The sequence below is a fragment of the Rana temporaria genome, chromosome 1 (assembly GCF_905171775.1).
Source record: "Rana temporaria chromosome 1, aRanTem1.1, whole genome shotgun sequence".
Lineage (NCBI taxonomy): Eukaryota > Metazoa > Chordata > Amphibia > Anura > Ranidae > Rana > Rana temporaria.
Window position 1 is genome coordinate 521,292,942 of NC_053489.1, and position 72,089 is coordinate 521,365,030.

Genomic DNA, 72,089 nt, shown 5'->3' on the forward strand with positions numbered 1-72,089 from the left:
GGAGCCTTGCATAGTGTGACTAAAGTTTGATGGAAGTTCTAGTGGAGCGGTGGAGAACCAGTTTTTGATACAAGGCATATTATACCTGCATATGTGATAAATGCATCCCCAAAGGGGACGATTCCCTCACGTGGTGAAGCATCTGGTGGATGGTGTTTCCCAGTTAACTTGTTGGAGCCCGGGCCATTGTCAAATGACGGCCACAAGGTGGCTCTTCAGGTCCAGGAGGCTGTCTATTGACATCCTCGGTTCCTCCGGCCTCACGTGCCCACCGTGTCACTGAGGTGCCAATGCGTGTGCCTGGCGGCCGCGATGTCTGCCAAGTACCTGCGATCGGTTGTTACACAGCCAAGGACGTGTAAACACAGAGATCCACGTCCTGTCAGGGAGAGGAGACCGGTGCTGTGTCCCTTGTACATAGGGACACAGATCTGTCACCTCCCCCAGTCAGTCCCCTCCCCCACAGTAAGAATCACTCCTTGGGAACACATTTAACCCCTTCCTTGCCCCCTAGTGTTAACCCCTTCACTGCCAGTCACATTTATACAGTAATCGGTGCATATTTATAGCACTGTTCGCTGTATGAATGTGAATGGTCCCAAAAATGTGTCAAGTGTCCGATGTGTCCGCCATAATATTGCAGATAACTGCCATTACTAGTAAAAAAAAAAAAAAAATTCATAATTCTATCCCCTATTTTGTAGGCGCTATAACTTTTGCGCAAACCAATCACTATACACTTATTGCAATTTTTTATTTATTTTTTTACCAAAAATATGTAGAAGAATACATATCGGCCTAAACTGAGAAGAAAAATAGTTTTTTTTAAAAAAAAATTGGGATATTTAATAAAGCAAAAAGTAAAAAATATTGTGTTTTTTTTTTCAAAATTGACACTTTTTTTGGTTATAGCGCAAAAAATAAAAACCGCAGAGGTGATCAAATACCACCAAAAGAAAGCTCTATTTGTGGGAAAAAAAGGACGTCAATTTTGTTTGGGAGCCATGTCGCACGACCGCGCAATTGTCAGTTAAAGCGACGCAGTGCCGAAAGCTGAAATTTTACCTGGGCAGGAAGGGAGTATATGTGCCCAGTAAGCAAGTGGTTAAAGATCAATCACAGCACAAGTCATAACTGTCCTTCTTCACATCATTTCATATATGAACATTATATTGAAGCTTGTACATTTTTTTTCATCTGACAAGAGCGCTGGTACAATATTATAAAGGACTCTTTTAGTTTGGAATGTTTTTAGTATTGTTTTTTTTACAATGTATTGCAATGCTCCAAGGTATTATTAGAGAAATCTTTGAGCTTGGCAGCTGGATATTGATGGAATCATAAAGTGTTTATCAGGTGACTTCAAGCAACAGAAATGAGACCTAAAATGACTAATTTACACATACTGAGCAATTGCACTCTATAATATAATTTGATTTTAATATTTGGATACTTAGATGAAGGATATATAGTATATAGGAGGATCTAGCACATCACAGGCTTACGGGGAATGATGGAGCCGTTTTTTGGACTTTTGGTGTCCCGAAATACTGAACGCTGAGTATGACCAGCTTTGAAGAATAAGTGCAAAAGCTACCAACCCTTGGTAAGTCACACAAGGGTATGGAGCTCCTGTAAAAAAAAAAAAAGTTCTTGCTTTTACTAGCAAATAGCTTAAAGTGGAGTTCCACCCCCAAAAAAATATGTCCTTAATGTGCATGAAATAATACAAAGAAACACATTTGGGGATTTTTTTTTTTTTACATACCTTTTTATGCCTGTTGCTATGCCTGTTGCTATGCTATGAAATCTTCCTTCTTCATCACCTCGGCTCCTTACGTCACTTCCCTCTGCTCACTCCTGGGAGATGTGTCATCATTTCCCAGGAGTCAGTGGGCAGCGCCAGAGGGCTAAGTTGCCATAGCAATGGGACGGGCACTTCCGCAACTGCCTGTTGTTATGGCAACTTGTATACTTTACAGCGCCGCTATGGCGCATTACTGCACATGCGCGAGAATGGGGCGGTGCATGCTGGACGCTCAGCTGCACCGTATCCCAGAAATAAATGCTTCTGAGCTTCACATGCCCGCAAGCAAAATGACAACGGCCAGCAATGAATAATATACGTTTCTTTTGGGTATTGAACGTGACATCGGGGGACGAATTGCGGCAAAAACTTGAGTATTACATGGCAATGTATTAACTTCAGAAATGTTTTTTTTTTTTTTTTTTTTATTGTTAAATGTCGTTGGAACTCAGCTTTAACTGTTATTGCGCTCATATATTACTCTACAGGAATAGACTAAGATCTTCTGAATGAACGTTTAATCCCTCCCAGAATTCCCTGGTGGCCTGGCTGTTACCACTGTGCCATGTGAAAAAAGTTCTGCTCTCTTCAGTGACAGCTGCTGTTATGCAAGCCAGGATCATTAATCACATTGACATGACTGGACTTGTGCTATAAACCACAACTCATTCCACCCAGCTTTTTGAATAAGTAGCACATAGCAAAACTAGCCTAAATAGCTACATAAAATTACCCTACAATATTTCTGCCCATACAACAGGTCATCTTCAAGAAGCATTTTCTATGTAAAGACATGTTGCTTGAATAATGATTTTCTTTGTCACTGTACATAATTCTCACCACAAGAGGTTTAGAACTGGATGATACATTTACATATACTCCTGTTAGGATTCCCACAAAACATGCACACATATTAAAGGGGTTGTAAACCCTCATGTTTTTCACCTTAATTCATCCTCCGGTGAAAAAACTTGTGTCACTGACCAGCCCCCCCCCCCCCCCCCCCAGTTTACTCACCTGAGCCCCGTATTTCCCTCGCAGGAGATGCGCTCTTCCCCTCTGCCTGTTGTCTCGGCTCTTGATTGAATAAATTGATAGCAGCGCAGTCATTGGCTTCCACTGCTGTCAATCAAATCCAATGGCAGAGGGGGGGCGGGGCCGAGTCTGCCATTCTGCTTCTATGGATGCAAATGCTGGGCTTGGGAGCAATATAAAATATTAAAGCTTGCCATCCAACATTTGTCCGCGGACAGTCCGACAACAATTGTCTGATGGAGCGCACAAACAGTCGGATTTTCTGACAACAGGCTGTCAACACACAATTCTCGTCGGAAAATCCGATTGTGTATACTAGGCTTTACAATCACTTTAAAGTCATTGTCAGAACCTTTGCTCTAGTATCTGTAGCTGAGACCTTCAACCATCAGTTCAGAAGCAATGTTGCTCACCTACCTATGATTTGGCTACTAAGCAGAGTCTCTGTATCTGTCTATCTGAGCATCTGTTGCTTTGAAAATTTTCTGCAAACATTAGCAGAGTTCTCTTTATTTAGGTTTCAATCATTTTTATTAAAGATTTACAAAACAAAGATTTAGAACAATCTCAACTTTCATAGTACAAAGGTCATACAACCTCCGGGAATCAAATATAACATAGATTCTGGCTTCAATGGGTCTCATTCTTAGTATCAACACTTAACAATCCAAAGGCCCGTCCGATCAAGAGAACCGGCCCCCCATCTCTCCAACGGGGGGGTGGCCTCCCCCGACCAAGCGGGGACACTCACAATTCCCGTACACAAATAATGATCATCCGTGAATCGATATGTAAATGGAAAATGGTAGGCAGACACCCATATTTGCCTATGAAGGCATATGTCGAACCCCAAAAGCAGGATGGCAACATATAATAGAGGAACAGAAAATAGAAAAAAAAAAGGGAAAAGGTGAAGAGAAAGGGTTGGGGGGAGAAAGAAGAGCCCCGGCTCAGCACCCAGAGTCCCGTTGTACAGCAGTAAATCTAGATTACATAGTCCTATGATCATTCGAGAGATATTGAATCCATGGAAACTTTCTGAAATGTCTTAATTTTATCTTGCACTAATGCGGTTAATCGTTCCTTCAACATTAACCAGGATAGTTTCCCCTTGAGCTGATCGAATGGAAGGGCTGCCGGCTTCCAATTTCTGGCTATGGTAATCTTTGCAGAAATGAAAATGAATGCCAGAAGCTGCTTGCTGGATTTAGAGGCTTCAAAATCCCCACTCCCCAATAATGCATGCCTTGCTGATTTTAACAAATTAATCTGGGTGAGGGAGTAAATTAAATTGTAGACTCTAATCCAGAACCTCCTCACCTTAGGGCACGTCCACCAGATATGGTAGGTGGTACCAATGTGACCACAAGCTCGGAAACATAGCTGGGTGGCACACCCAATACATAGGTAGCCAACCTAGCTGGTACCATATACCACCTCAATAACACCTTATAGTACGCCTCTATTATAGAGGTATTGATGAGTGATCGAGAAGCCAACTCTGCTATCATATGCCAATCACCTAGCTCAAAGGTTTCCTGTAAATCCTTTTCCCATTGGACCATATAGTTCAGCTTAATCGATGAACCCATCAATATTGTATAAATGGCGTAAATGTGACCCTTTAGTTTATCGTATTGACCACATAAATGCTCCATAGAGGTTTGCATTGCTAAATCACTCCTGCGAGCTAGAGTCAGTATATAATGAGAAATCTGAGTGTATCTATAGCGTTCCACTGGAGGCATATGATATTTGTCCTCCATAGTCCGCTCGGAGAGCACACCCTTGTGATCATAAAAGTCGGTGATGCGCGGCAAACCCTTATTGGTCCACCATTAAAACGCTACAGGAGAGAGGCTGGGGTGAAAGCCCTGTTATTCCATAATGGTGCCAACGGAGAATGAAGGGATCTAAATTTCTGTGATCTGGAGAGCCTATCCCAGATTCCTGATGAGAAGGATAATGTAGGGCATAAGATCACTGGTCTGTCTTTGTTTGTGAGCCACATAAGGTGGGAAATTGGGCTGGGACAGCTTGAGTATGACTCCATAGCCATCCATATGGCTAATGATTGTTGCGAAGGGAATCTGATGAGTCTAACTGGGCTGAATAGAAATACTTCTGTAGATCTGGCAGACCAAGTCCACCCCTCAGTTTTGGCGTGTATAATGTGCTCCAATTCACCCTAGGCCCCTTGTCTCCCCAGATAAACTGAAGGACCTTTCTTTGAAACAGTTTAAGGTCAGTTTGATCCACTAATACCAGCAAAGTGCGAAAGAAATACAATAGTCTGGACAATAGTCTGGGCAAGATATTAATTTTTATAGAGTGTAGTCTGCCAAACCAAGATGGAGGATGAATCTGCCACCTAGCTAAATCCTCAGACAACCGTTTAAAAAGGGCAGGATAATTCCTCTTATATAGCATGCTAATAGACGAAGTCAAGTATATACCCAAATAGGGAAGTGCCTCTGATTCCCACCTGAATTAGAAAGTCTGCTCCAACGAGGCCTGTGTCGCGCTTGGTAGAGGTTCAAAGCCCTAGACTTACTGTGATTAATGGTCAGCCCTGAGATATCGTAAAATGGTTGCAAAATAGCATAGAGATTAGGGAGGGAGGTAGTTGGTGAGGTTAGGGTCAGCAGCAGGTCATCTGCAAAGAGCAAACATTTATGTTCATAGTCTCTGCAATTAATTCCCTGAATATCCCGACATGAGCGAATTTTAATCGGCAGGGGCTCTTTTGCTAGAACGAATAACAGCGGCGATAACGGGCTGCCTTGCCTAGTACCCCGTCTGATGGCGAAAAATTTAGAGAAATATCCCCTGAGCATTAGAGAAGCTAATGGGGTGTCATATATAACGTCCGGAGGAGATCCAGAAGGCGTTCCCCAAATCCAAAGCGACGTAGCACATCAAGCAGATAATCCCATGAAATTGAATGAAACGCCTTCTGGATGTCTAATGAAAGCAATATACCCCTTCTGGTCTCCCCACCATACCAATCAGATTGTACCACCAAAATCAAGTTTATCACCCGACGGGTCTGATCCAATGCCTGCTGATTTTGTTAAAAGTTAAAACCCACCTGGTCGTGATGAATATAACGTGGGAGGAAAGTATTCAATCGTTGGGCTAAAACTTTGGTTAATATTTTTAAATCTGTATTTATCAGAGAAATCAGGCGATAATTAGCACAGTCACCATGGTCCCTTCCCGGTTTAGGTATTACATTTATATAAGCCGAGTTCTCATGACTAGGGAGCCGACTATCCCGTCGTAGGTCAGTAAAGTAGGAGCAGAGGTGAGGAGTAAGTATGTCTTGGTACTCCCTATAGTAATGACCCAGGGGCCTTAGTGGGGTGCAGGGACTTAATTGTCTGTAAAAGCTTCATCCATCAGGTCCGCATGGGCTTGTGACAATCTAGGTAGAATATCACAGAAGAACAGTTCTGCTTTAGTGGGATCAAATGGTTTCGGTGCACTATAAAGTTTAGAATAAAATCTATGAAATTCTTTAATTATCTGTTCAGAGTTTTGGGTGGGATGGCCATTGTGTAACCTCAATTTAGGCAGAGTCAAGGTATACGGACGAGGCACTAACTTCCTGGCCAACATAGTGGTCAGTTTATCCCCCATAGTGTAAAATCTATGCTTGGACCAACTGATATGTTTTTCAGCTTGAATAGTCAAGCTGAGATTCATAAGTGCAAGTCTAGTCTCATCTATTTTATGCCAAATATCGGCACGGGGATTCCTCTGCTGCTCAGCCACTAGCTCCTCCAAATTAGCCCCAAGTCATCTAGTAGTCTGGTCCCGAGTCCGTTTCGCCCTGGCTGCTAACTGGATGAGTTTACCCTGTATTGCTGCCTTATGGGCCACCCAATTAATTGCAGGAGTAGTATCTGACACTTTATTAAGTCTAAAGTATTCCTGTATCTCCTTTTCAATCTTTACGTAAAGGATAGGATCGTTTAGCAAGCCCACATTAAGTCTCCATGGGGAGAGAGTAGGTTTAGTCCATAGCCCTGCAATTGTGAGCTTTTTACCGATTTTATATATGAAAGTAAAGGAGTGCGCACTAGTAGATGGTCAATCCGAGAGTATGCGTGATGGACTTGTAAGAAGTGCGTAAAGTCTCTAACCATGGGGTTGCATTCCCGCCAGGCATCAATCAGTCCATGGAGACGAAATAAAACGTGCTACCTTACTACTTTTAGTCTGTGGCCGTTTTAAGATCGGTTTGGCCGAATCAGATTTGTCCATAATTCTATCCAAGGGGATATCGCTATCGCCTCCCAAAATTATCTGTCCCTGTACCTTAGGCATCAGCGGCCGAAACATTCAACTAAAGAATTCAGACTGGCCAGTGTTAGGGGCATAATACGAAATGAATGAGACCTCCTGGTCATGAAAACGCCCTACAGCCATAAGATATCTGCCTCCTTTATCCTTCACTATCGTAATAGGGGTAAATGGGGACTTAGAAAAAACAGATAGCCACCCCCCTTTTTTTACCGGGCCATCACTCTTTATTTATAATAATGTAATTACATATTTGAATTTCATTTAAGATTATATATTCTGAGCACTATTTTTCACCCTTAAAAGTAAAGTATTCTGTATTATTTAGTAAACGCATACATTGTACAAGTCTTCTCTGCCTTTTTAAATACAGAGATTTGTAGAATAGGCTTTGGATTTAGGAGAGTAGAATGCCTACAGAAACAGTTTTGAATAGAGAATACAGGATTGCTAAATTAAAAACCTGGACTGATCATTTACATACAGGATAGGTCAAATGTATTTGTATAGTGGATGAATGTACCGTATTTATCGGCGTATATCGCGCACTATTTTCCCCTTAAAATAAGGGGGAAATCGTGGGTGCGCGATATACGCCGATAGCCGCTTCCCGCGCTCAGTTTGAAATCCTGCGCCGACATATACCGAGTGCAGTACACTCGGGTACATTCGGCCAGGCTCGGCTTCGCTCGTGCTCACGCATAAACGTCACAGAGTGAGCGCGATCGACGCAGAGCCTTGCCGAATGTACCAGAGTGTACTGCACTCGGTATATGTCGGCGGAGGCGTTGGAACTGAGCGCGGGAACTCGACTTAAGGCGCGCGCTGGAGAAGCCGGGAGGACACCATCGAGGCCGCAGACGGATGCCGGACCGGACGATGGACGCTGGGAAGACACCAAAACTGTAAGTAATGAAATCATATAACATTTTTTTTTTTACAGGAATTTCGGGGGCAACTTTAGGGGTGCGCGGTATACGCGGGAACGCGTTATACCGCGATAAATACGGTAATTTTTTTTTATTATATGAGCTATAAACTGTCAGTTTTTTTTTTTGTTATTTAAGCAAAAGGATGAATGTGCTCAAGTGTATGTCCTGTGAAGACATTTGAGATTAATAGTCAGCCTGCTGTGCATTGCTCCAGGTACTGGCTTGGGAACCATGTGTGGCCATACACCTATAGATTATCTGCAGATTTTCTATGGTCAGATGGAAAAAGTGCAACAGATTTCTCCATCTACACTGAGCTGACCACGACTTCTAAAAAAAAAAAAAAAAAAATGCTGTTCAGCCAAGTTATGAAGGAAAACGGACCAGAAAATCTTTAAACAAAGACACAAACTGGTTATATATTTTTTTTAGAAACCATTGTTTAAAATATACAGTTAGCATCATTCTAAGAAAACACATTGTTCCAGAACAGTTTTGAAAAGTGAAAATATATACATTCTACCATTAAAATTCCCAGTAATGCCAAACACAACTACAACTGCTGAAGCCGTTTCAAAGTCATGCTGACGTTGCTGTTCTGGAAATGCAATCCAAGGAGCTCCTCCGCTTGTCCCACATGGAGAGGGCTCTCCAGGACAAAGGCAGCTTGTTTCCAATGTGATGATTCATGGGAGGTGTCCAAGCTAATGTTTTCATCAAGGTGGAGATGATACCAAAAGGGAATGGCTGTCACTTGTCCCGATTTACAAACTTTGACCTACAGCGAGACAAACATATATGAGTTTACACTCCATGTAAATTAGATAAGCAGCAATAACTTTGTTGGCTATAAAATGTGAAGTAGAACTAAACCCAAGGACAAAAATGCAATATATTGAAGCTTACACTTATTAGATGTGGTGGCTGCATTAAGGAGAAGTATAGCCAAAGCTCTTTTGGCTATACTTTTCCTGCAATTTACAGGAGTGCACTTAGTTCTGCTCTTCTGTAAACCCGTTTTTAGCCGACAGAGGGGTAAAGTCCACTGGCATCTGACATCATAAAGCTGGTCCAGGCTCCAAAAAGATTCTGACCATATGGTCGGGATCCACCCAGATGCCTAGCCGGCAGCTGGCTCAGTGCTACTATGAGTGCAGAGCTTGCAGTTTTCCTCACTGGAGCACTGTAGGTACATCAGCTGAAAAAATAAAAAAAATCACCCCCATTCATAATCGGTGTCCAAGAGAAATAACAGCTTTTTATTCATAACAGAAACAGGCAGGGCTCTGCTACATTTGTTAAAATTGTTGCAATGTAGATTGATCACCCAGGGGAGATATTTTTTTTTTCCCCTTAAAAAAAAAAAAAAAAAAAAAAAATACCAGTACCAATGGGAGTTAATCTTAAAGTACATTTTTGTTCAATGAATACACAGCAATAAGTTGCCAAGCTGAACAGTTCATATTTTGCAACAGTTTCTTTAACCACTAGCAATCAGGCCAATTTTTGATCCCCTTCAGTCTGGATTTCCTCCTCAACTCTCCACAGAAACTGCTCTCCTAAAAACTAAAAAACGATCTGCTAACAGGAAAAAACAATGGACACAATTCTTTACTCATAGACCTCTCTGCTGCCTTTGATATGGTTGACCACCGCCTCAAAAAAAATAAATAAAACTGTTAATGTTGCTGCCGGAAGGGGGGGGGGGTGAGGACCGCTGCGGGGGCTTCGATCTAAGGTAAGCAATTTATAATTATTTTTTTTGAGTGGATTGGGTTTACAACCACTTTAAAGTCACAGTTGGTCCTTTAAAACCAGAAAAAATGTGTTACCAGGGAATGCCTTGCTTTCTAAACACTGGAAGACATAGTGCTCACCTCATCACAGGAACAGATTATATACAGTATATTGGAGGAAAAGCTTCACCTAATTCATGGTTTCTAGGCAAGCTGGATACAATCAGTACTATAATAAAAGATTTCTAAAAGCCATAAAAGAATGGCAGTAACCTTTAAATACAACACCTTTAGTTCATTAACGAAGCTGAAGTTGTTTGAACATGGGTCCATAAGATCCAGCCTGAGCAGTTCTAGTGGATCACTTAGAGGAACAAAAGGCAGGGTGGATAAATTCAAGAACACCTGGACAGGCACCTGCAAAAGAAGACATATCTAAAAACACAGACTGCAGTGGTATACCAACATACAATTGTGCCAATCCACACATACAGCACCACATCTATCTTAACGATAAACTCTAAGCAAATGGTAAAATGCAAAGCAAAAATAAAGTTGTGTTTAAAAGTTTGCATATCCTGGATGTTAGCATGATATTGAAAATATGACCGATTGTGCCCAAAAAATTGTATTTAAAGTGATCTAAAAAGGCAATTTTTTTTACTTACCTGCTCTGTGCAAAATCACTGGACCCTCCTCTGCTCGTGTCCCACGTTGGCACCCGATTCCTGCCAAGTGCTTCCACAGCAAGCGGCTTGCCATTCAGACACGGAGCTGGGGCTCAGGCCCCCCCCCCTCAGTCTCCTGATTGGCTCACTGGCTGGGATTGCCAGCAGCAGCCGCTAATAGCTCCTGCTGCTGCCAAAAGCCAATCAGTACGCGTCACCAGAGAGGCAAGAATCTCCTGGACATCACTGGATTTAGAGGGGGCCCAGGTAAGTATAAGGGGCTGCTTTACACTGTTTTTTTTACCTTGTGCCTTTACAACCACTTTGAGGATAGTGTTCACATGAAGCCATTTAGTATCATGGCCGTTTGGCTCCTTTTTAAATCATAACAAATATCACTCAAATGGCCCGGATCAAAAGTTTACATACCCTGGAATATTTGGCCTTGGTACAGACACAAGGTGACACACATGTTTACATGGCAATTAAAAAAGTAAATTTCCCACAATTGTGGCTTTTTAAATTTCAAGAAGTGTGTATGTATAAATGGTAAATGAGTTTGTTAGTTCTCAGATGGATGCACAGAGAAGACTAGATACTGAGCCATAGGGAGCAGAAAAGAACTGTCAAAAGATCTGCATAATAAGGTCATGGCACTTTATAAAAGATGGAAAAGGAGAAAAAAAAAAAAAAAGATATGCAAAGCCTTTAATATGCCAGTCAGTATTGTTCAATCACAAAGCGGGGGTTCACCCGAAAAAAACATTTTAACATTAGATTGAGGCTAATTGTGGGAAGCACAATCGGGTGTTTTTTTTTTAAATCAATGCAGTACATACCTTTTTAGAGATAGATGTTCTCTGCGGCTTCCGGGTATGATCTTCGGGACTGGACGTTCCTATTTGATTGACAGGCTTTCCGACCGGCAGCAATACAGCGCGTCACGCGTTGCCGAAAGAAGCCGAACGTCGGTGCGGCTCTATACGGCGCCTGCGCACCGACGTTCGGCTACTTTCGGCAACGTGTGACGCGCTGTATGCGACGGTCGGAAGCCTGTCAATCAAATAGGAATGCCCAGTCGCGGGGAACATCCATCTCTAAAAAGGTATGTACTGCATTGATTTTTAAAAAAACACCCGATTGTGCTTCCCACAATTAGCCTCAATCTAAATCTGTTAAAATTTTGTTTTTTGGGTGAACCCCCACTTTAAGTGGAAAATTCAGGAATCGCTTGTCCAAGAAAGATTGCAGCCACAACTGCCAGAAGAATTGTTTGGGATACAAAGAAAATCCCACATGTAACCTCAGGAGAAATCATGGCTGCTCTGGAAAAAGACAGTGTTATTGTTTAAAGGAGCACAATATGACAATCCAAAAACAAACATGGTCGAGTTGTCAAAAAGAAGCCTTTACTGCACCAATGGCACACAAAAAGCAAGGTTACAATATGCCCAACACCTTGAAACATCACAAATGGAAATAGGAAAGAAATTAAAAAAATAAAAATAAAAGGCCGTACATCCAGAGGTTCCAATTGCTTTTATTAAAGCACTGTGATGACACAAGCAACCAGTCACAGACACGTTTCACACATACATTTTGTGCCTAATCACTACACAGCTTCTGGCACACTAATCTACAGTGAAAAAAACAAAATCGAGCTTTATGGTCACAACCATAAAGCATTATGTTTAGAGAGGGGTCAACAAGGCCTATAGCGATAAGAATACCACCCCTACTGTGAAGCATGGTGGGGTCTCACTGTTTTGGGTGCGTGCATGCTCTGAAGGTACAGAAAATTGTGAAAATTGATGGCAAGATGAATGCAGCATGTTATCAGAAAATACTGCATATGGGACGTTCTTGAATTTTCCAGCACAACAATGACCCCAAGCACAAGGACTGGAGTGGCCATCACAGTCTTCTGACCTTAATATAACCAAGCCACTCTGGGGAGATCTCAAATGTGCAGTTCATGCAAGACGACCAAAGACTGCATGACCTGGAGGCATTTTGCCAAGACAACTGGGCAGCTATACCACCTGCAAGAATTCTGGGCCTCAGACAAATATTACAAAAAAACTTTACACCGTCATTGCTGTTAAAGGGGGCAATACATAGTATTAAGAACCAAGGGCATGTAAACTTTTAAACAGGGGTCATTTCATTTGTTTACGTGTTGCCATGTTTTGTCTTAGGGTCCTGCGGAGGATGAATCCCATAAGAAATAAAATGTGTTTTGCTTGCTCGCTTAGGTTTTCTTTAAAAATGGTAGACACTGTAAATGACCAATTCTGTAATATTACCAATTCTCCAAGGGTATGCAAACTTTTGAGCACAACTGTACATAGTAATATGGATTTGTAATTCACTTCAGCTAGTTAAAGTGGAGCTTTACACATAATAACTTGATAACAAATAAATGTTCTTTAGCAAGGAACATACAGTGTCTTGAAAAAGTATTCATTCCCCTTAAAATTTCCCAACTTTTGTAATGTTACAAACAAAAAAAGTAAATGTATTTTAAAAAGAGATTTTATGTGAGATGTTCCATTTTGTGTTGGTCCAATTGTGAAGTGGAAAGAAAATAAATGGTTTTAATTTATTTTTTTACAAATAAAAGATCTGAAAAAAGTGTGGCTGCCTTTACTCTGATAAACCCCCCCCCCCCCCCAACTACAATCTAGTGGAACCAATTGTCTTTAGAATGCACTTAATTAGTAAATAGAGTCAACCTGTGTGTAATTTAATCTCAGTATAAAATACAGCTGTTCTGTGAAGCCTTCGGGAGGTTTAGAGAACCTTAGTGAACAAACAGCATCATGAAGGCTAAGGAACATACCAGACAGGTCAGGGATTAAGTTGTGGAGAAGTTTAAAGCAGGGTTGGGTTATATACATACATACATACATACATACATATATATAAAAAAAATCCCAAGCTTTGAACATCCCACACATCCCAGCACTGTTCAATCCATCATCCGAAAATGGAAAGCGTATGGCACAACTGCAAACCTACCAAGACATGGCCGTCCACCTAAACGGACAGGCTGGGCAAGGAGAGCATTAATCAGAGAAGCAGCCAAGAGGCCCATGGTAACTCTGGAGGAGTTGCAGAGATTCACAGCACAGGTAGGAGAATCTGTTCACAGTACAACGATTAGTCGTACACTCCACAAATCTGTCCTTTATGGAAGAGTGGCAAGAAGAAAGCAGCTTTGGAGGGCATGTCCTTCCTTTAACCTTACCTTTCTTGGTCCTCAGTTTTTTGCTACTGTCCTAAGCTGGTGGACCTCTTCACCCTTATTGAGAAAGCATTCTTAGCTTAAAGTGGTTGTTTAGTCACTCTAACCTTTTTACACCATCAGCACTGCCTCCTATTTTAGTATCCTCCTTTGTGCGTGTATAAAAATAAATGCTGCCTATACCTCATTTAAGAGCAAAGATTGCGATCACATGACTGGCCAGTTTCCAAGGAGAAGGAAGAGGAAGCTGGCTTGTCATGTGATCGCAATCTCAGCTCTTAAATTAGGTATTAACAGCATTTATATATCATTCACAGAGGGGGACACTGCAATAGGAGCGAGTGCTGATGGTGTATACAGGTTAGCGTTATGAGAGCAGCAGGAGGGGGGAGGGGCGGCTCACAGACAGAGGGGGGGGGGGGGGAGGACACCTGAGCAGAGAGAGCAGATGGCAGGCTGCTGATGACAGAGGCACATAAACTGACCAGTGTCATGGTTCAGCAGCCATGATACACCGCGGTCAGTTAACAGAGGGGTGGAGAGAAACTGTCAGGATCAGCCAGGCGTTACAGTAGGCCAAATAACAGGACAAGCAGGGTGTCATAACATGCTTTAAAGGAGCAGGATCCTTCTTTTTTTTGGGGGGGGGGGGGGGTTAACAAATGCTTTAACTAGATAATTTTACTTTGGATTCTTCAATCAACTCCTCCCCGTCTTCCAATACAACAAAAGCAGTGCATCTGGGTTGCTGCAACATGAGCATTATGCATTTAACTTACTTACAGGACACAGCCTACCCTGAATGGTTCTCACTTTCATCCTACTAGCCAATTCTCTTTGGTTTCCAGTATAAAGTTACAGAAATACCATGAATCTGAGCTTAAAGAAATAAAAGTGTGTGTGCACTGGGATGACCAGCATAACCAGTTCTTCGAGGCTGTAGTTTTGAGGCTACAGAATGAGAATTCAAAAGCATAAAATCATGAGACACGAAATTTCAGTACTGCAGACAAGAACAGCTTAACGCACACTGCAATTTTTCTGTAATGAATAATAAAGAACTCAAGTGCAGTTCTGGATCACAATAGACCAGACAAAAGAAATTGGGTGGGGTGGATTGCAGGTATGCATATCCGAAATATTACAGTACTTTTATACAGAATGACAATTTACCAGTAAATTAAGTATAATTTCTTTGCCGAGAGACAGACAGCCACTGCTAACCTTTTCTGTTGCCTCTCTCTCATTCAGATGCTTTGGCTTCATTTCGTTGAGTCACTAACCTAGGAAAAGTATGTTGATCAGAAGACCCAACCTCACTGGCTACTAACTTGTTTTGGGCCTGTGAGCGTTAAAGCCCAAGGCATTCAAGCAACCAATCTTTTCAGAATATTTTGGAATGATATGAACATTGCAGGATATGTAGCTCTGTTCTTCTCATCGACCAGGAGCTCTGTTATCCGTTTACCATACCCAGATATTACTGCCTACTTATTTATGATGAGAGATTACTTAGTCCCTCTTACTGTTAGCTTAGCGCCCCCCCCCCCCCCATCTTAAAGATTGTGCTGGTTAGATCATCGGTTGGTTCTTGGTCATATATTGGTATCCTTACACAAGAGGCAGTGGCTTCCAGCTTGGCCGATTAGGATGCACCTCCAATATTTACATGATGATTCTGTTAAAAACATTACAAACCATATTAAAATACTTTCTACTTAGCGGTTCACAACATGTATACATTCAAACACAATTCACATGTAGACTCGTACTCCTGAAGAAGAATTTCCGAAAACGTCTCATGTGATTGAATTAAGACCTTGGAACCCACACTCGATCTTTGTAAAAAGGTACCAAACAATGCAGTTAGCTGGAATTGTTTGGTACCTTTATACAAAGATCGAGTGTGGGTTCCAAGGTCTTAATTCTATCACATGAGATGTTTTCGGAAATTCTTCTTCAGGAGTACGAGTCTACATGTGAATTGTGTTTGAATGTATACATGTTGTGAACCGCTAAGTAGAAAGTATTTTAATATGGTTTGTAATGTTTTTAACAGAATTTAAATAAACTTTGTTTCTCAATACATGTCCACATAAAGTCTATGGGCTAGATTCAGAAAGAATTTACGTCTGCGTATCTATTGATACGCCGCGTAAATTCAAAGCTGCGCCGGCATATCTTCTTTCTGTATTCAGAAAGCAAGATACGCCGAAATTAGGCTAAGATCCGACTGGCGTAAGCCTTACACCGTCGTATCTTAGTTGCATATTTACGCCTGGCCGATAGTGGCGCTTCCGTCGATTTACGCGAGGAATATGCTAATTAGGTAGACACCCGATTCAGAAACGTACGTCCGCCCGGCGCATTTTTTAAGCTGTTTACGTTAGGCTTTTTCCGGCGTAAAGTTACCCCTGCTATATGAGGCATATGCAATGTTAAGTATGGACGTCGTTCCCGCGTCAAATTTTGAAAATTTTACGTCGTTTGCGCAAGTCGTTCGCGAATAGGGCTGTACGTAAGTTACGTTCACGTCTAAAGCATTGACGATTTGCGGCGTAATTTCGATCATGCGCACTGGGATTCTTTCAAGGACGACGAACGCGCTGTTCGTAAAAGACGTCAAATACGAGGGGTCACACTAAATTTGGATAAAACACGCCCACATCATCCACATTTGAATTAGGCGGGCTTACGCCGAACCTCATACGCTATGCCGCCGTAACTTAGGGCGCAAGTTCTTTATGAATACGAAACTTGCGCCCTAAGTTACAGCGGAGTAACGTATCTGAGATACGTTACGCCAGCATAAAAATACGCTGGGATATCTGAATCTAGCCCTATGACTAAAATTAGTGTTGGTGTTTTTACTTACAAAGAACGTGGATATATAGCACACACATGGGTTGATTTACTAAAGGCAAATCCACTCTGTACTACGAATCTGCTTCAAATGCACTTGAAAGTTCAGTTGCTGTAAATCTGAGGGGGAAGCTCTGCTAATTTCTATCATCTAATCATGTGCAAGCAAAAATGCCGTTTTATTTTCCTTGCATGTTCCCAAACGACTGCACTTCCAAGTGGTTTTAAAATGTATGTGAATCTTTCACAACAATCTAAAATAAAAACTTTCATTTAAGGCATATTATTAATTTCAAGTGAGGTTTTGGCAGTTATAAAGAAAGTAACAGCAAGAAGAAGCTTTGTCTGTAAATGTGAAGACGTGCTTAAAACAGAGTTCCACCACATCTTCTGGGACACACACAGGTCCCAGAAGGCAATGGGGAAGAGGGAGGTTGCTCAGCTAGAGATGTGGTCTTTAGTTTAAGACCACCTTGTAAAAGTGGGTGGAACTCTGCTTTAAAGCCGAGTTTCACCCAAATGTGAACTTCCGCTCATTGTAGTCCTTCCCCCTCCAGTGCCACATTTGGCACCTTTTTTGGGTCTTTCACAGGTATGCACTTCTGGGAGCCTCAGCCGCGGATATTGACGTCAAGGCTGGGGCTCCCTCCTCCTCCCCCGGCTGCCGGGCCAGTAGGAGAGAAAAGCGGAGTCTCGCACATGTGCAGTAGAGTTTCCAGTGTGAAGCTGTAAGGCTTCACTTCCGTGTTCCATTACTCGCAATGGAGGCAGCATGCACCCGACAGCTGATGGCAACATCAGCTGCGGTGCCGATATCACTGGACTCCAGGACAGGTAAGTGTTTGATTATTAAAAATCAGCAGCTGCAGTATTGTGCAGCTGCTGGCTTTTAATTTTTGTAGCGGTGGGCGAAGCTCTGCTTTAAGCTAATGAAACTGTAATGGATATGGCAAATATGCAGGCATATTGCACTATAGCCAGCATTGCATTTAACCAAAAAAAAAAACACACACCACATTAAAAAGGTATGAAATATAGTAAACAGGCAAAATAACCAACCTTAAAATGATTAATGGATGCCGCTATATTGAGCCCGAGTGTAGGCTCTGTGCCTTGGACAGCACACTCCTGTAGTAAGGTGTGAGATTCTATCAACATACCATATATAACCACGGCCTGGGGGAATATCTTTCCTCCGGACTGAAGTAAGCACCTACAATAAAAATAAAGCAATATTCTCAGTTATATATGATCAGTGCTGATCCCATACTAAACAACACAAAATGTCATCATGTGAATGCACTACTCATGTTACACCAGAAGGGACACAGAGCAGTTAGTAACTACAATCTGACCACTATTGATCATCCACATGCTGACTGGGATAAAGCATGGCTCTCTCTAAATTAACTGCCCAGTTCAGTGTAGACTTGCAGTACATAAAAAGCACTGAAATTCAGTCAGTTCTCCTCAAAATGAGGTCTGCCATCAGATCTGCACACAACTAGATACAAACTGGAGATCAGATAGGCAGATTTAATCCAGCTGCTGAATTTTTTTATTTATTTTTTCAAATGACTGATGCATAAAAATGCTTAATTACCAAGATCATGCATGCATATTAAAATTTCCTGGTTACTTTATGCGATGTATCTTACCAAAACGAGCAAAAAAAATTAAAAGAGATCACTAAATTAAAGTGATTGTTATTTATTTTTTTAATTAACGTTTACAAACATGTCTATACTTACCTGCTCTGTGCAATGGTTTTGCATGGAGCAGCCCTGATCCTCTTCTTCTTGGGTCCCCTGCCGATGCTCCAGGCCCCTCCCCTTCATTGGGTGACCCCACAGAATGCCGTCGTCCATTGGGGCACCAGTGCGGGCTCGTTTCAGAGTCCTGCTGCTGCGCCAATTGACACAGACAGCTGACTCAGCCCCGCCCCTCACTCCAGTGTAACAGCTTTTGATAGCCATTGGCTCCTGCTGCAATCAATCTGTCCAATGAGAGCGACAGTGGCTGGAGTCACTGCGCTCATGCACATCGATGGATTGGATCGGGCTCTGGTAAGAAAAAGGAGATGGTCTGGTGGGAGCTGCAGCACAGGTGTTTTTCTTTTTTATCATAATGCATTAAAGTAGTTGTAAACCCTAGTATAAAAAAAACCCCTACAAGACAAAAAGGCATAATGAGCTAGTATGCATAGCATACTAGCTCATTATGAATTACTTACCTCACATCGAAGCCCGCGTATCGGTCCTCGCATCCTCCGTCGGCCAGCGACATCTCTCCCAGAGTTACTTCTGGGTATCGCGGGCTACGGCGCTGTGACTGGCCAGAGCCACGACGATGTCACTCGTGTGCATGCGCACGGGAGCCGCCGGTTAAGACTGATAATATAATTGACTTGCGGCTGCACCCCAGCCAGGGCCTTTGAGGAACTATCTCCAGTCTTAATGGTAGAGAGCTCCCCCAGCACAATGAACCACCACAATGAACATCTGACAAAACGTACGTCGGGTAGGAGACGCTCTGACGCACAGCTTTCCAGTCCACGAGGACGGGTGATCGTACAAGCCGGCCGGCTTACCTTTTAAACGTTGATTCCTTTGTAAGTGTATCTTTTTTATTTATTTAACCTACATCCTATGGTACTTCACTATTGTCGGGGTCTATTCATTTTTTCCGGTGGTTCATTGTGCCGTGGAAACTGGGGGAGCCCTCTACCATTAAGACTGGAGATAGTTCCTCAAAGGCCCTGGCTGGGGTGCAGCCGCAAGCCAATTATATTATCAGTCTGGTAAGCGCATAATTTTTACGGTGTTCCCTGTCGGTGGTGGTTCTTCCTTCTAGTGTGCTATCATATGATTCCATGATAATTTATTCGGTACATCACTATGAGTTTTTTTTCTTGGAATTTCTATGCCACTCCACCTACTGGAAGGATTCTAAACTCTGATTTGGACTACAGCTCCGGTTAAAGGCCCTGGCTGGGGTTCAGCCGCAAGCTTTTAATTGCTTGCCTTCTGGTAAGCATACATCCTATATACCTTCTCGGTGTTGATCACGTTTGACTTCATTTGCATTTATATCTTTCTTACACGTTATTTATCCCTACAATTTTGAGGACTTGGGTGGACCTTTATTTTTTGGACTTATTCACATTGAATATCAATATTCAATTTTTCACTTTATCAGCGCAACTTATTCCTCTATTGCTATATATATATATATATATATATATATATATATATACACACACACACACACACACACACACGAGTGCGCATCCACACAAATAAAAGTCCACAAACATCAAGTAAAAACTATCAGTGATGTATAAAAACATGCTGGGCGGGGCTTAACTTGTGATGTCGACGAAGCATCAGTACATGCTGTATTTTCTTTTACCTCTAATGAGCTCCTTATTGTTTTAAATAAACAGTTTGGCGGTTTTACAGTAGGTGTGGCCTCTGTTCTCCTCTAGGAGTGCGGATGCAGCCTGATCTGACATGCTGATCCTTGGAATCACTGGAACTGGAAGTTGGTGTCCTGCTTTTGCCATTGATTAATGTCTGGAAATCGGTTAATTACATGTCTGGGTGGTCTCTGTGGTAAGAGGCCATCCTTATTTGTGGTAAAGGGCACGAGTGTCTTGGGCATCTCTTCAAGATACAGTTACAGAGTCGGTGGATAGTGAATGTTTTCACTTGTTCCTGGGACTTTACTTTTTTTTTTTTTTTTTTTAGAAGATTCACACATCACTGATGTTTTTCCACTTGATGCTTGTGGACATTTATTTGTGTGGACGCACATTTATTGTATGTGTATATGGATTCTGGCATCCAATATTCCGATGTTCAGTGGCTGCTGCTCTGTGTACACTTTTTCACACTAAAGCGCAAAATAATTTTTGCTCGTACATTAACTACAATAAAAAAAAAAAAAATTGTAGAAAGGGGGTATATGGGTTTACTGCCCCAGCCTGACTTAATCTTTCATTTTTTTTTTTTTTTTTAACAAAGTGACAGGTAGAGCATAAATACAGTATCCAAAACCTCCCTTTGTAAAAAAAAAAAAAAGTTTGGTTACCTTGCTATTGCTGTTTTTTCCATCACCTCTTGTCTGATCAGGCCACAGGGCTCAACCACATCTAAAATAATGATGCTCCATAACTTATCAGACCTTGGCCTCCGTAGGACATCATCATCTGTATCCAACTGATTCAGCCAGAACTCTAAACTTTCTTTAGCCAGGCCATTCCTCTCCGCCAGTTTCTGCAGAGCAACACAATGTTGTTCCTCTTCCACTGAGCTGTATGATTTTACTTTTCCTAGTTGGGCAGCAATTAAGGGTAAAATAGAAAATCCTTCAGATACATCAAGGACATAAAGTGCATTTGAGTAATGTTCTTCTGGTGATGATGCACCAATGCTGGCCCAATGATCTGCTGGTGCCAGGGAAGATATAACTTTATAGATGGCCAGCTTGAAGCTCTCATGATATGCAGTGTTGTTTAGGATGGCAATCTCATTAGGATCCAGGATGCACGGCCCTTTCACAATGTTCTCCTGGTTGCTAGTGTGAAGGCTGGCCAAAGCATCACACAGCTCAGTCTCATTTCCAGAAAGCATGTTACAAGAAGATGTGCTATGATCAAATTTTCCACCTCTAGCAACGGAGACGAGGTCTAATCTTAAATAGCAGTTAGGGCAGGAAACATCAACTACTACTATATCGCCAGGGTTCACAAAGTAGCCATCAGCTATATAAAAAAAGAAGAAGGGGGAAGGAAGAGGAACAGAGAAATTAACAGAAGTATAATTCTATAAAATTACATTTTGGCAAAAAAAAAAAAAAAAACATTTTGGGGCAGATCCACAGACAGAGTACGCCAGCTTATCTACTGATACGCCGGCGTACTTTCAAATTTCCCGCGTCGTATCTTTAGTTTGAATCCTCAAACCAAGATACGACGGCATCTGGGTTCGATCCGACAGGCGTACGGCTTTGTACGCCTTCGGATCGTAAATGCAACACTTCGGCGTCCGCTGGGTGGAGTTTGCGTCGTTTTCCGCGTCGGGTATGCAAATGAGCTTTTTCTCTTACGTCGTCTCTAGTCGGCTTTTTCCGGCGTATAGTTAAAGCTGGCATTTTGCGGCGTATAGATAGACTTGCCATGTTAAAGTATGGCCGTCGTTCCCGCGTCGAAATTTGAATTCTTTTTTTTGCGCAAGTCGTCCGTGAATAGGGATGGACGCAAGTCACGTCTAAGTTCAATAAATGACGTCGTTGCGACGTCATTTAGCGCAATGCACGGCGGGAAATTTAGGAACGACACATGCGCATTTCATTCGGCGCGGGGACGCGCTTCATTTAAATGAAACCTGCCCCCAACCCGCCCAATTTGAAATACGGCGCCAGAAATACACTACGCCGCCGCAACTTACGGCGCGAACTCGCTGAGGATTCGAAAATGCGCCAGGTAAGGTACGGCGGCGTAGTGTATCTCTGATACGCTGCGCCAATGTATTTCTTTCTGGATCTGATCCTGCACAAATAAATATATATAAAATATATATACATACATAATTTTAATTGTATTGGGGAAGGTCAAACCCTCTTCCACATTTTTATTCTCATCTTATTTGTCCTGGTCACAGAAAGAAAAATTAAAAAATGTTATGGTTGTCACTAGCAGAAAGCAATACATCTCCAAATAGTGTTATCCGTTACGCTAATAATTGCAGAAAGTGGGATTTCAAATCAATCTGGTGAAGCAAAAATAACAGAAGCTCTAATCATTTCCCACTACATCCAACATAAGAATACAAAGCATTTGCTTAGAATTTTACTTTAGGATTGGAAAACAATATTTGTGGGTTTTGTGGCTAGTACTCTGGTCTTGATGGGATGAGAAATTGTCATTCCCACTGGGGACCCCCATGTGCATGGGGTGTGTAGGTTTACCAGGTGTCATACTTTTCTCCTACAATCCAAAAATATACTTGGATTAATACAGGGTTTGACAAATTTGCTTGGAATCTAGGAGCCAGAAAACGCACCCCGTCCCGACGAGCTTGCGCGCAGAAGCGAACACATACCTGAGCAGCGCCCACATATGTAAACGGTGTTCAAACCACACATGTGAGGTATCACCGCGATTGGTAGAGCGAGAGCAATAATTCTAGCCCTAGACCTCCTCTGTAACTCAAAACATGCAACCTGTAGATTTTTTTAAACGTCGCCTATGAAGATTTTAAAGGGTAAAAGTTTGTCAGCATTCCACGAGTGGACGCAATTTTGAAGCGTGAAATGTTGGGTATGAATTTACTCGGCGTAACATTATCTTTCATAATATAAAAAAAAAAATGGGGATAACTTTACTGTTGTCTTATTTTTTAATTAAAAAAAGTGTAATTTTTTCCCAAAAAAGTGTGCTTGTAAGACCGCTGCGCAAATATGGCATGACAGAAAGTATTGCAACGATCGCCATTTTATTCTCTAGGGTGTTAGGATAAAAAAAATATATATATATATATATGTGTGTATGTGTATGTGTATGTGTATGTGTATGTGTATGTGTATGTGTGTGTGTGTGTGTGTATGTGTATGTGTATGTGTATGTGTATGTGTATGTGTATGTGTATGTGTGTGTGTGTGTGTATGTGTATGTGTATGTGTATGTGTATGTGTATGTGTATGTGTATGTGTGTGTGTATGTGTATGTATATGTATGTATGTATGTATATATATATATATATATATATATATATATATATATATATATATATATATATATATAAAATGTTTGGGGGTTCTAATTAGAGGGAAGAAGATGGCAGTGAAAATAGTGAAAAATGACATTAGAATTGCTGTTCAACTTGTAATGCTTAACTTGTAATACCACCGGCCACCACCAGATGGCGCCAGCTCACACAAGGACAAGCTGGGGACTTTGCCCACCTTCCAAGCCAAGTCGCCAGGAGGCTATTTATAGTCGCCATGGCGACCTGGCTACCGGGATTTGTCGAGCCCTGGATTAATAAGCTTCTATTCTAGCCAAAATCAGTGTGTGGCCGTATGAGAAACGTAGGAATAGCAGACTGCAGCTTCCTTTGGGAGAAGGTATATGAATGGTTCTGTGGAATATATGGCTGCAAAACAAACACTTACCAGGGAGGTTCTGAATCGGGAAGACTGTTTGCTCCCAGCAAGTTTCTTCACTGGGTCCAGTTGACAGATTGTGTTCTTCATCCAAATGCAGGACAAACCAAGTTATAAAACAATCAAGCTGTCCTTGTTCATGGATTTGAACCGGGATTCGGCAGGTCTTTCCAGAAGCAATGCTTTCCAAATTCTGGCACCAAACCACAAAACGTTACTTAGTACATGGAATACCTGTTCCCCAACAATATGCACTCTGGAATTGTCCCCCACCATTATTTATAAATAAAAAAGTAAAAAAATTAATTCATAAAGCATTAGCATCAGACTATGAAAATATAAAAACAAGAGTAGTTACGATAATGCATTCCCTTCAAAATACACTTAAATGTTATATTTTGACACATACATATATAAAACAAACACACACACACACACACACACACACACACACACACACAGAGAGATTTATTAAAACTGGAGCACTCAGAATCTGATGCAGCGGTGTATGGGAGCCAATCAGCTTCTAACTTCAGCTTGTTCCATTAAGATTTGACAAAAAAATTTAATAAAAAATCTGGAAGCGGATTGGTTTCTATGCAAAGCTATACCCAATATTGCACTCTGCAGTTTTTTCTTTTAATTGGAAAAACCAACTTTATTGAGAAGTATATGCATTGTACATACATCGTGCTCGTTTGACATAGTTCCCAATGCCAGGCATAAACTAAGACGCCTCCATGAGAGAGCTTGCGGACTATATAATTAGTCATTGTGCAACATGAAGAAAATAGCAAAGTTTCCCCATCCATCAACCATCTACCCCATACTTTCTCGTATTTTGAGAGGACAGCCTCTATGTGTGCAGTTCAGTTTTTTGCAGGGGAGAGCGTCATTAATATCCCTTTTCCAGCTCTGCAACGCAGGGGGTAGAGTCTGCATCCATGTTCGAGTTACTGTCTTTCAAGACAAAAATAATGTTTTGGACACTAAAGTGGCCAGGGACTTGACAATGTCTGAATCCGGCAATAGTCCGAGTAGGCATAATTTTGGCTCTAAAGTAACTGGTGAGCCCATTTGATCATGGAGAAAATGGATCACTTGAGTCCAGTACGCTTGGATAACCGAGTCCAGATTAGATGATAGCAAGAACAGGGGGTTTGATCGCATAGACGGCACCCTGGATTGTATGTAGGCTGAAAGTGGGCAACTCTATGGGGAGTTAGATATATTCTGTAGATAATATATAGTTGTGCAAGGCGGTCTAATAGCTTAGGAGAAACCTTTTTAACACCCTCCAAGATTTCTTCCCAGTCCTCCTCCCATCCATCTCCCATCTAGTCTTGGCTAGAGCTGTGATGCGAGAGAGGGGGAAATAAAGAGTGGAGATTAATTTTGATGGTTTTGTGCCCAGTACCATTTCCACTATAGAAGGAGTGCTTAGAGAGGGGTTTGAGGCAGAGAACTGGGTTTGTATGGCATGATGAAGTTGAAGATATCGAAATAGGAGATGATTAGGGAGGGTGAATTCGTCTTTTAATGCTTTGAATGTTTTAAGTCCTGTGGGGGTCATTATTTGGTGCATAACACCATGTTTTATCCAAGTGGCGGGGTATGGAATGGTGAATAATTCAAGTAGCTGTGTATTAAACCACAAACAAGGGTATGGGAGTGAATCTGGGGGGCTCTGAGCTTGCGTAGTGCCGTCTTCCATACAGGTAGGTGATGTGTTAACATGTCGTCTCTGTGTTGGGATGGTCTTCGTGCTGGCAGGTCTCCAAGTAGAGTCTGGAATGGAGTATGGGCTGGCTTATCCGGACTTGCACAAAGCAAAGATAAGCATCTCAGGAGTTCGTTTTTGTTGAAGTAATAAAAGTGGGATAGTTGGGAGACAAGGTAGCAGTCTTGGAAGTCTGGGAAGGCTGCAGCTCCGAGGTTTCTTTAATACTATCCAAGATAGTTTGTGTCTACTGTGGCCCCATATGAACAAATTCAGAATGGAATCTATAGTTTTGAAAATGTTTAGGGTGATCTATAAGGGAGCATGCCACATCAAGTATAATATCTTGGGGAAGAGTATCATTTTTACAAGACTAACGCGCCCCATAACACCATAAGGTAGTCTGGCCCATGTCTGTGTTTCGGTTTTGATCAGGCTGCACAAAGGTTCAATGTTTAGAGGCATGTAATCTGTAAGTGATCTTGTAACCGTCACTCTCAGGTACTTAATTAGGGACACTCTAGGGAGGGCCGGGGGAAATGGTCGATGGGTAGAATTTGGGATTTAGACCAGTTTATTCTAAGACCTGAGTGGCTACCTATGCATTCTATAGAGCGTAGAGCTGTAACTAGAGAGGGTCCCGAATCTGCCAAGTATAGAATCGTGTCGTTAGGAATGTATGCCATCTTTTCTTCTAGGTTCCCTATCCTTAGGTCTCGTATATTGACGTACGATCAAATAAAAATGGCTAACAGTACAGCCTCCAATGCTTACAATATGGGGGAGAGGGGGCATGCCTGACTCTAGAGGGAACTGTTCCGATAGCACTCTGTAGTTTTAGTAAGTCACTCCTCATTGTGCATTTTCCTGTGTGTGCACTTTTAGGGCGCTTTCACACAGGCACTCTGCCCCGTATAGCATAAGTTTATGTTTTTGTACTTGTGGTGAGCTGCATGCAGGGAGCCCCGTACAGTCGAGTTTGACAGGTACAGAAGGCCGGGGGGCGCAGCCCCAATGAAGAGCCTGTGCATCCAGGTCCATGCACCTCTGCCTGCATACTAGCTGGCAGCCATTAAAACCTGGTCTTTTTTGTCATCGAGCAAATCTTTACCAAATGGTTGGAAACCGGCTCAGGCAAGAAAAAGTAGAGGGTTTCAGGGGAGCTGCAGTACAGGTGTTTTTTCATCTTAATGCATTAAGGTGAAAAACAAAGGCTTTACAACATCATTAGGCTCCATGCACAGTGGGCTTGAAAAAAAAAAAAAAAAGCTCATATGCAGCCTTTTTGTACAGAAGAGTTTAGTGTTCTTTTATGCCAGAAAGCTCCAATCAGGTGGGTTTTTTTTGCGGACTCTAAATGTCGAGCATAAAATATGTCTGTAAACATCCTAATGTACGTGGAAAAACAGGGTTTTTAATACATAAAAAGTTCACGTTCAATTACTTGCATAGCCAAGGTGATGCCAACAAGAAATGCAACCTTGTGCAGAGAATGGACAGCGGGATATCTCCGATTGGTTCAAAGGGTAGTTATTGAGCCCAGAGACCCAAACTGAAATCCCATAGAGTCTTGGGAGAATATACAGAGAGATCCTGCACAAACGTCCTGACCAAGGAATGGGAAGCCAGCTGTCTCTGAATAACCTTGCAAGCACAGAGGCCTGACCTTTGATGGAACTCAGAGCCAAAAGCTGTTCCAGGTCCATCTGTAACAGGGAATTTGCTGGGGTGAAAGTTCTTTGGGGCTGTGCAAAATATACTGTGCACTTGCTCCAAAGTTTAGTAAATGAGATAAAGTTCCACTTTGAAATGAATACTTAAATCACATGCAAGAAAAAAAAAAAAAATAACACAAAAAAAACCCACAACAGCATTTTTGTTTGTACATGATTGGATGATAGAAACTAGCAGAGTTTCCCCTGAGATCTAGAGCAAATGCACTTGCCATGCACAGTATATTTGCCTTTAAATTAACCTCTTTGTCTCACACAGGAAATAATGTCTTCCATGTGCACTGATAGACCTTGCGGGAAGTAGACTTCCTACCTTTTAACATTGTGGGAATCACCAATTTAGAGATGCCCAATCTCGAAATCTGGGCTTCAACTGCCATGCTGTTAAAGCCAGCAACTGCAAAATATGATGGTAATTATTGTATCCACCCAAGCCAGTTTAGAGCTATGAGGATCACTAGAATGACCTCCAATTTGATCCCGTAAAGAAAATAAGGCAGGGGTTTCAGTGAAGGAAAAGGGCAAAGATCAAGGTGTACTGATCCCACTGAGCCACCAGACCATCCACTGCTTCTACTGGAGGATCCCTGTGCCTTTAAACTAGACAGCTAGTACAGACGTTCCCGACCTGTGACTCAGGTTCTGGAACACCTACAGATGCAGGGACAACTTCCCTAGGTGCAGGTGCTTCCAGCTGAATAAAGTTGGCCTTTTCTCAGCAGAGCAGATAGGAAAAAAAAAAAGGCTAGGAAGGACATCCATGGTCTCCTAGGACACATTATAAAAAAAAAAAAAAAAAAAAAAAATGGGGGCATGGTGCAAGTAGGAGGGGGTTATACTGGGCTGGCCACAATTTTGTTTGCCAGTGTCCAATTATCCTGAAGGCATGAGTAAACTCAACCGCCTGAATTCCTGTGTCCCTTAATGAACAAGAAAGAGAAAAAAAAAAAATACTGTAGGTCAATTTTGAGCAATGCCACAACTCCCGAGTTCCGTCTGTTTTTTAAACTTTATATGGTTTTGTATTTAACAGCATTTAATTCTATAGAATAATCCAGGAAGTAAAATTTACGTTTTTCCAGCTTCACATAGAGTATGTGGGAAGAGTTAAACCCTTTGGAAGGACTTTGTGTAGAAACCTAACCACCAACTTTAATAAAATAGACTTCAATAAGCTGGTGCTGGCTCCTTGAAATGGCGGCTGCTGCGGAGGATTTATAGGAAAAACATGGCATTGCTGAAGCTATTGGATGCATTGCAGGGGCGTCTCGATTTCGTACAAACAAAAACTGCCTGAGCCACTAGACCCCCAGCACCTTCATCAGCTCTCTGCTGAAGTCACCAGCAATTGCCAGAGTGTAAGCATAAGCAACCCTCTGTATCTAGCTCTTCTGCACACACACTGGACTCATTTTTCCTACGCCTGCCCCCCCCCCCCCTTTTTTTTTTTTTAACAACCCCTATCTTAGGTTTCACCCTATTCCCTCCTGCCATCCACACACACAGCTTTTCATTCCTCTGCACACTGCTTGGACTAAATTCTCCTCCTGTCTTCCCCAAGTTACTTGCATTGCACCAACATGCACTGTGCCTACTCCTTGCAACTGCACCCATGTGCATTTCAATACTCGCTGCCACCACATAGATATAGGCTACATCCACTTGCCACCCCAGCACCAATAAGCACTACAACAACTCACCGCTACTGCAACAATGCACCCTTCGCCCATTTGCAACACTACTCCCACTCACCATCATTGCATCAATGAGCACTACAACCACTCATTATCACTGCACGGTGCTCATTGGCTGCCACTGCATCGGTGCCCACTACACCTACAAACACTTTCCCACTCACTGCACCCTCGCACTCGCTGCCACTGTACAATCACGTACATCTCCACTCGCTGCACCTATGTGCACCTTCATATTCTCCCCGATTCAACACGCAGGCACACTTTTGCTAGTACAGATCTAAACAAACCCTCAGTCCCAGATCTCTTTAAAGAAAATAACATAATAGTCATCAGGGGCCATTACCTGCAGGCTGTTGAAGTCCACTGTCAATGCCTGGAATGGTTGACTCAGTGATTTATATCCTCCAGGCACTCTGCTCATTTTTTCTGAAGAATACGGTTCTGCTACATCATCATTCTTATGACTGCTGTGTACAGGACTGGAAAACTGCATTTCGAGCTTCACTCCAGCAACCTCATTCACAAACACTCTAGGAGATATTAAAAAACAGGATTCTTATTCTGTAGAAAGTTATAAATACTTTGTTGCATACTTGTTTATTTTTCACGAGACGTATTATGAACAATGAGAGAGGATGAAAGTAGGAATGGCGTTTGACCGGTTTCGTCGACCTGACTTCATCTGGTCCATATAGGAGCACAGATTGGAGTGGATCACTGTGTGAAGCATAGAACTAGACAACAGCATGAAGCATATTTTCTAATCTTTATTTATTTATTTATAATTATTGGCACTTAATTTTACTTTGTCATTTCTCACCCCTTTGGAGTGGATATCGCTAGCCTTCGTAGCACAAGGATTTTATTAAGGTGCACCATTTTATTATATTTTTTTGGATCACTTGGAACTGCGTTTTTATCGCAGCTGCTCAAGCAATCTATTTTCACTTAATCGCATTGCTATTTACACACACACATTTTGGATATCACCAGCATTTTCCTTTACTTTCCGTACTAGGATTTCATAATTAGGTTTTATTAAAATGCACAAATTTACCCGTATTTGATTATATGTCACTGCGTTTTTCACTATTAAGTACAGGCGCCTGTAACACTATTTACCACATCAGCACTGCACTTTAAAAGCCAGCGCCATTCTTACTTCCATCCGCTCTCATATCATTATCTCACCTAGGTGAAATGAATCAGGTAGGGGCAGCTGCTTAAATTAATTAAGGGCGTAAAAACTCTATACTCACTCACAGGCAATATTTGGTCCTATTGCGGATTCATTTTTCACTTTCGTATTATGAACAATAACAGCTTGAATAATGGCAGGTACTTGACCAGACCATTTCTTGTTCTCTATTTAAGAGAGACACAAATCTTATTATTTGTGCACTTCAATTTAATAATGGAGTTGGAAGGAAAGTCCCAGAATCTTGTATTAAAAGACATCTCAGAGGCCCCTATCCTTGGATAAACAGGTAGCATACTAGAACGGTCACTAGGTCGCCTTGAGTAAGGGACCATATGAGACCTTGAAACACTGGCTATTTATTTAATTTTACAAATGGTAAAGTGAAAGAAAAATATTCCTGGAATGCCGACAACTTCTTGCTTCTTCATCTTGGTATTGCAAGGCATTATACGTTGTGGTCCCTACAAAAACACCCACTTGTGACACTGGTTAAGAACAGTTTTTTTTTACCTGCCTGGCTGATGCCGCCCTGATACCACTGACCATTACCAAGATGCAATAAAGTATTTTTTTGTGACAGGTTATAATTGCCCCTCTGGAATCATAAATAAAAGGGAACCTGTTTTTTTTTTTTTTTTTTTAATCTAAGTTTACCACTTAGTAAAACACTGGTGGTAATTTACTAAAGGCAACAGAGAAAGTTTCCCGAATGGGGTTTTTAGGCAGCTCAATTAGACAAGTAGGATGCAATTTAAAGCGGGGGTTCACCCTATAAAACAAAAAAAAAATTTTTTTTCTTCTAGCATACAATTAGGCATAGTAGCGCGAGCTACAGTATGCCGGTCTTGATTTTTTTAGCCCGGTACTCACAGTGCAATCGTACATTGAAGATACCAACTCCCCGCGGGGAATGGGCGTTCCTATCCAGACGGAGGATGATTGACGGCCGGCTCTGGCACGTCACGCTTCTCCGGAAATAGCCAAAATAGGCTTGGCTCTTCACGGCGCCTGCGCATAGTCTGTGCGCAGGCGCTGTATAGCGCTGTGAAGAGCCGAGACCTACTCTGACTATCTTTGGGGAGCGTGACGTGCCAGAGCCGGCCGTCAATCATCCTCCGTCTGGATAGGAACGCCCATTCCCCGCGGGGAGTCGGAATCTTCAATGTACGATTGCACTGTGAGTACCGGGCTAAAAAAATCAAGACAGGCATACTGTAGCTCACGCTACTATGCCTAATTTTATGCAAAAATGTTGCTATGGAGGGTGAACCACCGCTTTAAGTGAAAAAAGTATTTATTCACATGTATCAAAAGAGATTTGGAGCGATCCGTGGGAGAACGGCTGGACCCCCCTGTTCTGTGACAGCAAAGCCTCATCGAGACTACTTTCTTACTTCATTATCGGTAATGATAGATTTGAATTAATCTTTCTTGCCTTATTGATATAGTATTATGTTTTCTGTCCTCCACCCCCCACCCCTCCTTCCAAATGGAAGATGTCTCTATACAAATGGAGCTGTGGGCGGGGTAGGTGATTGGACTAAAATATGTGAAACACTTTATGTAACCTTTTATACATTCTCTTTCAGTCTCAACCAATTAAACCTCTGAAGAAGACCATTATGGTCGAAACGCATTAGGATATTGTTTATACATGCAATAATTGTATTCAGCTGTATAAATGATTTGTTGTGTACTGCATAATATTGTATGAATCTTTTATATTGCCGCAACTCATATCCTATTTATTCCCTTTTTCCCCTTTTGATACATGTGAATAAATACTTTTTTCACTTAAAATTGCATCCCATTCGGGAAACTTTCTCTGTTGTATATACCGGGGTGAGCAGCATTATTCTCTCCACTCTATGTGTTTTGTCCCTTCTACAGATTTACTAAAGGCAAATCCACTTTGCACTGAAAGTGCACTTGGAGGTGCAGTCGCTGTAGATCTGAGGGGGGGACTTGCAAGGAAAATAAAAAACAGCATTTTAGCTTGCACATGATTGGATGATAAAATCAGCAGAGCTTCCCCTCATTTCAGATCTTCCCCTCAGATCTCCAGCGACTGCACTTCCCAGTGCACTTGCAGTGCAAAGTGTATTTGCCTTTAGTAAATAACCCCCCACTGTCCTTTGGGAGGCATGAGACCAGGGTCATGTTTCGTGAAATTTTTCCTCAGGGCTGAAGCAAAAATCATATAGTGCCTTTCTAGAATCTACTATATTACTTTTAAATATTTTTCATCGCTTGAACTCAAGGCAGATAACAAAAACAAAATTAACGCAGTTATGTTTTTTGGTTAAAAAATGATATCCTTGAGGCTGGGTTCACACCTTCAACTAATGCATCTTGCAGCAGGGGCCCGGTGCGTCCCCGTTGTCCATTTCACAGACTAATCCGGGACAGATTTTTGCCTGAATTCGGACCTGAAAAACTGAGCCAAAAGGCGCACAGCATTCCTGTGCAAGCCGCTCCGGAGAAATGTGAACTGCCTCCATAGAGAGCCGGTCACAATCTACGGTCATGCAAATTGGATGCGGAGAAATCCACATACAATCTGCATTGGTGTGAACCCAGCCTAAGGGTATTCAGATACTATTCAGATAGCTTTTCACTTGTGCATGATGATGTATTTTTTTTTTTAGTGACCAATGATGCCCACCTGTGATGTCTACGTATCTCTGGGCATTCCACAGCCATTCCAAACACAACAGCACCAGCAGGTATGACTTGTCCATAGGTCTTACAGTCCAAGTCTTTGTGCTGAGAGGAATAAAAAAATAAAACGAGCATGAAAATCTATTTAGACAAAGATGTTATATGAGGTAAGAAGTAGCATAATAGGACCTCTCCAACACCTTTATTGGAAGCACTTTGGGAAAGTAATATTTAATTTGCTAACCTTTGGTTCTAAAAGTAAGTTTTTCCAGGCATGAATTAGAGTTTCCAGAATACCTTCACCAAACAAACCAGCATCCACAGTTTCTGTGACAACAAGTGAAACCCTGAAGAAGACCAAAGTGTAAATAAACAGCACAAACACAACATATGCACCCATAAAACAAAAAGGGCAACTCCACAACCAACAGATTTCTTACACATTTCACCCATCTCCTAATCACAGCCGCAATCATACGGTATCACTTGGACATGTCAAAATGCAGAAGTGATTTCACAACAGAAGCTACAGCATATTACACCACAACAAAAATAAACAGGCGATAAACAGGTAAAATAAGGTGTTTTTATCCCCCCTTTTTCTTTAAATCATACTTACCTTGGTGGATGCTGCATCTGTCCCTCGCCGGCTCCAAGACTGAGAACCGAGGGATAAAACATGGCTGATTGCTCAGTTCTTAGTGCTCCGTGAGCAGAGAGCTGGTGACTGTCAGTCATGGCTGTCTGCTCTGCCCCCCCCCCCTCTGCACTCACTGGAGTGCTAGGCTGTAGAGGAGACGGGAGCAGCCGACTTAGGCTCTCACTGAGAGGATAAGCCAGGTGTCGGTCCAGGGTTCTGGGCAGATCTTGATCATATGGTCACAAGCTTTCCACAGCCAGGACCGACTCTGTAACGGCAGCCAAAAATAATTCATAGGAGTGCAGAATGAACTGCACTCCTGTGATCCATGGGAGAAGTACAGCTAAACAAACTTTGGCTGTAACCCTTTAATCGGACATGTTGATGTGTTGTTGGGGAATCCCTTCCACTGCACTATTGTATTCTGACAACAGGAGGTTTCTCAGCCATCAGAATGAAATGATCACTGTCGGCAGCTATAACCACCGTTATTGCACGAAGGAAAAAAACAAAAAAACAGGCTGGTTGTGCTGAAGTCGATCAATGGATCGACTTCAGGACAGCCAGCCCTCCCATCTGCCAGTTCCTGTTGAACTGGCCAAATTTTGATCAGTCTATGGCCAGCCTATGGCTTCCATTACGGACCTCTTTTTGAAAATGCTAACTGCATGGCAGTCATGTTGATTCAAAATGTCCTAATTCACTGGCAAATTAATCTGAAGTTCTCACTTTATTTGTTGCATTCTTGTTCCAGAATTTAAGTCAGAAGATGAGAGTGGCAGCCATATAACAGGAGGTCAGCAATGACGGACATGTTTTATGAGCAGTTTCTGCTATGCACCAAGAGCCTCACATTGTTTAAATGACATCAGATATTAAATTAAAAAGTGGGACAAGATGCACTGATCACAGACAGTTTTCAGGAACCGAGTCGTATGTTTCTACAATTCAAGGCAGTTATACCAATAAAAATGATGGTTAACTGGCTGGAGACATCACTGCATTTTGTAGCCACTCAAACCGCAAAACTTCTATGGCTAGCACTACAAAAAGTGAATGGAAATCTCCCTGATAGGACACCAGCATAACAGTCTGATTTATAGTTTAACCACTTAACCCCCGGACCATATTGCTGCCCAAAGACCAGAGCACGTTTTGCGATTCGGGACTGCGCCGCTTTAACTGACAATTGCGCGGTCGTGCGACATGGCTCACAAACAAAATTGGCGTCCTTTTTTTCCCCACAAATAGAGCTTTCTTTTGGTGGTATTTGATCACCTCTGCGGTTTTTATTTTTTGCGCTATAAACAAAAATAGAGCGACAATTTTGAAAAAAATGAATATTTTTTGCTGTAATAAATATCCCCCAAAAATATATAAAAAAAAAAAAAAAAATTTCCTCAGTTTAGGCCGATACGTATTCTTCTACATATTTTTCGTAAAAAAAAAAAAAAAAAAAAAAAAAAAAAAAAAATCGCAATAAGCGTTTATTGATTGGTTTGCGCAAAAGTTATAGCATTGAACAGAAGATCAGCATTTCCCCCGCTGACAGGACCAAGAGCTGAGTGTTTACACACACAGCTCCCAGTCCCTGCTCTGTAACGAGCAATCGCGGGTGCCCGGCGGCGATCGAGCCTGCCGGGCACACGCACGGGAGTCGGGGGCGCGCGCACGTGCCCCTAGTGGCCGCTCGAAAAGCGGACGTATAGCTACGGGCTCTCACCCAGGAGAGCCGACCTGCCGCCGTATAATGACAGTGCGCGGTCGGCTAGTAGTTAAAGGAGAAGTTCACCTTTTCTAACATGTTACATCCAGATTCAGCAGCGCCCCCCCCCCCCCCCCGGACGAATCTTCTCCCTGCATCTGTCGTCACAATTTTTAGAAAACACAGCAATGCGGGGCTCCATCCACCCAGCTACATAATTTAGAGTTCTGTAGATGGAAAAACTACAAGTACCAACAGCCTTTGTCGAGCAACGCTTGTAGCTCTCAATGGACTACAAGAGCACTGTTGAGCTATCAATTGATCCTACCTGTCGCTGTGTAACTGCCTGCCATATGAAGGTACGAGCAAACGCTGACAGTCTACAAAAGTGCTGCATTGCAATGCCTTACAGGCTCCTAGTAAAAATATAAGAAAATGCACATTTTTACATCCAAAAAGATAACCGTGCATTATTTTATTTTTTTAATAAAAGATGAACTTATTTTTTACCCGTTCATTATTACCAAAAAGTTATTTCTAAAGTTAAACTTTTAAACAGCCAATTTAAAATCTTCACCTCACCTGCATCCTCTGCAAAAATGTTATAGTTACCGTATACATTCATACCAACCACTATGAACAAGAAACAGGAAGCTTAAAAAACATTTTAAATAAAAAGTACACCAGTTTTGAATGTGGGGCTTATATTGTCAAAGTTTCTGAATTAAGAACTGTCTGTATTACCAATCGGGTTCAAACTTGCATTGAAAATGACAGTTAAAGGGTCACTAAAGGAAAAAAAATGGTTTTGCTGAAATGACTGTTTACAGGGTATAGAGACATAATAGTTAACTGATTCCTTTTAAAAATGATTAAAAATAGATAAAAACCAATCATATAATGTAACTGCAGTTTAGTTTCATTTTTGCTGTTTCCTGGTTCCCTGATGTACAGAGCCAGAGAGCCAATAGAGGGCAGTGAAGGTTTTGCAAAACTAAACTGGATTGGTGCTGAGGGGTTATAGACACACAGTAATCACACCTCCTTAATTAGTCACCACAGTGAGAAATCTCCCAGTACTGTGGTGATCAGGAAACAGACAACCAGGAAGTGTCCAGAACAGAGAGGAATTACAGCAAAATCAAAGCAAAAACGAACAATGAGGACATGAAACCAGGACTGCAGTAAGGTAAAGGAAGCTATTTAGCTAAAAAAAAAAATGTTTTCCTTTAGTGACCCTTTAATGGATAAAAGTCTCAATCTGATTGGTTGCTCTGTGGCAACATACAGAGTTCATATTGCAGACAACATGCTGCTTCCTCTGACAGTATCTTTCACATACTTTTCAGGGATGTGTTCGGGGACTTGGATATCATGAGACTTCATGTTCAGGAGCTTGATCTCCTCTTGCATTCCATTGGCTGCCACCACCTCACGAGCCAGGTTATACATTGTTCTGGAGAGCTCACAGGCATAAACACGAGGAGCACCCCCTCTTTTTGCAAACATGCTAAAGTAGAAAAAAAAAAAGACAGGGATACAAAAAGGAAAACAATATTACACTCAGATGACTAAACTTTTTAGCCCACCAAAAATCCAACCGAGAGTTTGGATGGAAACCGCACAAAATATATACAATTAGTAAAACAGTCCTTTAAAAACTGGATCTTGTTTTGAATGGTCTTTCCGACTGGAGTTTCTTGCTACCATTCTAAATCATTTAATTTGTTTATTCATTAACACTGAAATGGCATGGTCATGCCTTACTTGTTATTCCGTAATAGGCAATGGGGGGAGTAAAAGGAACTTGGTTGCATATTGGTTGTGTCTCAGTAAGGCTGCATTCACACCTCCGCGACAAGCAACGCCAGCGTACGCGGCGTATTTTGCCGCGAATAGTGTATTTTTTTTTTTTTTCTTCAAATCCTTCCCATTGCTGTCAATGGCCGAACGCCAATGTCGCCTGAAAAAAAGGGTCCGGGACTTTTTTTCAGGCGACAGGCGTACGGCGTCTATGAGATGTGAACCATCTCGATAGACAGCAATGGGAATTCTCCCCTCTAGCGGCACAAGCGTCCGGCGTCGGGCGTTTTGTCGCCTAGATGTGAATGGGCTCTAACTCACTATGTACTGAAGCTATAGGATAAAGGCTACTGCCCTGTTAACTTGCTTCCCAACGAATGAAATTCAAAATACTAACTACTACCTACAAAGCCATCCACAACTCTGCCCCCAGCTACATCACTGACCTAGTCTCTAAATACCAACCTAATCGCTCTCTTCGTTCTTCTCAAGACCTTCTGCTCTCCAACTCTCTCATCACCTCCTCCCATGCTCATCTACAGGACTTTTCCAGAGCCTCTCCCAGCCTATGGAACTCCTTACCCCAATCTGTCAGTCTATCTCCTTCTCTATTAGCTTTTATAGGATCCCTGAAAACCCCCCTCTTCAGAGAAGCCTATCCTACCCACATCTAACAACTGTATTTTAATTTTGTCCATCCAATCACCCCCCACATCTACTACCCTTTGTTCCACTTGACCCTCCCTTCTAGATAGTAAGCTCTAACGAGCAGGGCCCTCTGATCCCTCCTGTATTGAATTGTATTGTAACTGTACTGTTTTCCCTGATGTTGTAAAGCGCTGCGCAAACTGTTGGCGCTATATAAATCCTGTATAATAATAACTTATAAAACAGTCACCAATGTCTACGTTAAGATTTCTATCATGTTAGGTTCTTCTTTTGCTGAAAGCAAGTTGAAATGTTTTGGGGGCAGGCTGTGTTTCATTGGTGTGATCATGCCAATATTACGGGCTGTTGTCATGGTAAAGGAGGATGGAACCTAAAAAGCACAGGCTTCTAACTGGTGAAGTCTGTCATTTGGCAAAAAAAAAATGGTGAAAAATTAATTGTCTAAATACTGCTTTGTGGTAAAAAAAAAAAAAAAAAAACTTCCTCTGCTGCCAATTGTCAAATAGAGCAATAAGAACCTATTTTGTGAGCATAAGCATATATGTAATATATAGAAGAAAAAATCTGTTGCAAGCATTTTCTTTTAAGATCCAGAATCTAAAGCTTCCTGTCCCAATAAAACGTAGACAGTAAAAAGGATGAAAAGGCCACCACACATATTCCCACAAACCTCTTTAGACACAAATCAATAAAATGCCAATATATATATATATTAGAGAAACCTTAGGATTCCGGTACCAGTGCCAATATCCAGCACAGATCTGCAGCCAGCTTGTATGGCCTTCTCAATAGCTCTCTGATACATCAGGTTCCTCTTCTTGTCATTAAGCATAATGAAATGCCAGCGTTCCACCAACCAGTTGGCTACGCGATGGAAATTTTCTTTGGCATCAGCACTGTCTGGGTTTAGCTTTAAGGCTTTGTAGAAATAATCCGATGCTTCATCTCGAAAACCTAGTCTGTATTCAAAATAAACAACATTAACAATATTTACTGATATTCTTACACAGACAAGCAAAAAAATGACTACATGCAACTTTGCTAACCAATCAGATCACATCAATGACAAGTAAGCGTTATGGATAGGACTACAAGGAAGTTTTAGGCCTCGTGCACACGATAGGTTTACCAGAGGACAACGGTCTGATGGACTGTTTCATCGGCCAAAACCGATCGTGTGTGGGCCCCATAGGTTATTTAACCATCAGTTAAAAAAAAGCCAACTTGCTTTAAATTTAACCCGATGAATTCCTAACCGATGGGAAAAAAAAACGATCGTTAGTACGCACAACCATCGGTTAAAAATCCACGCATGCTCAGAATCAAGTCGACGCATGCTTGGAAGCCTTAAACTTTGTTTTTTCCAGCACGTCGTGTTTTACGTCACCGCGTTCTGACCCGATCAGTTTTTTAACCAATGGTGTGTAGGTGCGACGGACCATCAGTCAGCCTCATTGGTTAACCGATGAAAACGGTCCATCGGTCCGTTCTCATCGGATGGACTGATCGTGTGTACGAGGCATAAGGCTCCTTTCACACAGACTTTACGATCAAGTTTTCCTGTCAGTTTTTCAGGCGGACCCTTCATTCATTTCTGTGGAGTGGCTGATGTCAGCGGTGACACGTCCATTAACACCCGCTGCTATCCGTTCCGATCCTGTCCGTGAAATCCAGATGGATGGAGACCCTATTTTCCATCCGTCTGACGGATCAGATTCCGTTTTTATCCGATCTCCCATAGAGGAGAGCGGGGCTTTAACCAGGGTATCTCTGCACAGCTGGGGGGGGGGCAATGGAGCGATCTCCCGCTGAACAAAGCAGAGTTCGTCTGGCGTATCGCCCGTGTGAAAGGACGCTAAGGTTGGGAATAGGGTTACAGGCATGGTTAGTGTGTTATTGATGGGCCTACGGTTACAGGGATGGGTAGTGGGAGTGGTGCCTTAATACAAGTCGCTGATCTCTGCCCTAGGAATTCTGGTCTGAAAGCTACCAGCAATGAAAGTTCATTTATTGGAATTTTCTCTGACTTTGATGCAGTAACAAACACAAAACAGTTATATATTGCAGCTTACCTATCCTTAAAAGTGGTGGATACTGTAGTTTTTTAGGCCATTTCTTTTATTTTCACCTGGCGATCTGACCAGCAACACACCTCCTATTCTAGGGAGTCTCCACACTTGGAGGAGTAACAAATCAATTCAATTTAGGGAGAAGGTACTGTTATGCCTCGTACACATGACCGTTTTTATCAGCAGGAACAAAAACAATGTTTTTCCCGATGGGATTCCTCTCAAGCCTGCCTTGCATACACACGTTCAGGCCAAATACCGCCCATCCAAAGCTTGGTGATGTACACCACGTACGACAGGACTATAAAAGGGAAGTTCAATTCAAACGCCGCCACCCTTTGGGCTGCTTGTGCTGATCCTCGTGTTAGTAAAAGTTTGGTGACAATCAGGGCTCAAGTCCTGCGGGAACACGTGGGAACGGAGTTCCTGCACTTTTTTCACAGCAGGAACGCAGTTCCCTTTGCAGGACTAGAGCAGCCGAGCCGCCCGAGCAAATCCTTCACCAAGTGGCGATGCCCAGCTCGAGTCACTGTCAGGGGCAGGCGAACCATAGTAATCCATTATGTTACTGGCTGCTCCCTGTATATGGATTCATTGGGTAGTGTGCGGGTATTTCGTCACTTCCTTCGATGCCGCAATGTCTCCTGGGAACTTTTGTCATTGTTCCCAGGAGCACACTACCCAATGAATCCATATACAGGAAGCGGCCAGTAAAATAAAGGTTTACTAAGGTACAGTGGATCGAAAAAGAAAAAAAAAATGCGGTTTAGTAATTATGCATATGAGTGTATCATTTTTTTTTTTTTTGGTGGGGGAGTGGGTCTTGGGTGGGAGTTCCCACACTTTTTCCCCAGGACTTGACCCCTGGTGACAATTCGCGTTTTTCAGCCTCATGCTTTTCAGTCCGTTACAGCGTGACAAATGTGCTATTCTCCATTACGAACGCTACTTTTACCAGACCAAGCGCTTCAGTCTCATACTTGATCCTGAGCATGCGTGTTTTTTTTTTCCCCCTAGGAAAAGCATACACACGACCGGTTTTCCAGACGGGAAAAAAGTCTGCCGGGAACCCAGACGGGAAAAAAGAAAGCTGGTTCTCTTTTTTTTTCTCCCCCCGGCAGTTTTCTCGTCGGGGAAAACTGCGATGGAGCATACACATGACTGGTTTTCCCGACCAAAAGCTCTCATGGCAGTTTTCCTGACGTGAAAACTGGTCGTGTGTACAAGGCATTAAATGCACCAGCAGATCTAGATGGACTTAGCTAACAGATTAAAGCTGAACTCCAGCTAACACTTTATAATTACAGCAAACTGTTTTTTTTTTCCCTTTTGGGAGAAATGTTTTACAAAAATAAAGTCTAACTCGTGTAAGCACCCCTGTCAGTGTTAAATGATTTGGCTCAACTCTTTAGCTGATACATTTGCTGGACAGCTTAATCTGTTAAAGAAAATTAAAAACATACCGACTTAGTTCAGTTTCATCGGTCCAAACCGATCGTGTGTGGGCCCCATCGGTCAAAAAATTTAGAACTTGCCTTAAAATTTAACCGATGGACGCCTAACCGATAGGTCAAAACTAGGGTTGTCCCGATACCGATACTAGTATCGGTATCGGGACCGATTTAGTATTTGCGGGAGTACTCGTACTCGCGCAAATACCCACGATACCGAAATAGAATACTCCCCCCCGCCGCCGTTACGTCGCATCCCGCCGCCGTTACGCCGCATCCGCGCTGCCGCCGACTGTTTAACACGCGCGGGGAGTGTAATGATTGGCGCCGCGTATAGACACTCCCCCTTGCTCGGGTGAACTGTCCAATCCCGAGCAAGGGGGAGTGTCTGTACGCAGCGTGGCACGAATCATTACAGCTGTAATGATTGGCGCCGCGCCGCGTATAGACACTCCCCCTTGCTCGGGTGAACTGTCCAATCCCGAGCAAGGGGGAGTGTCGAATCATTACAGCTGTAATGATTGGCGCCGCGTATAGACACTCCCCCTTGCTCGGGTGAACTGTCCAATCCCGAGCAAGGGGGAGTGTCTGTACGCAGCGCGCCGCCAATCATTACACTCCCTGCGCGTGTTAAACAGTCGGCGGCAGCGCGGATGCAGGTAAGGGGGATATGGGGGGGGGGGGAGACAATGGCTGGCTATATATGGGAAGACAATGGCTGGCTATATATGGGAAGACAATGGCTGGCTATATATGTGAGACAATGGCTGGCTATATATGCGAGGACAATGGCTGGATATATATGTGAAGACAATGGCTGGATATATATGTGAAGACAATGGCTGGATATATAGGGGAAGACAATGGCTGGATATATAGGGGAAGACAATGGCTGGATATATTTGTGAGACAATGGCTGGATATATATGTGAGACAATGACTGGATATATAGGGGAAGACAATGGCTGGATATATAGGGGAAGACAATGGCTGGATATATAGGGGAAGACAATGGCTGGATATATAGGGGAAGACAATGGCTGGATATATAGGGGAAGACAATGGCTGGATATATAGGGGAAGACAATGGCTGGATATATATGGGGAGACAATGGCTGGATATATATGGGGAGACAATGGCTGGATATATATGGGGAGACAATGGCTGGATATATATGGGGAGACAATGGCTGGATATATATGGGGAGACAATGGCTGGATATATATGGGGAGACAATGGCTGGATATATATGGGGAGACAATGGCTGGATATATATGGGGAGACAATGGCTGGATATATATGGGGAGACAATGGCTGGATATATATGGGGAGACAATGGCTGGATATATATGGGGAGACAATGGCTGGATATATGGGGGGAGACAATGGCTGGATATATAGGGGAAGACAATGGCTGGATATATAGGGGAAGACAATGGCTGGATATATAGGGGAAGACAATGGCTGGATATATAGGGGAAGACAATGGCTGGATATATAGGGGAAGACAATGGCTGGATATATATGGGGAGACAATGGCTGGATATATATGGGGAGACAATGGCTGGATATATATGGGGAGACAATGGCTGGATATATATGGGGAGACAATGGCTGGATATATATGGGGAGACAATGGCTGGATATATATGGGGAGACAATGGCTGGATATATATGGGGAGACAATGGCTGGATATATATGGGGAGACAATGGCTGGATATATATGGGGAGACAATGGCTGGATATATATGGGGAGACAATGGCTGGATATATATGGGGAGACAATGGCTGGATATATGGGGGGAGACAATGGCTGGATATATGGGGGGAGACATTGCTGCATGGGGGAAGACAAAGGCTGGATATGGTGGGAGACATTGCTGCATGGGGGGAGACAATGGCTGGATATGGAGTCACATTTAAAAAAAAGTATCGGTATTCGGTATCGGCGACTACTTAAAAAAAAGTATCGGTACTTGTACTCAGTCCTAAAAAAGTGGTATCGGGACAACCCTAGTCAAAACCGATGGTTAGTATGCAAAAGCATCGATTAAAAACCCGCTCAGAATCAAGTCGACGCATGCTTGGAAGCATTGAACTTCGTTTTTTTTACAGTACGTCGTTGTGTTTTACGTCACCGCGTTCTGACACGATCGTTTTTTTAACTGATGGTGTGTAGGCATATCAGACCATCAGTCAGCTTCATCGGTTAACCGATGACAACGGTCCTTCGGGCCGTTCTCATTGGATGGACCGATCGTGTGTACAGGGCTTTAGTGGCAAGTCACAAGGTCAAAAAGCAAAAAAGCTGACACCTTAAAATCCTTGTTTTTTGCCATACTTTTATTTTATTTATTTTTTTTGTTATTTTTTTGTCAGACACGGAGCTGAAGTCCATACTCATTGGGTTATTGTTTTTCTAGATTCTAATACTGTTAAGTACATTTCTTTCAGTCCTAGTTATTCATATAATAGTTCTTATGTGATGAGACTATTTACCTACTGGGTGTTTATGCTTATGCTGTACTTTTTTTTTTTTTTTTTTAATGCTGCCCTGTTGTTGTGAGTCTAGACACCTATTTGATGGTGTATAACTGGATTGTATGTTGACATTTTTTACAATAAAAAACTATTCTTCTAAAAAGCAAAAAAGACCCCCCCCCAAAAAAAAAAAAGGGAGGAAAGAAAAAATATAATAAAAAAGACGAATGCAGACAACACATCTAAGAACTGGTAAGTCAAATTTTTACACATTTTTGTCTTTTGGTTTAAGCCCAGGTTCACACTGGGCTGGGGGAGTGAAGCCGTGCGAGTTCAGCTGAATTTGCACGATTTCACTCCCGCTTCACTCCCAGATGCGGAGTCGCACCGATTAGGACGTTCTATTGCCGGCAATTTGACATGTCAGATCGCACCAGTGTGAACCTTAGCTAATAGTGCTTCAAGGGCTTGTACACACCATGCTCAATACAGATTCAACGTAAGGGCACACAGAAAGCAACTGTCTTCTATGTGCCCTGTGTACACCATACATGCGCTTTGGTGGGAGTTGCAGAAAAATGCACAAGGTGTTACACCATCCTTACGCAAAAATACAAGTATCAGATTTAAACTTTTTATTTTTTTTTAACCAAATAAAAACATCTTTACAAAGCACATAAAAACTACACTAAAAACACAATTCTAATACTGCTTAATGCTAACAGTAACATTGTTTAATAATGGAATATGTGGCATATCAATTCAAAAAAGGTTTGTACAAAGCCAAGTGGAAGTATTTCTCACCTGAAGAGTTGCTCACCCATGCTGTTACAAATAACATCATCGTTTGGATAAAGCTCAAATGCTTGCTCATAGCAGTTAAATAAATCTTGATTTCTGTTCAAAGTATAAAGTTCTTCAGCCCATTTGAATAGTGAATACTGAAAGGTCTCCTGTAATATACAAACAAAAAAATAAAAGAGGTCATAAGGCAAAGGTAAAAAAATGCCAGCAGCTCTTTAAAGTGGTAGTAAACACTGCTAGTACACTTGTACCTACAGGTAGGCCTATAATAAAACTTACCTGTAGGTACCAGGACTATCTCCTAAACCTGTAACGTTTAGGAGCTATGCTTTGTTTCTGCAGCCGGTGACGTCACAGGAGCATGCGCTCTAAGGCTCCATTCACACCTCCGCGACAAGATACGCCGCGTACGCGGTGTATTTTGCCGCGAGTGTGTAACTTTTTTTTTTTTGTTTTTTTACAAAGCCTTGCCATTGCTTTGTATGGCCGAACGCCAATGCCGCCTGAAAAAAAGGGTCCGGGACTTTTTTTCAGGCGGCAGGCGTCTATGACATGTGAACCATCTCCATAGACAGCAATGGGAATTCTCCCCTCTACCGGCACAAGCATCCGGCGTTTTGTCGCCTAGATGTGAATGGGCTCTTAAGGGACCGAATACCATTCCTTCAGAGCTCTGTGCCACAGCTGTTATACGATCTCAGCTTGGCCATTCAAACTGCCCGAGGCCGTAAACCTAGAAAGAAGACCAGATGAAGATGGAAGACCTGTCAGGGATGACAGCACACTGCTGGGGGGCTTTGCTCTAATGTAAGCATTTCATAATGTGCTAGTATGCGATGCAATACATTTTTTATGGTGAGAGTTTGCTACTGCTTTAAAGCCTAACTCCAGGTTTCATTTAAAGCGGAGGTTCACCCTAAAAAACATCTATACACCATTACATCCAGCATACTTCTGACATCTACAGTATGCCGTTTTTCTTCTTTTTTTTTTCCGTACATACCATTTTATTGTTATTTTTCCCCCGGCTTCTGGGTTCTGGCTCCCGCGGGAGTGGGCGTTCCTATTAAGAGGTTAGATGATTGACGTCTGGTGAAAAACTTCCCCTGGCGCATAAGGTGCGTCACGAGTTTTCCGTAACTAGCCGACCTGCGAGTCGGTTCTATATGGCGCCTGCGCAGTCAGCTCTACATGGCGGGCGCAGGCGCCGTATAGCGCCGACTCGCAGGTCGGCAACTTACAGAAAACTGGTGACGCGCCTTATGCGCCAGGGGATGTTTTTCACCAGACGTCAATCATCTAACCTCTGAATAGGAACGCCCACTCCCGCGGGAGCCAGAACCCGGAGGGAAAAATAATAAAACGGTATGTACGGCAAAAAAAAAGAAAAACAGCATACTGTAGATGTCGGAAGTATGCTGGATGTAATGGTGTATAGATGTTTTTTTAGGGTGAACCTCCGCTTTAAATGAAACCTGGAGTTAGGCTTTAAAGCAGTAGCAAACTCTCGCCATAAAAAATGTATTGCATCGCATACTAGCACATTATGAAATGCTTACATTAGAACAAAGCCCCCCAGCAGTGTGCTGTCATCCCTGACAGGGATGTAATGGTATATAATTGTTTTAGGGTGAACCTCTGCTTTAACTTTAAATAGTTTGGACCAAGGTGGTCCAAACAAAGTATTCCTTCTCCAACATATGCACCCCCATACAGTGCTGGACTTCCCATCCTGCTCCGGGGACAAAACAGAGTCCTTTACAGGAAGCTTTGCATTTTATGAATGGATAAAAGTCTTTCTCCGATTGGTTGAGGTGGAGATCATGCCGTTATCCACACACCCTTTCCACCGGAGCCAAGAGGAAGCCTTGTATTCATTGGAGATGTTCCGAAATTTCAGTAGCCGAAACATATCGGTCAAAAATTGTGTTTTTGGCACAATAGAGAAAAAGGTGCCGAAAATGCATGCGATTTTGCCATGATTTTACCGTGCTCCTGGTGTGTTTTTCATAGGTCATGCGACTCAAAAAAAAAAAAGAACAGGGGTGCGTTATTGATGCGTTTCCAATGCAGATTTATTAAAACTGGAGCACATAGAACCTGGTACAGCTGTGCATGGTAACCAATCAGCTTCTAACTTCAGATTGTTCAGTTAAGATTTGACAATGAGGGCCAGTTCACACCAGACGCAGTTCCGTGCACATTTTTTCTGCACAAAATGCATGCACAGTGTTTTCCATGTATTCCAATGACTCTAGTTCACACCATGCAGTCAGTTTCCGGTGCAGAAACTGACTACATGGCGTGATCTAGAGCCAACTAGAGCCATTGGAATACATGGTAAACGCTGTGTATGCATTTTGTGCAGTAAGAAAGCGCACAGAACTGCGTCTGGTGTGAACTGGTCCTAAAACCTGGAAGCTGATTGGTTACTATTCACAGCTGAGCCAGCTTTATTCTCCCCTATTGTGCCAGGAGCGATCAGCTCATGAAACAGACACATTAAAAGAATGATCCAAATCCTTCTAATTGTAGTAATAGGACATAAGCCCCAAACACAATGAGATCAGTGCATCGTACCTTGAAGCCTGCTTTCATCTCTGGGGCCAGGCTGAGGACCAGTAAGAAGTGGGCATAGGCAGTGCCATAGTCGTGATCCCGCAGACATTGCTCCGCACTCTGTACAGACCGGGAGATCAGATCCCTCCTGCTGGCCGCCTGGCCCGCACTCTGCCCTGACTTACTCCTTCTACCAGCCTCTGCCATGCTGACAGCACCTATTACTACCACCAGTCTACAGGCAAGCAAGTCAGTCTCTGTAGTCTGCGTTTCATCTGTGAAACGCAAAAAGCGCCACGACGCCGAGATATGACGTCGTGGTCGCTGATTGGATCAGCCTTTGACATAAGAGAAAGGGCCGAAGGCGATGACTGAGGGAGGAGGAGTGACTGTAGAGCGCGATTTGTTATTATGGAAAGTAATGAGAGAGCCTCTAGCAACGCCAACTCCATACATACAGGATAAATATTAGAGAAGGCATGTGACTACAGTCTGTATTGGGCACAGAGGAATGGTTAGCATGGCTCCGCCCACTCTCCTGTAACGAGACATAATCCTGTTATTATTATTGGGACACGTGGGATATGTGATGAAGATAGCACAGTTCTTTAACTACTTCAGCCCCGGACCATTTCGCTGGTCAAAGACCAGGCAACTTTTTGCGATCCGGCACTGCGTCACTTTAACTGACAATTGCGCGGCCGTGCGACGTGGCTCCCAAACAAAATTGATGTTCTTTTTTCCCCACAAATAGAGCTTTCTTTTGGTGGTATTTGATCACCTCTGCGGTTTTTATTTTTTGTGCTATAAACAAAAATAGAGCGACAATTTAAAAAAAAATGCAATATTTTTTTTACTTTTTGCTATAATAAATATCCCCAAAAAATACATTAAAAAAAATTGTATTCCTCAGTTTAGGCCGATACGTATTCTTCTACGCATTTTTGGTAAAAAAAATAGCAATAAGCGTTTATTGATCGGTTTGCGCAAAAGTTATAGCGTCTACAAACTAGGGGATAGTTTTATGGCATTTTTATTAATATTTTTTTTTCTAGTAATGGCAGTGATCAGCGATTTTTATTGTGACTGCGACATTACGGCGGACACATTGGACACTTTTGACACATTTTTGGGAGCATTGTCATTTTTATAGCGATCAGTGCTATAAAAATGCACTGATTTACAAAACAAATTTAACGAAATTCATGGCCCTCCCACTTAATGTCCCAGAGGAGGAGTTTCGCCACCTGCAGTCCAATTTCCCTTATAACTGGGAACGCAATTCCCTTAAATACCTGGGGATTAACCTCACCCCATCCTTCGCCACCTTATATCAGGCTAACTTCCCCCTTCTGTATAGGTCAATCAGGGAACTAGTCCAAAAATGGAAGAACCATCATATCTCCCTAATTGGGCGGATCGCATCTATTAAGATGGTCATCCTCACTAAGGCCCAGATTCAGGTAGGGGCGCGCACTGATGCGGCGGCGCAGCGTATCGTTTTTACGCTACGCCTCCGTAAATTACTGGAGCTACGCTGCATTCACGAAGCATTTGCTCCGTAATTTGCGGCGGCGTATCGTAAAAGGGGCCGGCTTAAGCGCGTGTAATTTAAATGATCCCGTAGGGGGCGTGGATCATTTCAATTAGGCGCGTTCCCACGCCGAACGTACTGCGCATGCTCCGTCGGGAAAATTTCCCTACGTGCATTGCAGTAAATGACGTCGCAAGGACGTCATTGGCTTCGACGTGAACGTAAATGGCATCCAGCGCCATTCATGAACGAGTTACGCAAACAACGCAAAATTTGAAAATCGCGACGCGGGAACGACGTCCATACTTACCATTGGCTGCGCCTCCTAATAGCAGGAGCAGCCTTACGGCGAAAACAACGTAAAAAACGAGCGCTGGCCGCGCGTACGCTTGTGAATCGGCGTAAGTATGCAATTTGCATACTCTACGCTGACAACTACGGGTGCGCCACCTAGCGGTCAGCGTCAGAATGCACCCTAAGATACGACGGCATAAGACACTTATGCCAGTCGTATCTTAGGCTACAGTCGGCGTATCTAGCTTTCTGAATACAGAAAGTAGATACGCCGGCGCTACTTAGCAATTACGCTGCGTATCTATGGATACGCAGGCGTAATTGCTCTCTGAATCTACCCCTAAGCTCCTATACCTGTTTCAGACGTTGCCAATACCCGTCCCCTACGGTCATCTATGCAAGCTGCAGGGTGACTTGCTGCGATACGTGTGGAACTATAAAAGACACAGGATACCCTGGTCGGTTATGATGGCGTCGGGCGCCGATGGAGGTCTGGCCTTCCCCAATCTAGTTAATTATTATCAAGCGGCCCAACTGCGTGCCATAGTCTCCTGGTTCCCCCAGCGGTCATCGACAAATGGACGCAAATAGAGAAAATCTGGCTTGCACCGGTACACCCAAATTCCCTTCTCTGGGATGCGAATGTGAAGGTAGACCCTGGACGGTTACTGGGGTCAATGTCCCAGCTCAGACGACTGTGGCGCAAGCTGTCCCGCAAAGGCGGGCTTAAATGTGACTGCTCACTGCTGACCTCCTTCCTCTGCAACCCAAAAATACCTGCAAGCCTTACCCACCAGATGTCTTGGCCCTCGCAGAACTTGTTTCACTTTGGTCATCTAATGGATCCCAGATCCCGTAAATTACAACCGTTCTCAGAACTCCAAGCCAAACATGACTTACCCCGACAGGTGTTCTATAGCTACCTGCAGATCAGACATTATGCTCAGACTATAGCAGGGCTGGACTGGGACAAAAATTTGGCCCTGGACTTCATCCAGACTGGCCCACTTTGACAGGTCTCTCCCATGGCGGCCGGTCAACTCCCGCAATAAGCGTATATTGATTGGTTTGCGCAAAAGTTATAACTTCTACAATATAGGGGAAAGATTTATAGCATTTTTATTATTAAAAAATAAGTGTATATAATATTGCGCAAACCAAATAAGTGACGTGAATTTTTATTATTATTATCAGCGATATTTATCAGGACTGCCAAAATTATGGCGTACAAATCAGATACCTTTGACACAAAATCGTTAGTTCTGTGCATGCACGAGGAAAAGTTTGTCCCTTTTGTTTGAAAAGTCTGAATCGGATTTAGGAAGTTGAGTACACACACTATACATAAATCGAACAATCGTGCCTCATACGGACTTTTTCTTCCGATTTTTTTCATAGTGTGTACTCCACTTTATGTGTGTGTGGCCAGTCATAGTCAGTAGGGACAGAGTCTGAGAAAAATGTATCTGTGATAATGAGACAATGTATGATAAAATAATACATTTTTAGCACCCATACAGTTTTTTTTTCTCCATAGGATTGTTATTTTTTTTTGTTTTCTTTTTTGTTAAATTTATTGAAGTCTCTAGGTAGATCCACTAACTGCATCATCTGAACGGCTTTTTTCTCTTGCAGCAGCAGCACCACCAAATGCTTCCTGTCAGTTGCAATCAAGGAAATAATACTGATCATTGCTGGTACTTTCTTCCTATTTTTCCTCAAAACTATGAATGCAAAGCCTGAGGATGTGTTGGGCATTACACAGTTAATAAACATCACGTAGTTGAGCTGTCCACTTGCAGGAAGAATGGTGTGCAGTGGTCATTCCATGTTCTTCCAATACACTTCTTCTATCTTTATCTTGAACTATGTGAACAGATTAGGCGTAATTCTCCTGGCATGCCCTCTCTCTTGGAAATCCACTTGGCATGCTATTTTAAATCCCCTGTTTTCTTTGGACAGTATATATATATATATATATATATATATATATATATATATATATATATATATATATTTATTTATACAGTATATTTAGGTCTGTAGCTCCTAATTGTGTAATGCTATATTCTAAAAATACGCCTGATGTTTTAATTAAATAAAAGTATCTACGCAGATCTGTTTTATATAAAATGATTTGGTTTAAACAATGTCAGATACTGTAGGTATTTTGAAATTAATTTAACCACTTTAATACCAGGCACCTACACCCCCTTCCTGCCCAAGCCAATTTTCAGTTTTGTGGGCTGTTGCTGTTTAAATGACAATTGCACGGTCATGCTACACTGTACCCATACAACATTTTTATAATTTTCTTCCCACAAATAGAGCTTTCTTTTGGTGGTATTTGATCACCTCTGCAGTTTTTATTTTTTGCTGCAAAAAAAAAAAAAAAGACCAAAAATGTTGAAAAATATATATTTTTTCTTTTGTTTCTTTTATAAAATCGTGTAATATGTTTTCTCCTTCACTGATGGGCACTGATAAGGCAGCACTGATAAGGCAGCACCAATGAGGTGCTACTGAGGGACACTGACGATGGACACTGATATGTGGCACTGGTAGGCGGCACTGATGGGTGTCACTGATATGCAGCACTGATGGGCATTGATAGGCGGCACTGATGGGCACTCATGGGTGGCACTGGTGGGCACTGATAGGCGACACTGATGGGCACTGAAAGGCTGCAGTGATGGGTACTTATGGGTGGCACTGATAGGTGGCACTGCTTGGCAATGATGGGCACTAATAGGCGGCACTCATATTCGGCACTGATAGGCATCCATACTGACAATGGTAGGCATTGTGGATGGGCAATGATTGGCAGCTGCCTGGGCACATATTGGCATGATGGATCCAGAATTTCAAGATGTTTATGCCAAATTCTGACCCTACCATCTGAATGTTGCAGCTAAAATCGAGACTCATCAGACCAGGCAACATTTTTCCAATCTTCTCTTGTCCAATTCTGGCGAGCCTGTGCAAATTGTAGCCTCAGTTTCCTGTTGTTAGCTAAAAAGAGTGGCAACCGGTGTGGTCTCCTGCTGCTATAGCCCATCTGCATTAAGGTTTGATGTGTTGAGCATTTCAGAGATGGTATTCTGCATACCTTGGTTATAACAAGTGTTTATTTGAATTACTGTTGCCTTTCTATCATCGTGAACCAGTCTGCCCATTCTCCTCTGACCTGTGACATCAACAAGGCATTTTTGTCCACACAACTGCTTTTTATTGGATATTTTCTGTTTTTTAGACTATTCTCTGTAAACCCTAGAGATGGGTGTGCGTGAAAATCCCAGTAGATCAAGTATGTCCAAAGTGGCCTGCGTTTCGGTTTAATATGACCCCCCTGTTGATTTAGATACATGCCCCTGTTAAACAAAGGAAGAAAAATTGGGCCTTGGGTGATGGTGGTGCCCTAAACCAAAAATATTGTTGGAAGCTACCATTATCATGATTAAGGAGGAATAGAATAGGCAGCATAGGCAAGTTTTCAAGGGATCCCAGATCCATAGAAAATTCAGTCAGTTACATTGGCATCAGGTTCTTGATAGCAGCTGATCCAAGACTGATTAATTTTTATAAATGTGAGCCTATCAACAGAGTCTGTGGACAGGCACATGCTTTGATCTGTTACAAACCCTCCAGCAGCACTGAATGTGGATACAGGACAGTAGCTCAATTGCATATTGTGCAAGTTCTGGCCAGTGGTACATCCTCAAGACCCAGTAACCCAGTGGATGCTCTGTTGGAAAGGTTTCCAAGTCTGCTCTTGCCCCTAGATATTCCTGCACCCTATAATGCAGACGCTGGTGATGGTTGCTGGAACCTTGGTGCCAAGGAATGAAAAATAGTTTAAAGGCATCAGGCAGCCGACCACCCTCTCCACTGCTCTTCCTCTGACCGAACGAAGCCTCAGAAACACAGTGGGGTTGATATACTAAAGCTGGAGAGTGCAAAATCCAGTGCAGTTCTGCATAGAGTCCAATCAGCTTCCAGGTTTTATTTGTCAAAGTTTAATTGAACAAGCTGAAGTTAGAAGCTGATTGGCTACCATGCAGAGCTGCACCAGATTTTGCACTCTCCAGTTTTAGTAAATCAACCCCATTGTCTAGCACCAGGAAATGGTAACCTCCCAGGGTCTGGAAATGCGTTACACAAACTTTTCTTCAAGGCCTCCTGAAGATGTTTCATCCTCTGCTCTCTTTGTGAAGGCAAGATGAGTTCTGCAACCTTACCCTTGTAACATGGATCAAGAAGGGTTGCTAGCCAGTAACGATCCCTCTCCTTGACACCACAAATCCTAGGGTCCTTTTGCAGGCTTTGAAGAATCAGGGAGGCCATGCAGCGTAAGTTTGCAGTGGCATTCGATTCTGAGTCCTCTGGGTCACTAAGGATCACATTATTCGTAGCTACCTCCTCCTAGCCACGTACAACTCCTTGGGTTTCTGGGGACTGAAAACCATCCCTTGAAGACTGCTGCATGTTATCCCCTACATCCATGCTGACACAATCCTCCTCCTCCTCTCCTTCTTTCTGTGTGTTTGGCAGATCCGCAGGAATGCTATCTGGATAAAGGGAGCCTTGAGAGCAAAGGACGTCCTCCTCTTCCTCCCGCTGTTCTGCCTCAAGTGCCCTGTCCATGATACCACGAAGCGTGTGCTCCAGCAGGAAGACTAGAGTGTCACTGATGCATGCATTGTCACTGCTCACCATCCTTGTGGCCTCCTCAAATGGTAACAGGACAGTGCATGCATCCTGGCCTGCCTTAGGAGATCTTGTAAGACTGGGTACCTGGTCAAGAAACGCTACGCCACCAAATTCAGGACGTGTGCCAAACATGGAACATTGGTCAAGTGTCCCTTTTGGAGGGCGGAGAGAAGGTGGGCGCCATTGTCGCATACAACCATTCCTGGCTGAAGGTGGCATGGCGTCAATCACCTCTGAGCCTGCCCCTGTCTCTGCCCCAAGGGGAGCATACAGATGTTGTGTCAGAATCGCCACTAGCTTTTTGGAGGTGTGTGGGCGGAACAAGCTCCAACACTGAACCCTGTCTTGCATCCTTCCCAGCTGCCAGCAGAGTTACCCAGTGCACCGTTAGAAGAAAGGTAACGTCCCTGCCTATGCCTGATTGACCATGAGTCAGCGGTAATATGAACCTTACTGCTGACCACGCTGTCCAATGAGGCCAAAACATTGCCTTCCACATGGCGGTAGAAAGTCAGAATGGCCGTATGTAAAAATAAATGGCATTTTTGAACCTGCCACTGTGGTACAGTACATTCCACAAATTCATGAAAGGGAGCTGAGTCTACCAGCTGAAAAGGCAACAGTTGCAGTGCTAGCAATTTGGCCAAGCTAGCATTTAGACGCTGAGCGTGTATGGCGAATTTATTTTTACAGGTAAACAATTGGGGTAGGGAAATTTGCCTGCTGAATTCAACTGGTGGTGTACTGCTAACAGATTGGCTGCAAGTACTTGTGACACCTATTGCTATACCTTCATTCCTCTCAGTGCAGGTTCTTGAGAGGACTGGAGGTAAAGTAGGGTCTGAGATCCCAGATGAGGAGCAAGGAGAAGTCTTTTTCTCTTATGTGGGTTTTTCAGGTGCTTCTGCCAATGGACTGCATGGCAGTTCATCATATGTCTGGTCAAGTATGTGGTGCCCAAGCGGCTGCTGTTCTGGCCACGCTTGATCCGCTTCAGACAAGACATTGCAAACAATGGTGAGATCTGCTGCACATGTGTTGAAAAAGGCCCACACCAAGGAACTTTTAAAACTTAGCGGGGAGTCGGCAGCGCTCTGAACCCGCAGAGCTCTTCGGTGTGATGCATTAGGGTGGCTGCCCTTAAGCTGCCCCCTGGAGGACATCCTGCCTCGTTGGAGTTGTGCCTCCTCCTCCTCACTTTCCTCCTCTCTTCTCTCAGGCACCCAAGTACAGTCAGTGACCTCATCATCCCCTCCCTCCTCATCACTGGAGCAAACTTGGCAGTATGCTGCAGCTTGGGGGAACATGACTGCCAGTTTCTTGTCCTTCTGTGGCACCCCCTCTCGCTAGGCTCACGTTACTCCCTTCCTCAACCTCGAATTGCTGTGCATTCTCCAGCAGCATGTAACCGACACTGTGGTCGAATAATTTTGGGGACTCCTCAGTGCATGATGGTGGGAAAACGGAAGGAGTAACTGTTGACTGTCAGGTCATCTGAGGCTCGGTGACAGATGCACACCGTTGGCGTCAGGAGTGCACTGCTAAGGTAGTGGACCCTATGGCTGACTACTTTGGATCGAACTCTAGGTGGTGCAGGAAAGCAGGTCCACTGGAGCACCAACACAGATCCCACTGGGAGCTAGAGCATAAGATTCCCCAGGATGCGGAGTCTAAGAGCCAGCAGGTGTTCATCAGAGCCTCTAGTGGTAAGGATGGATTACGCTGCAACTGGCTCCAGGTTGCAGCCCCCAGGGTCTCCCAGCTCACGCTTATGATAGGCTACTGGAGGATAGAGAGTAAGCAGCAGTCCAGGACAAGGGATATTAAGGAGATAAGCCAAAGGTCGGAGCAACTAGCAGACAAAGATGGACAAAGAACACGCCAAAGATCGGGGTATCAAGCAGGCAGAGATAGTCACAGATCGGGAAACAGACATACAGCACACAGCAAGGTAGGCTTGGTCAGCATGGTGTTAAATAGTGTATACTGTAGAGGCTAGGGTGGAGCTACGCTGAGGGAAGATTACTTAGGCCTAGTACACACGAGAGGATTTATCCGCGGATACGGTCCAACGGACCATTTCCGCGGATAAATCCTCTCGAGGATTTCCACGGATTTGGATCCGATGGAGTGTACTCACCATCGGATCGAAATCCGCGCCGAAATCCCATCGCGATGACGTGTCGCGCCGTCGCCGCGATGATGACGTGGCGATGTGCGTGACGCGGTCATATAATGAATTCCACGCATGCGTCGAATCATTACGACGCATGCGGGGGATCCATTCGGACCGATTGATCCGGTGAGTCTGTACAGACCAGCGGATCAATCCGTTGGGATGGATTCAAGCGGATAGATTTGAAAGCATGTCTTCAAACTTTTATCCGCTTGAAATCCATCCCACTGGATAAAAATCCGCGGAAACAGATCCGCTGGGTTGTACACACCAGCGGATCTATCCGCTGGAACTGATCCGCAGATCAATTTCAGCGGATAGATCCTCTCGTGTGTACGGGGCCTTAAAGGGGTTGTAAATAAAAAAAATGTTTTTGCTGAAATGACTGTTTACAGGGTATAGTGACATAGGGCCAGATCCACACACGAAGTACGCCGGCGTATCTACTGATACGCCGGCGTACTTTCAAATTTTCTGCATCGTATCTTTAGTTTGAATCCTCAAACCAAGATACGACAGCTTCTGGGTTCGATCCGACAGGCGTACGGCTTCGTACGCCTTCGGATCGTAGGTGCAATACTTCGGCGCCCGCTGGGTGGAGTTTGCGTCGTTTTCTGCGTCGGGTATGCAAATTAGCGAATTACGACGATCCACGAACGTACGTGCGGCCGTCGCATTTTCTAACGTCGTCTGTAGTCGGCTTTTTCCGGCGTATAGTTAAAGCTGGTATTTTGCGGCGTATAGATAGAATTGCCATGTTAAGTATGGCCGCTGTTCCCATGTCGAAATTTGAATTTTTTTTTTTTTGCGTAAGTCGTCCGTGAATCCTCGCTGAGGATTTCTAATATACGCCAGGTAAGGTACGGCGGCGTAGTGTATCTCTGATACACTGCGCCGATCTAAATGTATGTGGTTATGGCCCATAATAGTTAACTGTTTCCTTTTAAAAACAATTAAAAATAGATAAAAATCAATCATATAATGTACCTGTAGTTTCTAGTTTCGTTTTTGCATGTTGTTTCCTGCCTCTCTGCCTTACAGAGCATACAGAGCCATAGAGCAGTGATGGTTTGGAAAACGAAACTAGAAACTAGACACACAGTAATCACACCTCCTTGAAGTTAGTGACCACAGAGAGAAAGCTCCCAGCACTGTGGTCATCAGGAAACAGACAACCAGGAAGTGTGGAGATCAGAGAAGAATTACAGCAACTTGAGAGCAAAAACGAACAATGAGGACATGAAAACAGCACTGCATTAAGGTAAAGGAAGCTATTAAGATAAAAAAAAAAATTCCTTTACAAACCCTTTCACCATGCAGGTGTGAGTGCAGGCCATAAGGCTGATACACAGACCAGAGGTAAGCAGACAGACAGGGCATGAAGGTATTACTACAGATTCATGACATAGACAATGAGCCGGTGGAATAGGCCACTTTGGCAGCTGCGTTGGAAGGCAAACTACTATGAGCCTGGGTGACAGAGGATGAGGGAGGCTTTGTTATCCACTCCACTGATTCTTCTGCATGTGGCTCAATAACACGGCCAGCAGCAGGAAAAAGGGACAATCGTACCCCACGGCCACCTGCAGAGAATGCACCATGTCCACGACCACAACTGTTGACTGTAGACACAGAGGCTACTTGCCCTCTTTTAGTGACCTGTGAGCGTCTGCATCTCCTTGGTGGCTTCTTGGACATGATGGGGACTTTTTCTTTTCACAGCACACTACACTGTATTATATACTGTGTACACTGCCTAAAGTGTATTAGAAACTGTACAATTGCTGCATTGTATTATATACTGTGTACACCGCCTTAAGTGTATTAGAAACTGTACACCGGCTTCACTGTATTATATACTGTGTACACCACCTTAACCACTTAAGACCCGGACCATTATGCAGCTAAAGGACCTTGCCCCTTTTTTGCGATTCGGCACTGCGTCGCTTTAACTGACGATTGCGCGGTCGTGCGACGTGGCTCCCAAACAAAATTGGCGTCCTTTTTTTCCCACAAATAGAGCTTTCTTTTGGTGTTATTTGATCACCTCTGCGGTTTTTATTTTTTGCGCTATAAAGAAAAATAGAGCGAAATTTTTGAAAAAAATGCAATATTTTTTACGTTTTGCTATAATAAATATCCCCAAAAAAGATATAAAATTAATTTTTTTCCTCAGTTTAGGCCGATACGTATTCTTCTACCTATTTTTGGTATAAAAAAAACGCAATAAGCGTTTAACGCCAATTTATAGCGTTTACAAAATAGGGAATAGTTTTATGGCATTTTTATTCATAATTTTTTTTTTTACTAGTAATGGCGGCGATCAGCGATTTTTTTTTTATTTGTGACTGCGACATTATGGCGGACACATTGGACAATTTTGACACATTTTTAGGACCATTGTCATTTTCACAGCAAAAAAGTGCTACGTATAAAAATGCATTGTTTACTGTGAAAATGACAATTGCAGTTTAGGAGTTAACCACTAGGTGGCGCTGTAGGGGTTAGGTGTGACCTCATATGTGTTTCTAACTGTAGGGGGCGGGGCTGGACTTGTGACGTCATTGATCGTCTTTCCCTATATCAGGGAACAGACAATCATTGACACTGCCGCTGTGAAGAATCGTGGGACACCGGCAGCGATCGGGTCCCGTGGCCGCGGTCACGGAGCTTTGGACCGAGTCGTGGGCGCGACCCACGGCTGGGCACTTAAAGGGTACCTGTACGTGCTTGTGCCCAGCCGTGCCATTCTGCCAACGTATATGTGCAGGAGGCGGTCCTTAAGTGGTTAATGTGGAGTTCCACCCAAAAGTGGAACTTTTGCTCATTTGTCTCCTCTCCCCCTCCAGTGCCACAATTGGCTCCTTTCGGGTGTGGGGAGGGAGGTGGGACAGGATACCTTAAAGATCTCTGCCTTTTTCTATGTACACAAAAGGCTTTATTTTCTCTCAAATATTGTTCACAAATCTGTCTAAGCCCAGGTTCACACTGGGCTGCGGGAGTGAAGCCGTGCGAGTTCAGCCGAACTCGCACAATTTCATTCCCGCTGGCAGTCCCGATTTCGGCCGCGATTTCAGAGACATCTGTGCAGGTTTCTGCACAAATGTCAATGTAAATCGCGGCCCAAAATCGCAAAAAGTAGTACAGGAACTACTTTTTGAAATCGGTGCAGCGCCGCAGATGCGGCGTCGCACCGATTAGGACGGTGCCATTGCCGACAATTTGAGATGCGATTTGACATCTCAAATCGCATCTCAAATCGTACCAGTGTGAACCAGGCCTAAATCTGTGTTATTGAGCTCTTCTCCTTTGCCAAGATAATCCATCCACCTCACAGGTATGGCATTACAAGATGCTGATTAGACAGCATGATTATTGCACAGGTGTGCCTTAGGCTGGCCACAATAAGAGACCACTCTAAAATGTGCAGTTTTACTGTATTGGGGGGGTCCGAAAACCAGTCAGTATCTGGTGTGACCACCATTTGCCTCACGCAGTGCAGCACATCTCCTTCGCATAGAGTTGATCAGGTTGTTGATTGTGGCCTGTGGAATGTGGGTCCATTCCTCTTCAATCGCTATGCGAAGTTGCTGGATATTGGCAGAACTGAAACATGCTGTCATATAAGCCGATCCAGAGCATCCCAAACCATGTCCGGTGAGCATGCTGGCCATGCAAGAACTGGGATGTTTTCAGCTTCCAGGAATTGTGTACAGATCCTTGCAACATGGTGCCGTGCAGGCCCGTCGGAACAAGACAGGCAAAACAAGCAAGTGCTTGGGGCCCCGAGCTGGCCTGGGGCCCCCAAGCAGGAGCCTGTTCATTTCGCCGCGGGGATGGGGGCTTTCGTTTGCTGAGGGGAGAGAGAGAGAAGGCAGAGGCAGCCTGAGACTGTGGACTGCCCCGCCCTCGCCTATCCAGGTACAGAGAGAATGTAGGGAGGCGGGGCAGACACTGCTGACACCAAGTGATAGAAGGTCGTGGGGGAGGAGCTGCAGAAACACGTGGAGCAGAGGGAGCCGAGAGAGACATGGAGCCATGCAGGGGAAAACAAGAGGACACTGACAGAAAGTAATGCCGCGTACACACGGTCGTTTAATGCGATGTAAAAAAACGACGTTTTCTGTGAAGTAAAAAACGACGTTTTTGAAACTTCAATTTTCAAAAACGACGTTGCCTACACACCATCGTTTTTTCACAATGCTCTAGCAAAGCGAGGTTACGTTCACCACGTTTTTTCCATTGAAGCTCGCTTCATAACTAGCTTCTGGGCATGCGCGGGTTCAAAAACGTCGTTTGAAACGTCGTTTTTTGCTACACACGGTCAATTTCTGTGAAGTAAAAAACGACGTTTTGAAAAACGACACATAAAATTGAAGCATGCTTGAATTTTTTTTGGTCGTTTTTCAGAAGACATAAAACAACGTTTTCTCCCACACACGATCAATTAAATTGACGTTTTTAAAAACGTTGTTTTTTTACATCGCATAAAACGACCGTGTGTACGCGGCATAAGTGTCTCTGATTCCGGCACCCAGCGCTGCCAATGTACCCAGTCAGTCCCCACCACCACCACCGCTGATTCCATCCAGTCAGTCCCCCCCACCAGCACAGCCACTCATCCCTACCCCCCACCAGCACAGCCACTCATCCCTACCCCCCACCAGCACAGCCACTCACCCCTACCCCCCACCACTGACACTAATTTCTACCCCCCACCACTGACACTCATTCCTACCCCCCACCACTGACACTCAATCCTACCCCCCACCACTGACACTCAATCCTACCCCCCACCACTGACACTCAATCCTACCCCCCACCACTGACACTCATTCCTACCCCCCACCACTGACACTCATCCCTACCCCCCACCACTAACACTCATCCCCCCACCACTGACACTCATTCCACCCCCCACCAGCACAGCCACTCATCCCCAACTCTGCTGGGGACACCTGCTGTGGGGGGACTCTGATGGGGACACCACTTGCTGTGGGGGGACTCTGATGGGGACACCTGCTGTGGGGGGGACTCTGATGGGGACACCTGCTGTGGGGGGACTCTGATGGGGACACCTGCTGTGGGGGGGACTCTGATGGGGACACCTGCTGTGGGGGGGGGGACTCTGATGGGGGCACCTGCTGTGGGGGGGGACTCTGATGGGGGCACCTGCTGTGGGGTGGACTCTGATGGGGACACCACTTGCTGTGGGGGGGGGACTCTGATGGGGACACCACTTGCTGTGGGGGACTCTGATGGGGACACCACTTGCTGTGGGGGGGGCTCTGATAGGGACACCACTTGCTGTGGGGTGGACTCTGATGGGGACACCACTTGCTGTGGGGGGGACTCTGATGGGGACTGTTATATCCTCTGTGTTGTGAGGGACACAAGACTCTGGGCTGGAACAATGGATGTTTATTCAGTACAGCCTGTACACTGCAACATGCATCTCAGGACATTACATATCTCTGTTTCTTACATGTGGTCTCTCTAAGATGGCTACTATACCCCTTGACCCTTGTCATCACTGCTGGGTGGAGCCAGCCTTAAAGTGCCAGTACATGTGAAACCCTTCAGGTATAACACCTTCCATCCATCCCTAAAAAAAACAAAAAACAAAAAAAAACAAAAACACAACAAAACATTAACTGATAGCTGTCCAATAACAGTCCTCCAAACACAGGAGAATTATGGGACTTCAAGCTTCCAGGAACCGTTGCGGGGTTAATATGTCATCGGATCACTTCCGTCGGCCCCGTCGAAAGTCTCGTAACCGCTCTTGCAACTGAAACCGGTCAGGAGGGTGACAGTATCGTTGAGGCCGGGCATCCAGCGATTCGGGACCGGAGGATACTGGGCTGGCCGGAATGGGTACCGGCGGGGCCAAGAAGGGATCCCCCAGCTCAGAGGGTAAACAGACCTCCGGACCAGAGCTGGAGGGCTCTGTTGGAGACGAGTTCAAAAGTTCAGAGTCCCCACAATCATCAGTCTCTGTGCATCCTGATTCGCTGGGAGCAGATCCTTGAGACACTGGTGGTTCAGCTGGCATCAGGGATTCGGGCAGTTGAGAACGAGGACGCAGTTGGTCCGCATGACGTCTGCAAATGGAACCATCTTCCAGGCGGACCTTGTACATCTTGGGTCCCAAGGTCTCTGCAATGACAGCAGGAAGCCAACGGGTGTTGGAAGCCCCATAAGATCGGGCCCATACCTTTTGTTGGGCTGTGAATCGGGGGAGCTCATTGTGTTTGACCATCTTGTCTTGGGACTGCAGTACATGTTCCTGGACTGTTTGAGGGCGGAGCATATCCAAAACAGTCCATGGCTGCCGCCCCAGAAGGAGTTCTGCTGGAGTTTTCCCAGTGGTTGCATGTGGTGTGTTTCTGTAAGCAGAAAGGAAGGAGTCCAGCTGCTGGGGTGACAGGGACTGTTGTTTACTTGCAGCCACTGTAGCTTTGAAATAGCGTTTAAAAGTCTGCACAAACCGCTCTGCTTGACCATTTGTAGCCGGGTGGTAAGGTGCGGTCAACTTGTGCTTGATGTTGTGGGCAGTCAGGAAATGCTGAAACTCCTGACTGGTGAATTGTGCACCGTTGTCTGTGACGATTTCTCTGGGGTATCCAAACGTAGCAGCGAGATGTAACAGTATGGAAACCGTTGCCTTAGTCGTTGGCTGAGTAACAGGAATGACCTCAGGCCACTTTGAATGGGCGTCCACAATGATCAAGAAGGTGTGTCCTCTGATCGGGCCTGCAAAGTCCAAGTGTAGGCGAAACCAAGGAACCGTGGGCCAAGTCCAGGGCTGGACGCACCCTCGAGGAGGGTCTCTTGCCGTTTGTGCACATCCAGCACAAGCATTCACATATGTTGTGATATCTGAGTCTAGGTTTGGCCACCACACATAGCCTCTGGCCTTTTGTTTCATACGTGTGCCCCCGGGATGACCAGTATGTAGCAAGTCCAGAATGTGTCTCCGGAGGGTCTGTGGAATGATTACTCGGTCTCCCCATAAAACACAGTTGCCAGCCACAGTTAATTCCATACGCCTACGGAAAAAAGGTTCATACTCCTGTGTGACAGTTGCAGGCCAACCGGACCGTACCCAGGAGAGTATTGTTTTCAGAAAGGTATCCTTGTTTGTATGGGCTGCTATCTCCCCAGAAGACAAGAAGGACAGGCTGGTGTAACGACAACTCTTGACCGGTGGAGAAGAGTCCATGGACCTCCCTGTCAGTCGGGACATAGCGTCCGCATTAGCATTGGCATCATGACCACGATACTGAATTTTGTAGCTGTATGCCCCCAAGAATAGGGCATAGCGTTGGAGGCGGGCTGCAGTAGTCTGGGAGATGCCTTTGTCAGGGCTAAAGATCTGAAGGAGTGGTTTATGGTCCGTCAGTATGGTGAATTCCCTACCATACAGGTAAAGATGAAACTTCTTAATTGCCCATATCAGCGCAAGAGCCTCTTTGTCAATGTGTGAGTAATTGCTTTCTGCTTTTGTCAAAGACCTGGAGGCAAATGCCACTGGTTTTTCTGACCCATCTGGTAAGATGTGGGATAGTACCGCCCCCAGACCATAGGGTGAGGCATCACAAGCCAAGGTGAGAGGCTTCTGGAGGTCATAGTGCACGAGCATGCGTGACGCCAACAGCTTCCGCTTAGAAACTTCAAAAGCACGTTGGCATGCAGCCGACCAGTCCCATCTGGAGTGTTTCTCCAAAAGCTTGTTCAACGGAAACAAGGTGTGTGCCAGATCTGGCAGGAATTTGTGGTAATAGTTCAGCAAGCCAAGGTATGATCGCAGCTGCTGGACGTTGGTTGGGGCTGGAGCTTTGACTAAAGCATCAACCTTGGCTTCCGTGGTGTGTATACCTTCTGCATCCACAAGGTGGCCACAAAACTCCAATTTAGGCACCATGAATTGGCATTTTGCTAAGTTCACTTTCAGACCCTGTTCTTGGAGTCTCGCCAACACAAGCTCCACATTCTGCTTGTGTTCCTGGTCGGTCCGTCCTGTAATGAGCATGTCATCTAGCAGGCACTGAGTGAAAGGAATGTCCGCCAAAATCTCGTCCATTTTTCGTTGCCAAATGGCTGGGGCAGAGGCTACCCCAAACACCATCCGATTATATTGATACAGTCCCTTGTGGGTGTTGATGGTCAGAAACTTGCGGGAAGAAGGATGGACCTCAAACTGTAAATATGCTTGTTTGAGATCAAGCTTGGTGAACTTTTGACCTCCTGCAAGAGAGGCAAAAATGTCATCTACTCTGGGTAGGGGATACTGGTCTATTTCCAGTTGAGAGTTCAGTGCCATGCGGAAATCGCCACAAATGCGCAAGTCCCCATTCGATTTCTTTACCGGTACAACTGGTGATGCCCACTCGCTGTGCTCAACTTTTGAGATGACACCTTGTTCCTCCAGCCGACTTAGTTCTGCTTCCACACCTGCTCGGAGTGCGAAAGGTACTGTCCGAGCTTTGAAGAACTTAGGCTGAGCGTTGGGTTTCAGCTTGAGTCTCACACAGTCATGCTTTATTTTTCCCAACTGGTCATCAAAAATCTTTGGGAACCGCTGCTTCAGGGACACCACCCATCCCTCATTATCTCCTAATGGAATTGTAACGGTGTTACAGGGACTTATGGCGATGTCTGGCATACCAAAGTGAGCAATCCAGTCTCTCCCGAAGAGAGGGGGTCCCCCATTTTCTAGGATATATAATGGCAGTCTCTTTGTCTGACCCTTGTACAATACCTGTACTTTTGAGTAACCCAGTGGGTGGAGTATCTGCTTTGAGTATGTCTGCAGTTTGATTGGTGTTGGGCGGACAGTTTTTCGGGTCTGAAGTTGTCTCCATTGTTTATGGGTGATAACTGAAACTGCTGCTCCTGTGTCTACATCCATCCTGAGTTTCTTTCCCTCAATGGTTACATCTACAGTCATTGCGGAGGGTGCTGAATGCATATGATGTATGTCTAACCTGTGGAGCACTTCCTCATCCTCTGACTCAGATGATGATGTATATCTTCCCACCATATATGTCTTAGTCTTGGGGTTTAGAGGTTGTTTATCTCGCACCTTCTTGCTACGGCAAACTCGTTTCAGATGGCCGGTCCTACCGCAATTATGACAGGTCTGATCCTTAAACCGGCAGACTTTGTAATCATGGTCTGTATTCCCACAACGGTAGCAAGCTGACTCCCGGCTTGGTGGGGGTCTGTATTTCCAGTTTGCAGCAGTTGGCTTGACTGCTGTCCTGAAAACTTCCTGCTTCACCTCTTCCCTTCTGCTCTGGGGGTTCAATTCCTCTGTATCTTTCACAGCCATTTCCATCACTGAAGCTATCTCAATTGCCTTTGTAAGAGTAAGGTCTTTCTCTGTTAACAGTCTCTTTTGTGTTGACTCACAATTCAGTCCCATGACAAACTTATCTCTCAGTGCAGTAGGTAGGTAGTCCCCAAAAGAACAGGTCGAGGCTAGTCTGCGAAGGGCGAGCACATAAACTTTAATCTCTTCACCTGTCTGCTGCTGCCGCTGATAGAAGCGAAATCTTTCTGCAATTTCTAATGGTTTAGGCTGGAAGTGATCCTCTAGCAGTGTCAGCAGCTCTGCCAATGTCTTAGCTGCTGGTTTTACAGGGGAAAGCAGATCCCTCAGAGTGTCATATGTCTTGGCCCCAACCACTGTCAGAAACACTGCTACTTGCCTGTTGTCTGGGATGGCATTTGCACTGAAATACTGTTCCAGTCTCTCAACCCAGGAAGTCCAGGATGTCTGTTCTCCAAACTCACTTAATGTCCCGATTAATGACATTTTCCTGCTGGGATCTGTGATTGCTTTTATCCAGGTGACAATCCACAATGTCTTTGTCTCTCTCTCAGACTGATAGACACTTTGTAAATCCCATCCTCGTCGCCACTGTTATATCCTCTGTGTTGTGAGGGACACAAGACTCTGGGCTGGAACAATGGATGTTTATTCAGTACAGCCTGTACACTGCAACATGCATCTCAGGACATTACATATCTCTGTTTCTTACATGTGGTCTCTCTAAGATGGCTACTATACCCCTTGACCCTTGTCATCACTGCTGGGTGGAGCCAGCCTTAAAGTGCCAGTACATGTGAAACCCTTCAGGTATAACAGGGACACCACTTGCTGTGTTGGGGACTCTGATGGGGCACCTGCTGTGGAGTGGGAGGGGGGAGTAATAAGTATGTTGGATTTAGTTATTGTGCACTTTTTTTATGTATATTAATTGATTTTATGGTACAGTGGTGTTTTTTGCAAATGTTCAATTGTTGAAAATATTCTAATTTTATGCACATTATATGCAACAGCAGTATTTGCACTGTAAACATTTTTTATTTATATAACGTGTGGGTGAACTTAAACTGTATCGCTATGTTGTGGTTCCTGTAGGCTTTGCGTGCATGCGCGCGGGGGGTGGGGTTTGGGGGCCTCCATGTCCATTTTGCTTGGGGCCCCCAAATTCCTTCAAACGGCCCTGGTGCCGTGCATTATCATGCTGCAACATGAGGTGATGGTTGTGGATGAATGGCACAACAATGGGCCTCAGAATCTCCTCATGGTATCTCTGTGCATTTAAAATGCCATTAATAAAATGCCCTTGTGTTCGTTGTCCATAGCATAATCCCACCACCACTATGGGCCACTCGATCCACAACGTTGACATCAGCAAACTGCTCACACAATGCCATACACACTATCTGCCATCTGCCCTGTACAGTGAAAACTGGGATTCATCCGTGAAAAGAACACCTTTCCAAAGTGCCAGACGCCATTGAAAATTAACATTTGCCCACTCGAGTCGGTTACAACAACGATCTACAGTTAGGTCCAGACCCTGATGAGTACGACGAGCATGCAGTTGAACTTCCCTGAGATGGTTTCTGATAGTTTGTGCAGAAATTCTTTGGTTATGCAAATCAATTGTTGCAGCAGCTGTCCGGATGGCTGGTCTCAGACGATTTTGGAGGTGAAGATGCTGGATGTGGAGGTCCTAGGCTGGTGTGGTTACACGTGGTCTGCGGTTGTGAGGCTGGTTGGATGTACTGCTAAATTCTCTGAAACGTCTTTGGAGATGGCTTATGGTAGAGAAATGAACATTCAATTAAAGGGCAACAGCTCTGGTGAACATTCCTGCAGTCAGCATGCCAAATGCACGCTCCCTCAAGACTTGTGACATCTGTGGTATTGTACTGTGTGATAAAATTGCACATTTTAGAATGCCCTTTTCATTGTGGCCAGCCGAAGGCACACCTGTGCAATAAACATGCTCTCTAATCAGCATCTTGATATGCCACACCTGTGGGGTGGATTATCTCGGCAAAGGACAAGTGCTCACTAACAGATTTAGCCCTGGTTCACACTGGGCTGCGGGAGTGAAGCTGTGCGAGTTCAGCTGAATTTGCACGATTTCACTCCCGCCGGCAGTCCCGATTTCGGCCGCGATTTAAGAGACATCTGTGCAGGTTTCTGCACAGATGTCTATGTAAATCGCGGCCGAAATCGCAAAAAGTAGTACAGGAACTACTTTTTGAAATCGGTGCAGCGCCGCAGATGCGGTGTCGCACCGATTAGGACAGTGTCATTGCCGACAATTGGCGGCAAATGCCGCCGATCTGAGATGCGATTTCACATGTGAAATCGCATCTCAAATCGAAGGAAATCGTACCCAGTGTGAACCTGGGCTTAGACAGATTTGTGAACAATGTTTGAGAGAAAGAGGCCTTTTGTGCACATAGAAAAAGTCATAGATCTTTGAGTTTAGATCATGATAAATAGGGGCAAACACAAAAGTGCTGCATTTATAATTTTGCTTAGTGTGTGTGTGTGTGTAATATATATATATATATATATATATATATAAAAATAAATACACTGCAACTAACTAAATAACCTGCCTGCCTAATCTAGTTAAAGCTATTTCTCTGTCCACGCCAACAACACTACACGCGGCTGCTCTGTAAGCAGCCTTATATAGTGTGGAGCGAGGACTTCGGCCCCCTGAGCCATGGTTGGCCAAAAGCACCCTGCCTTTGGCCAATTATGGCTCTCTCAGCATGCTGTGATTGGCCACAAAGCATGCAGGTCGGGTTCATGCTTTGGCCAATCATCAGACGCTAATGCACTGCGATCTCTGGGGCATTCCGCAGCACACAAATTTTCCGGCACTCGAACATCAAGCTCATCCCTAATATAGATATGTGAACCTTTATAGGTGCAAACATAAAAATAATGGTAAGGCACAGGACTCTGTGGAAGTTCACACAAAATAGTATGTACAAACTTTATGCCACACAATTGTTATTCAATATATTGCTTTGAATTCTGATGTGCTAATAGACTAACATTCTAACTAATTCTAACTAACATAGACTAACATTCAGAGATCTAACTCTTTTAGCAGTGTGATATGTCCTTTTCTTTGGCACCTTCTAAAGTGGCTTCCTCTACTGGCTATCCACTGTACGGCGCTCCTTATAGCAGGGTTATTGCAAGTTGTGTTTTGGCCTAGGACACTGGTGGTACCTGAGAAGACCGAGGTTATAGTTGTGGGTACTTCCTTCCTTCATTAAAGAAAAAAAGGTAATTCTGCAGAAATGTAATACCTCCAGCATAACCAGATGTAGATGTATTTCACAAGTCTATCTTGTATTATAATGGATGAGTTCCTCCAGGTTCACAACCTTTACCAGTCTAATAAACCAGTGTTACTTTGTTGGCCACTTGGGGTGATTTGTCTCATACAGAGATCTACCGTTTATGCCGTTGGGGTCACTGTATATGCTGAAATTAGAAATTTGAAGCCAATTGTGCATTCTTTATTGTGTCCATGTTGGTTGACTTCAACATGCCAATAAACTTTGTAATACTTTTATGACTTTACCTTGCCAATAGAGTCTGTTATTCTTTTATAGAGTTTGAGCCTAATTTTTGTGCGCTTGCTGAGGTTTACAGAAAGGTATATTGGTGGAAACAGTGAGGTTGAGGTCTCATACAGGGCTAGAGAAGAGCAGAGGACCCAAATCTACCAGTGGCTCCTGCCGGGGGGGGGGGGGGGGTTGGGGGTTACACTACATGTGGTGGCTCGTCCAGGAGTGCTCTCATCCAAGTGCCAGTGAGTCAAATAACAAGCCAGAAGAAGGAGACATGTGGCCCCATGGCAGCTGCTGAGGGGTGCCAAGAACAAAATGGCTAACCGGAACTATGTGTGGTGCTTGATATATTTAGGGGTGCCTGGTTTGAAGAGTAAAGTTAGACAGACATTAGTAGCATTGATTCCAGGCCACCAGGTTTTCATCCTTGATGTGAAGTCAAATCCAGATACCTTTCACATGTCCTTACAGAACAGAAGAAAGGGATTCCTGCCGTGTTGCAAGGGGGAAGTCTCTACCTGACTGATTCAGTCAAGGCTCAGATAATCCAACTAGGCAAGCCAGGGGCCGAACCCAGAAAGTTCTGGGCGAGCCACACCTGACCCAAGGGTAGCCACCTTCACCCCTGACATGACATCAGGAAACATTGGTTATTTTCTGGCAAGTCTCCCACATCCTCAAGGAGGACGACTATGATACTTGGATCATCCAAGTCATTTAGGGGTGGGAAGTGGCCGACACTATCAAGAGGCAGAGGGAATGAGAGCCTATGAGCCACAGCTTCAGACGTAATTTGGAATCTGAAGCATGACAGGCTGGGGTGCACCGCTTCTGAGTACCTGGAGGCTCTTCGGGAGACATATGGGAGAACTGTACCAAGCTGATCTACCTCTTCAAGCATAATTATCAACGAGAAAATGTGAAGCTGTCGGACTATGTCAGGCAACTAGACAAAATTCTTTACCAGGTGATGGTGAAAGACGGTTTATAAGACACAGCTGTAGTAATTTTATAGTGTCTGAATGCAAGCAAGCAGAGGTGACAAGATGGGGGAGTATTCAGTGTTTACAAAGTGTTTGTTACCTCAGCATTTCATATTCCTAATATGTGTCTGTGATACCATGTACTTGTATGAAAAAGTATACTATTCTCTTTGTATTGCTTTCTTTGTGTGAATTCCCTGGTGTTCCTGCCAGTCCTATTGGCTTTTCTATTAAAAACTGACCACACTAAGCAGGAGAACATGTAACAATTAAACTGGGTAGTAGGCACAACAGCAAACACACAAACATAGATCAAAGAAAGGGGTTTTGTTTAAAAAAAAATTGAGAAAGTCTCATGGAGGAAGTCCATACACTTGTGTCATCTACTAATCCAAAGCGCAGGCCACTCTGCAGTAAACAGATAAAAAGAAGAGAAAGAAGCGCCACTAAGTGTAGTATTAGGTACAATTTATTATAGCCCCCATATTTAGTTACTCACAAGAGGTGTATATATATATATATATATATATATATATATATATATATATATATATATATATATATATATATAAAAGAGCCTGTATTATATCTACCTCTTGTGAGTAACCCAATGAATGAATGAATGAGTGAGTGACTTGTATAGCGCTACACAAGCGAACTGAATCGCCTCTAGGCGCTTTTTGCAGCCAGTGTCTGCTTGGCTGGTGCGGTCATTTTACCCTGTAGGAATTCGACACACATATATACATATGGTTGCTATAATAAATTTGACCTAATACGACACTTAGGCCTCGTACAGACGAGGGGACAGTCCGCTGAAAACCTTTTCAGCGGACATGTCCCCTCGGAGATTTCTGTCTGATGGTTGTACACACCATCAGACAGAAAGCCCCGCATACACGATACGCGGGGACGTGGCCGCGGCGATGTGCGCGGCCCTGGAAGTTCAAAGCTTCCACGCATGCGTCAAATCACTTTGACGCATGCGAGGGATGGCAGCCGATTGGACATGTACGGTGAGTCTGTACAGACGACTGAACATGTCCGACGGACAGGCTTCCAGCGGACATGTTTCTTAGCATGCTAAGAAACATTTGTCCGGTGCAAAATGGTCGGCTGGACAAATGTCCGCTGGAAACCTGTCCGGTCGGCTGTAAACACACGACCGAACATGTCTGCTGAAACTGGTCCGCGGACCAGTTTCAGCAGACATGTTCGGTCGTGTGTACAAGGCCTTAGTGGCGCTCCTTTCTCTTCTTTCTATCTAAGCAGGAGAACACAGCAGTGGTCAGTTCTCTAGCTGTGCTGGGAACTCAGCCTACTCTCCTATAATGATCAAACTTGTCTTGACAGCCCCCCCCTCCTCATCACAGCCTTTTACTGGGAAGCTCAGTGTTCTGTTGTTACTCCACCCCCCAGCTCTTATGCAGCTGAGAACAGAGGGAACGTGATCATTTCTAAAAAAAAAGGGGGGGGGTATTTATAATGTTCTTTTTCATATATCTATACACAAATGTTTTGCCTTCTGTTTCAATTTGAAACTGAATAGGCTGGTTTACAAGATGATTGTTTACAATCACTTTAAGTCTTCTGTGGAAAATGATTGTCATGATTGAGTGGGGAAAAGGATGGTTTATGAGGTGTAAGGTGATATTTTAATTTCTGAGTTATGTTCCTTCCTTCCAGGTTACATTGGGGCAGTCCCAAGGTATAAAAAAAAACTTAAGGCCTCATACACACGATAGGTTAACCAGAGGACAACGGTCTGAAGGACCGTTTTCATCGGTCCAAACCGATCGTGTGTGGGCCCCATAGGTTATTTTTTTTTTTTTTAAATTTAACTCTTTTTATTATAAGGCAAAATAATACAATACAAAATACAAAAACAATAATATAACCCGACAATCACAATCCTATCTATCATTATGCATCCCCTATTACCTTTTGGTCAAAGTCAGGCATATATCTCTTTCATTCATATCTTTCTCCCCCCCCCCCAGATTCCCGGGAGGGGCATCCAAGAAAAACAAAACACTAACACACAGAACAAAAACAAAACAAAACAACAACAACAACAACAACAAAAAAAAAAAAAAATTTTAACAGGAAAAAGGGTCGAAAATCAAAAGTCAAAAGTTTCCTCGCCCCCAACCCCTCTACAATTCTGTATTTTCCCAAATAGCTATACACATACCACTTTAACGTTCTCGATCTTCTTCTATAACGCTCGACCCAACCCTCCTTAAGCCTCTCCTCTGGAGTCCGTATAGGTCTTCCAGGGTATCCACGTTCTTAAGTATTTTCCTTTTTGATATTGTGCTGTCAGGACTAGCTCTTCTAGTTTGCTTATTTCCTTAACTCTACCAATCCACATCTCCACTGTTGGTGGGCTTAATGACTTCCACATCTTTGTTATACATGCCTTTGCAGCATCTAAGAGGTGGCGTATAATTGTTTCCCTGTAGTCTTTTTCTGATATTTGATTTAAATGTAGAAGGTAGAATTCTGGATCTTCAGGAATCT

General features: G+C 43.8%; 1 protein-coding gene across 2 annotated transcripts; it reads right to left on the reverse strand.

The window, feature by feature from the left end:
- Positions 1-8,473: 8,473 nt before the first annotated feature.
- On the reverse strand, positions 8,474-47,256 carry PRMT9 (protein arginine methyltransferase 9). Of its 2 annotated transcripts, XM_040331824.1 has the most exons (12): positions 46,979-47,256; positions 44,399-44,547; positions 38,314-38,550; positions 36,462-36,629; positions 33,019-33,121; positions 32,779-32,879; positions 29,256-29,442; positions 23,772-23,955; positions 20,688-21,360; positions 17,655-17,808; positions 10,107-10,235; positions 8,474-8,860 (listed from the first exon to the last, which is right to left on the reverse strand). In XM_040331824.1, exons 1-12 carry the CDS (start codon positions 47,162-47,164, stop codon positions 8,636-8,638), a joined length of 2,496 nt encoding a protein of 831 aa, XP_040187758.1. In that variant the 5' UTR covers positions 47,165-47,256; the 3' UTR covers positions 8,474-8,635. The 2 variants fall into 2 exon arrangements, with proteins under 2 accessions (XP_040187758.1, XP_040187766.1); XM_040331832.1 differs by lacking the exons at positions 38,314-38,550; positions 44,399-44,547; positions 46,979-47,256 and adding an exon at positions 35,448-35,535 and having other exon boundaries at positions 36,462-36,586.
- Between the last annotated feature and the right edge of the window lie 24,833 nt (positions 47,257-72,089).

What these genes read in the sequence shown, in the direction of transcription:
- PRMT9 (XM_040331824.1), bottom strand. Translation starts at nt 47,164, where the DNA reads ATGGCAGAGGCTGGTAGAAGGAGTAAGTCAGGGCAGAGTGCGGGCCAG. An exon ending in AGATGAAAGCAGGCTTCAAG is followed by an intron (nt 44,548 to 46,978) that starts GTACGATGCACT and finishes TGTATATTACAG; the next exon opens with GAGACCTTTCAGTATTCACT. An exon ending in CATCCATTAATCATTTTAAG is followed by an intron (nt 10,236 to 17,654) that starts GTTGGTTATTTT and finishes CTTCTTTTGCAG; the next exon opens with GTGCCTGTCCAGGTGTTCTT.